The 66,023-nt window shown below is 41.4% G+C and overlaps 2 protein-coding genes across 2 annotated transcripts; both read left to right on the plus strand.

Annotated features, from left to right (window-relative positions):
- The first annotated feature begins 17,754 nt into the window (after positions 1-17,754).
- LOC145402115 (ketosamine-3-kinase-like) lies at positions 17,755-28,131 on the plus strand. Its single transcript, XM_080274236.1, has 8 exons — positions 17,755-17,819; positions 20,056-20,212; positions 21,274-21,458; positions 22,063-22,228; positions 23,926-23,976; positions 26,099-26,240; positions 26,971-27,145; positions 27,895-28,131. Exons 2-8 carry the CDS (start codon positions 20,072-20,074, stop codon positions 27,956-27,958), a joined length of 924 nt encoding a protein of 307 aa, XP_080130362.1. The 5' UTR covers positions 17,755-17,819; positions 20,056-20,071; the 3' UTR covers positions 27,959-28,131.
- Positions 28,132-31,718: 3,587 nt separating this feature from the next.
- Positions 31,719-44,266, plus strand: Mettl2 (methyltransferase-like protein). Its single transcript, XM_080274247.1, has 6 exons — positions 31,719-31,860; positions 35,709-35,861; positions 36,788-37,264; positions 41,891-42,004; positions 42,409-42,581; positions 43,409-44,266. Exons 1-6 carry the CDS (start codon positions 31,760-31,762, stop codon positions 43,561-43,563), a joined length of 1,173 nt encoding a protein of 390 aa, XP_080130373.1. The 5' UTR covers positions 31,719-31,759; the 3' UTR covers positions 43,564-44,266.
- Positions 44,267-66,023: the final 21,757 nt, after the last annotated feature.

Raw genomic sequence — 66,023 nt, forward strand, 5'->3', positions numbered from 1 at the left:
CACACACACACACACACACACACACACAAATCATCATATTTGCAGGGTTATTCACCTCGTTCAAAGGCCTTTTATATTTTTCACGGTTCATCTTTGACGGCGTGATGGGGGTGAGGATTTATGGCTTTGATTGTGCTCAATTTATCTAGGATTTCAAAGTCACGGTGCTCTTCTTCTTCTTCCACTCTTTTATTATATTATTTTCCGTCCTCCCCCTCTTCCGTCTTTTCCTTCACTCCGATTATGTCTTTTTTTATGAGAGGGGCGCCTTCATGTGTCGTTACCTGTATGATCTGGCGGTAGAGCTGGCCGGTGTTACAAACTTTCCTCAGTCCCCTCACTGTCACATTCCATCAGTTGTTTTTCACCTGCTTCATCCGCCTTTCTCAGTGTCCTGCAAATCCATAACTGGAAATAAGAACCTGGAACGCAATTCGACGGTTGCATGAGACAACCCAGTTACGAACTTCCTTGTTATGCGTCCACACATCCGTCTCCCTCCGTCTCCCCGCCTCACCCCACCAGCCCTGAGTCAAGGCAGTAGTTTCCGCATTCGGGTTGACGGATGGACCCTCATCAGGTGCCATTCCCGTCCCCTACCCCTCACTCCTCCCCCACCAACCCTTCCACATACAGGACCCTGTTGATGTGTGTCTTCATAATCACCACTCAGTCTACATAATTTTTGCTACTTCGATGTTACCTAAATTTGTTTTATTAACGGTGCTGTATTTCGTGGGCTGTGGAGGTGGTATGGCATGTCCTTGTTAATTATTTTGCATTAAAAAAAAAAAAAACGAAGAGGAGATGTTTAAGAAATCGGCCCACTGGGTTTGTGAATAAATAAATACAAATAAAAGATAAAAAGATAAAGGGGGGAGGCTTATAGGAAGGTCATGGAGCTTTGGACCGATGGGGAGAGTGAGGTATTCTTGTGCTAGTTATTCCCATGAAGTTTATAGGAAGCAAATAGTGTATAAACCGACTTAGAATGTGAGTTATTGTTTTGTGTGAAGGGAATTGGATCGGTTTGGCGTCATTAATCAAAGGCTTATGGACAGAGGATGGTGTTTGGACCGACTTGGAGTGCTGAGTTATTTTTATTGGAGGAGTATGGTGTTTGAACCAACTTGAAGTGAGTAATTCTTTTGTATGAAGGGAATGGGAATGATTTGGAGTGTGAGTAATTCTTTTATATGAAGGGAATTGGACCGATTTGAAATGTGAGTTATTAGTATGAGGCTTAGGAGGAGAGAATGGTGCTTGAGCCGATTTGAAGTGTGAGTTATTTTTTTGTATCGAGAGTATTGGACCGATTTGAAGTGTGTGTTATTATTATTGATTTTTTTGTATGAAGAGAATTGGACCGATTTGGAGTGTGAGTTATTAGTATGAGGCTTAGGGGCAAAGAATGGTGTTTGGACCGATTTGGAGTGTGAGTTATTCTTCTGCCGATGATTGCCGCGACATGATTGCACATTTTTATTGCCACGCGCGGGTTATTGCACACCCAGAGCGTACACGATTGATGCACAGAGGAGTAGCAGGGGAGAAAAGTGTACAGTGCTACAGTATTATTACCCCTGCCGAGGAATTGGAGAGGGTTTTTTGTTTATCCCTGTTTGTCTGTTATCTCAAAAGTTATAGATAGAATATAGAAATTTCGGATTTTGGATGATAAAACTGTGTGTGTGTGTGTGTGTGTGTGTGTGTGTGTGTGTGTGTGTGTGTGTGTGTGTGTGTGTGTGTGTGTGTGTGTGTGTGTGTGTGTATTCCAGCACAGTCCACTCATAAGTCATCAACCAAATCATTATCACCTTGTTCTCTTTCTCTAATCTCAATTGTTTTTTATCTTTATATGACCAGAGGGACGGAGTGTGTGGGTATAGGATGGGGAGGAGATGGTGAGAGGTGGTGCGGTGGGGTGAGGGATGGTGATGGTGAGTGGGCTATGTTGGAGGGGGGTGAGGGGACGGAGAGGGAAGGTTGAATGGGGTGGAGTGGCATGGGGTGTTTTAGGTTGACTGGGAGGATGGGAGGTGAGGGGAGGTGGGGTGAGGTGAGGTGGAGGTGAGGCAGTAACAAGAAAATGTGAGGTGAAGGAGCGGTGAGGTGGAGGTGAAATGATGTAAAAATAGGAGAATCTGAGGGTAAGGTACGATGAAGTTCGAGAGAGATCATGATCATAACATGGAGGTGGAGTGAGGTGAAGCAGACGGGAGGAGTTTGTGGAGTTAGGTGGGGTGAAGGTGAAGAAGAAATGAGGTGAGGCAGAGGTAGGAGGGTGTGGGGTGAGGTGAGATGGGGATGAAATAAGGTGAGCCAAGGAGAGGGAAGGCGGGATGAAGGTGGAGGGGGAGGAGGGAGAGTCGGGGGAAAGAAGGGAGAGGGGAGGGGAAAACACCGACCTTCCATGACCTTCTGTGTTATTCAGGTGTGTAGGAAAATAAGGTTCCAATACTATTTTACACGGAGAACACAAGATTGGGGATTGGGGAGGCGGGGAGCTGGCCAATGACGGTCGTTGTGCAGGGGAGGAAAGGCGGGGAAGGTAGTTTGCTGATGAGACACGAGACGAGGGCGGAAATATGACCAAAACGAAGGATTATTATGGTCATAGGTAGGTTACTGATGAGACACGATGATAAGGTGGAAATATATGAAGTGCGGGTGAGATTTATGATCCGTGCTTAGATAAAATTTGAGAAAAATGAAAAGAGGCCAAGAAAATGGAACAGAATAGTAAGTTTTAATGTAAGAAAAAAATGTTAGTGAGGTCTCAAGTTCCTCCTTCCATTACCAGTTAACCTCTTTATATAGCAGGTTATTATTTTTATAGTACGGTATATTATTCTTGCAGCCCGTCGAATCAAATGGACATAAATAATAAAAATAATAAGCAACATTAATGATCAAAGCAGAGGTGGTATACAGCCAGCTATGATGATGAGAGGTGTCCACATCTGGCGAGACTATGAGGTTAAGGTGTGGTGCAGGGCGGGGTGATGAGCTCCCTTAGGCTGGTGGTGGTGCATAGTGGCCAGGAATCCAAGGCTTGTGTGTGGCCATAATTGTGCCAGTAATTGTCACTAGGTTGCCTTAGACACGTCACTCATAGGAAGGTTGCTTATATTGGCGGTCCGTGTCTGTCTTTCTGTCCGTCTCCCCCTCTTTCTGTCCGCCTGTCTCTATAACATACTTTAAAAATGTAAGATTTATGATACACTGTTAGCATGATTGGTACTTGTGTTGTTTTCATAATATACCTTATGACCAGTAGCTTCATTTTTCATTCTGCTGTATTGTCTACCGTTCCCATTAAGCTTTCTTTTGGCTTTTTCGTCTTTGAAGGCGTTACATTCGCCCTTAGTCTGATTTGTCATTGTGTCTGAAGTGTGTGTGTGTGTGTGTGTGTGTGTGTGTGTGTGTGTGTGTGTGTGTGTGTGTGTGTGTGTGTGTGTGTGTGTGAGGGGGTTGGAGAAAGATTTATTTTGTATCCTGTTCTTTAGCTGAAATTAAAGAGTAAATCATCTGTTAAAACTATACTCCGTTTTTTTTTTAATTGAGGCGAAGATGCACTCGACAGGTTGTTGATGATTGGCTGAATGCAACATGTCCAAAAAATATTTACTAATTCAAATTTCCCTCTCAGATAATTGTTGTCAGTTAATAATGCTAGATTATGAAGTAATGTTGCATTCAGCCAGTAATCACTAATCTGTCAAGTGCATCTTCGCCTCGATAAAGAAAACTGAGTATATAGTTGGATCGGACCAGCTAGTAAGAACTGCAAGATCTGTGCCGTCTGTGAGAATGATCCTTCTGGTAAGATACCTACTTTTTAGAGTTCTGTAATTAACTAGTAAATTCGCTAAAACCAAGCCCAAACCACCTAGTGAGGACCGTCAGATGTATGGTTTGGTTAACTATACAGCCAAACTCATTCCACAACCCCTTCATTCATCTTGATTCTTTCGTGTCGCCTTAACCTCTCATAAACAACACCCTCTTCACCCTCTGATAAGGAGCTGGTGAGAAAAATGGAAGAAGATGGCTGGTTGTGTCTGTTCCCTCTCATTTTCCTTTTTCCTGTATGTCTGAGAGAAGTGCATTTTCCCTCTTCCCTTTTCCGTATATCTGGTTGAACTGCATTTTTCTTTTTTTCTCGTTTGTGTGGCTGAGTGCTTTTCCGGGTGTGTCATGGCGAATTTGAGGATAGATGTGTGCGTGTGTGTGTGTGTGTGTGTGTGTGTGTGTGTGTGTGTGTGTGTGTGTGTGTGTGTGTGTGTGTGTGTGTGTGTGTGTGTGTGTGCGTGTGTGTGTGTGTGTGTGTGTGTGTGTTCATTTGTAGTTACGATGCTAAGGGCGTGTTTTGGGGGCTTCCCTTGTGTTACTCTGATTTGGTCTTTGATTTATTCCTGGTGTTTTTTTCCTGGTTGTGTGTGTGTGTGTGTGTGTGTGTGTGTGTGTGTGTGTGTGTGTGTGTGTGTGTGTTTGTGTGTTTGTGTGTTGGCATGTGTTGGTGTTTGCTTTTCTTCTGTTTTTATACGTTTGATTCTGCTTTGGTTTTTGATACGATATATTTTTTTTCTGTTGATGTTCTCTCTTTCTGTTTCTGTTTTACTTCGTCATATTCTGTTCTTTTTCTTCGCTTTGTTTATATTCTCGTGGGATTTGTGTTCGTTTTTTCTTTGTTTTCTTTTTCTTTTTATCTATTTTCTCCTTGATATTTTCCTCATCTCGTTTTACGCTGCTTTTGTCTCTGAAATTCTGGCTTCTTCATCCCGTTTATTCCCACTGTTTTACTCTGTGTTTTTATGTATTTCCTAGTCTTTTTTTTTTTCTTGTTTTTTTCTCTTATGGTCAGTGGTAATCTCTTAAGTTTTTTTGTTTTGTTTTTTTCTCTTGCAGTCTTTAATAATCTCGTGGGTTTCTGCATCCCTTCCATTCTTTTTTTGGTGTTTGATGTTTTTTTTTAACTTCTGTGTTATTTTGATGTAATTGCTTGGGTACTTGGTTCTCTCTCTCTCTCTCTCTCTCTCTCTCTCTCTCTCTCTCTAACTTATGGTATTTTAATTTGGTCTACTGGTCTAAAATTTGTCTCATATATGTGTGTTTTGCTGTTTATTCTTTTCTCTTTTTTCTGTCTCTCTTTTAGTCTGGTGTTCACGTATTTCCTGCCAGCTTATTCTTACCAAAATTATCTGTGCATCTCTCTGCTGTTTCTTTTTTTACTGCATTCTATTCTGATGTAATATTTGGTATATTCTGAAACATTTACTTGCCATCCTATTCTTACCCAGGGTCAGTCGTATTACCAGAAGATTTACGGCCTTGGCATCGGCTTATATTTTTTCCCGACGATGATGTGCCGTTTTCAAAATGTTACCACTATCATGCTTCACGTCGCTTCCTCTCCCCTACTCTCACTTCCCTAATGCCATCCTTCGTAGTATCATTCCTGTTATCACCAGCTGCTGTGCGAATAGCCTTAATGCTGCCGTGCGAATTGATGCTACTGTGCGAATAGACTTTATGGCACCGTGCGAATAGGCTCCACGCGCATCACTGTCATATGTACCATCGTTGTTTGTGTCACCGTTTTTATATGTAATGGTTTGGGTTCCGGGAATGCATGGAATTTCCCTCTCTGACTTCCTGAACCCTACCTCCCCCCTCCCCCTTCTCCCTTCCCTTCCTTTCCCACCTTGGCCTTCAACGTAAGTGCTGTTGTGTGGTACCCCCTCGCCCAGATAGATTTTGAGCACGTACAGTTATAGATACGTTCACGCACACACAGAGGATACTGGTATTCACACACACACACACACACACACACACACACACACACACACACACACACACACGTAAAAGCAGACTTTCCTGATCTACCAGAAGACCCGCCGACATGTCATAAAAATACCCCCGCTAATATCAATACACCAGTCCTGTATGAGACAGCCCTAGCATGTATTCAATATGGACGGTGGGTGTTAGCGCCGAAGTGGTGACATGTAGAGGTGTATGGTATGTAGGAGGACTACTGGGCCTTGAAAGCAGGCTGTGAAGCCTATGACCAGAGTCGGACACGAAAAACACACACACACACACACACACACACACACACACACACACACACACACACACACACACACACACACACACACCATAGCATATCACAAAACACATAAACACACACTCCCCCCTCCCATGAACCAATTTCACTCTCATACACCCGTTTCCATCGATACATTTTGAAGATTTTATGCCGAAAAAAGAATCGTGTCCCTTCCGTGAGACAGCCAGTCGTGCAGGTCGAGGTGTTCTGTATCGCTAACCAAGTGTCTAGGAATTGGGACCTCCACTGACATCCATTCTTTTAAATATCTCTGGACATTTTTGTTTGATCTGCGTCATCATAGAGAAAGGGGTTAGTTGAGTTTCTCTTTTCAAATTAGTCAAGTGTTCCAGAATTCAGATCTCGAGCAATATCCTTTCTTTTAAATATATGTGGATTTTTTTTTTATTTGCATAATCATAAGGACAGGATTTAGATGGATTTTCACATCTTATATCTCAGTTCTGTCCATCTATCTGTCTGTCTGAATGGTGTTAGCTGGGTTTCAACTTTCAAATCTAGGCTGATGTTGCCGAATTCAGATTTCGAGTGACACCCATGTTTTTAAATATCTGTGTTTTTTTTTCTTAATCTACTTAATCATAGAGAAAGGATTGAGGTGGATTTTCACGCCTCACAGCACAGTTCTATCCGTTTGTCTATTTATAATCACACTCCTTAATATTAGGGGGAGGGGGTGACTTCGAACAAGTCGCGCCTTCATGTCTCCCTGTCTGTCGCAGTCTCACACTAAAATAATCACTAGTGTAATTCTTCTATGCGAGAAATGAAGGGGTCGAAGGCTCATATCCAGCAATATATACTTAAAGGAAACCAAACTAGTCAACATGAAAATAAAATTGATTTCGAGAGTCATATAAACGATTGAAAGTCATTGGCAAAAGGAAAGCTAGGGCGAGGGAGATTGGTCCAGAGTTTACCAGTCACCTAAGTGATAAACTGATTACCTTGATTAACGCTTGCATACCTGGATGTATTTCAGGTACCATTGGAGGCTTCGTAGCACCTCTTCCTTAGCTATTTGTTTTGCATACTAACCTTACTTTTCTCCTGTGCTTTATTTATATCCCTGTAATATCAACACAGCATCAGTAACATGGAAAATAATTTGAGGAGTCATGTGCAGAATGATTCGCTATGGAAGAGGTGTTGCGAGTTTTACAGAGTCGCCTGGAAGACGACCCAGAGAGCTGTACAGAATGAGTGTGATGACAAACGGATGCTGCGTGCCCGCCTCGAAGGAAGAGTTATACAAGAAGAGTTGACCAAAGCATTGTACACTTCACTAACAACAGTAATGGGAGTGATGCAACATTACGGCGACGAGAGAGAGACTGGTGTGTGTGTGTGTGTGTGTGTGTGTGTGTGTGTGTGTGTGTGTGTGTGTGTGTGTGTGTGTGTGTGTGTGCAGCGAAGAGGGAGATTAGAAGGAGTCAGTTTAGGAGAATGGGTGAGATAAAAGCATTTTGGACGTGTGTTTTTTGAGGCTTGTAAAAAAAGTGAGACAACTTCAAAAAGAGTTTCTGTCTGGGTTTTGGCTGCGAATGATGGATGGATTTCATTATGAGAGAGAGAGAGAGTGAGAGAGAGAGGGGGGATCGTGCTATACCTCCCCCTCTCTCATTGGTCGCCTCAGCAGCCAATGGAGGGGCCCCGCTAGAGTTGCCGCGAACATCCATAAAACCATTAGCCGTAAAGAGGTACCGTGCTTACCGTCATCGTGGTTAATACGCGATGGTCACTGCCTCTCTCTCTCTCTCTCTCTCTCTCTCTCGTGATAGGCTGTACTGCTCATTTCTTGTTTCGTGATTTTTTTTTCTCACTCTGTCTCTTGTATAAATTTCTTCTTCTTCTTCTTCTTCTCTCTCTCTCTCTCTCTCTCTCTCTCTCTCCCCGCAGCTCACGATCCCGCGGTAATTTTCATTTATTAGTAATTTTCGTTCCTTACCGGATGATGATGACGTCGGCAAAAAATAAAGTAAAAATAAAAAATGAATTTCAAAAAAGCTAATTAGGTTTCACTGGTCGGGAATAATTTAAAAAGAATTATGAATATTAGACAATACGTTGATTACAAAAAAAAAAAAAAAAAAAAAAAAAACGACATTGTTCGATCCGCCAGTAAGGGACAAGGACACTTTTTTTTTTTTTTTTAATCCATCAATCAGTCTCAGAATAATAGAAAACGAGAATAATCGTATCAGTGGCTGTGTGCATAAATTTTTCTTTCAGTGCGTTTTTTTTTTTATTGTTCGGAAGTATGTAATGTACTGAAGGGGAGTACAGTACACATGTAAACACTTGGAGAATGAGAGTGTAGCCCCTGCTTCTTCCCCCCCCCCAAAAAAAAAGCAAGAATGAGGGAAGAATGTGGAAACGATGACGACGATAAGAATGAGTGGAAATGGGAGGAGGAAAGCTTGGAGGCATCTTTTTGTGACCACACTGGATATTTTATGTTGCACCAAAATGGCATTAGTTTGCTTGTAACGGGAGGGAAGTGATGGTGGGGTGGGGGAAGGTGGGAGTGGCTGAGGGGAGAAGTGGGAGATTTGGGGAGGGGGAGGGGAGGAGTAATTTTGGTTGCTGCCGCCTTGGGTCTGGCACTCTGGGTCCATCAGTAAGGTGTCCAGGTGTCACACTATGCTCTTTTCATCTTAACTTGGCCCAGATTTTCGTCCTTTTGCAGCCTGTTTCATGTGGCTAAGTGGCGGACAAGGATAATACCACAGCTCTAAAATCTTTCCATAGCACTCCTTCGTGACTAGCATCATTTTCTACTGTCAGAGTATTCGACAATTTTAGGCCAAAGTAGAGTAAAATGTGTAGCCATATACAGTAAAATTTCACTCTGAACTCACAATCCCTCACGATTATTTTGATGCATTGTGTGTCTACCTCTCACCAATTCAGACATCTCTTCCTAATAAAATATCCTTCGCCGATCAGTAATACCGGAGATACAGGGTTGTCTGAAACAGCAGTAGGATGAAACTGAAAAAGAATGGAATAATGGCATAGTAGTTACAAATAGACCTCATTGTAGTGAAGAGGTAAATTTGTAATCCTCCTCTCCTGTACTCTTCTCCTTCCCTGTTGCATCTTGTAATCCCCCCCCCCTCTCTCTCTCTCTCTCTCTCTCTCTCTCTCATCCTCTTCCCCTGCACGCTTCACTGCCTTATTGTAATATTTCCTGTCTCAGTTATTACCTCCCTATTGCTATTTCCTTTTTTGCACGTATTTCCTTCTTATTCCTGCGTCTGTCGTCACACTGCTACCTTCCTGTTCTTATTTTTCTCCCTGTTCTTATTTTTCTTCCTGTTCTTATTTTTCTTCCTGTTCTTGTGTTCTTCCGTTTTTTATTTTTTTTATTTTTTTCTGTTAGCCAGTGGTGTAGTCCCAGTAAAAAAAAAAATAGATGTATGGTTCATCAGACCTTAGATTTATTATTTTTTTTTTTTTTCCATTTCTTAGCAGCAAGCAAAACAACTTCCCCCCCATCCAAAATCTCCCTCTTCTCCCCTTCCCCACTCCCACCTTCCCCTCCACACCTCACTCCCACCTTCCCCCCACCCCATCACCAAACTCCCCCACTTCTACCCCGACCTTCCTTCCACAATTACTATTTTCTTCGATATAAGGAAATTCGAAAGATTTCAGGGCTGTTACTACGGAAAAGATTTACAGACGAGGGAGTCCGTCTCGAGCCGTAAGACTTTCAACAAAAATCGGAGTAAGATCAATGTTAACATTATAATTAATTATATAAAAGTGTAATGCTTATTTCTGCCCTTAATCATCACATAATAACATTATTCTAGCAAAAATACACGAATAATATTGAGAGCATTTGGGTAGTATACAGTGGACGTTGGTTAGATCAGTTTTTGTTTACATCTAAACCTGCAGATTTCCTCACCTCAGTATCCTGCTTGTCAGTAACATGAAAAACAACACTCAAAGATGAAGATGCGGGGCTGCTACCCTCCACACCTGTCATACTACCCTCCACACCTGTCATACTGCCCTCCACACCTGTCATACTGCCCTCCCCACTTGTCATCCAGCCCTCCACACCTGTCATACTACCCTCCACACCTGTCATACTGCCCTCCACACCTGTCATACCGCCCTCCCCATTTGTCATCCAGCCCTCCACACCTGTCATATTGCCCTCCACACCTGTCATACTGCCCTCCACACCTGTCATACTGCCCTCCACACCCGTTCAACGATCAAGAGTTCACCGGACGCAGTTAATTTCCTCCCCCTAGTATTTTTTACCTTGACAGGAGAAGGAGGGAGAGAGAGAGAGAGAGAGAGAGAGAGAGAGAGAGAGAGAGAGAGAGAGAGAGAGAGAGAGAGAGAGAGAGAGAGAGAGAGAGAAGAAAGGATCGAGGGAAGGAAAAGGAGAGGGAGTGACAGTGTAGACAGAAAGGAGAAAAGACACAAAAAAAAGGAAAAAAAAGGGACGGATGAGAAATGTAAGAAAGTAAGAAAAAGGAAACTTAGGCATAAAGAATGGAGAGAGTGAGCAAGGAGAAGGGAGCCAGGGGTGGGAAGGGAAAGAAAAGAGGCCGAGTGAGAGTGAGAATGAGGGAAGAATGACTGCAAAAAATGAAGAAGGAAAATAGAGAATAAAGAAACATGAATGCGAGAATGAAGGAGAGAGAAGGAGGAAGGAAGAAATACAATAGTCTGAGGGAGAGAATGAAGCAGGGTGAGGAAGGGAGAGAGTGAGAATAAAAGAGGGAGAGGGTGAGAAGGAAGGAGGGTGAAGGAGGAAGGCAGGAAGAAGGTGAGAATGAAGGAGGGAGGGGGGGACAGGGGAGGGGGGGGTCAAACTTCCACCTCCCGTTTCCGTCTAGTGATTTGATTACCGACTCGCTCGTGCTGTCCGGTGCTGCCCCCCCCCCCCTCTCTCTCTCTCTCTCTCTACGCTACGTTGTTTTTGGTCATTATTTACATGGTATGTCGTTCTCGTTATTGTTTTGAAGTGTTTTGGTACTTTTGAATATTATCTCTACCCATTTGAGGCAAGCTTTTATTTTCCCTACTAGGTTGTTCATTTGTTCTTTATCTGACTCTTAATATAGTTCTTCAAACGTTCTCGGCGATTATTTCACTCTTAGGTTACTTTGGATTCTTATGGCTGTATTTCACTTGTTTTTCATACTGCCCTCCACACCTGTCTCATTGGCAAACCGATCCTTTATTATTATTATTATTATTGTTGTTGTTGTTGTTGTTATTATTATTATTATTATTGTTGTGAAGGAGATGAGGTGTAGAAGGGATGGAGATAGGATGGACAGAGGTTGGAGATGAAATGTAGATAGGATGGAGAGAGGAAGGTGATGAGATGTAGGTAGGATGGAGATGATTTTTGGATAGGATGGAAAGAGGATAGAGATGAGATGTAGATGGTATGGAGAGCATGGAAATATGATGGAAGTGGGATGGAAGCAGGATGAAGAGTTAAAATAGAGAGGGTAGATTCGGGAGGAGGATATAAAGGTAGGAAGGAGTGATCAAATGCTGGAGATAGGATGGGGAAGGGAGGAGAGGATGAGAAAGATGGAGAAAGACTGTATGTGGAGACAGAATGGAGAGGCTAAAGAGAGGATGGAGAAGATGGAGAGAAGCTGTAGATATGATGGAGATAAGATAGATAGGATGGAGATGGGGTCCGAGTCAGGTGAGTGTTGGTGGCGTGGTCTTGAGGGCAATTTTCCGGCATGGTGGTTGCGGTGGCGGACACGAGGGTAGTTTAACTCAATTACCTCCTTCCCTCCCTCTTCCTCCTTCCTTCCCTCCCTCTCCCTCCTTCCTTCCCTCTCTCCCTCCCTCCCTCATGATTTTGTAACGCTCCTTTCCTCTGTCACTTTTCCTGATCTTGTACCTTTCCTTCCCTCCTCTCCCTTCATCCTTCCTTCATGATCTTGCACTGTTCCTTCCCTCCATGCTTCCCCCTTCCCTCCTCTCTCTCTCTCTCTCTCTCTCTCTCTCTCTCTCTCTCTCTCTCTCTCTCTCTCTCTCTCTCTCTCACTGCTTTTCTGTCCTTGGCTTTAATTGATAGAATAGTTTTGTTAGTTAAAACCTTCCCTATACCAAACAGCCACGAAAGAACCAGCAGGTTTGTTGCTGTTTGCTTCCTCCTCCTCCTCCTGCTCTTCCTGCTCCTGCTCCTCCTGCTCTTCCTGCTCCTGCTCCTCCTGCTCCTCCTCCTCCTCCTCCTCCTCCTTCTCCTCCTCCTCCTCCTCCCATCTCAAGGTCACCTGGACACACCTGCACCCATCACACCTGTTCCCCCTACCACATAGCATCCTTTTTTACCGTGAGAGAGAGAGAGAGAGAGAGAGAGAGAGAGAGAAATTTCCTCCACATTTGTCTCACCTTTCTGTGTATGTATGTATATATGTGAACGTTTGTGTGTCCATGTGTATGTGTGTGTGTATATGAGTAGAAAGCTAATGAGTGTGCTGCCTGTTCAGAAATAGCTAAGATTTGTTGTGTGTGTGTGTGTGTGTGTGTGTGTGTGTGTGTGTGTGTGTGTGTGTGTGTGTGTGTGTGTGTGCACGCTTGTGTGTGTTACCATCCTCCCGTCATTCGTGTGTGCGTTTTTTATCCGTCACAGAGAAGACGTGTGCGTGTGTGTGTGTGTGTGTGCGTGTGTGGGTGTGGTGGTTGTGGGCGTTCAAGTAAAAGTGTTGGTGTAGGACAGAGGGAGGCGGTGTTGTGTTGGCTGTTGCAAGGCCTTCAGTTATGATCTCTGACCTTGGCTTCTTGGGTCATATTACTGTCTTCCCCCTCCCCCCCCTGTCTTTCTTTTGCTTGTGTTCATGTTATCTCTCTCTCTCTCTCTCTCTCTCTCTCTCTCTCTCTCTCTCTCTCTCTCTCTCTCCTACCATTTCACCTCCCGGAGTAGATAAGAGAGCAGAATAAAAGAGGAGGCAGAGAGAAGAGTAATACGGAAGAGAAAAGGAGAGCAGAGTACAGGACGAGAAGAGAAGGAATAGAAATAACAGGGAAGGCAGAGGAAGGGAAAAAGAGAGAGAGATGAGAAAAGTAGAAGCGAGGAAGGACAGGAGGTAAGTGATCGGACAGAAGAGGGGGAAGAGAAATGAAAGGGAAGGGGGCGGAGAGGAGAGAAATGAGAGAGAGGAGAGGAGAGGTGGGAAAGGCAAAGGAAAGAAAACAGGATAGGAGAATTAAGTGAAGGAAGTGTTAAGACCGGAACTGTGGTCGCGATGCTGTTTCTGTAATTGTCACGTTATTAACCCCAGTATCCGGCCAGTGTCTCCTTCAGCAGTCACGAGGAAGTGGAGGGGGGTGGGGGGACAGGGGGTGAAGGGAGGGAGTGAGATGAGGGGGTGAGTGGGAAGGAGAGTGAGAGTGGAAATGGAGAGGAAGGTAGTGAGAGGGGAGGGAAGGCTGTGTGTGTGTGTGTGTGTGTGTGTGTGTGTGTGTGTGTGTGTGTGTATGTGAGTGAGAGAGAGAGAGAGAGAGAGAGAGAGAGAGAGAGAGAGAGAGAGATTTACTACACATTGTTTGCCTGGTCGAACACCTGCGACAACAGGTGTTTACCAATATACGAATTTGTTTATCAAAGTTGTACACACTTCCGGTCGACATGAGTACAAAAAAGTGTTCATGTGTTCAGTTCCCACTGGCATGGATTTCTTAACACTTCTTCCTTAGCGATTTCTTTCGGACGTTACATAAATATCTTCTGATTAGTTTCTCATGCCATTTTTTTTTAACGTACTCTTTGGACCAATACCTCACAACATACTTAGACGGAAAGAGAAGTTAAGATGGTGGTGGTGGTGGTGGTGGTGGTGGTGATGATGATGATGATGATGATGATGATGATGATGATGATGATGATGATGATGCAAAATATATCACTGTTAACTCTATAAATCAAGTAATGTGTTCTGCATTAGTTTATTCTTGGTGCTTCACACGATTATATTCACACAAGGGAGGCCAGTCCATACTGAAAGAGTCACTGAAAGTTGTATCTAAAACCCCTGATTCCATAAGCCTCCCCTAAAATGAACATAATAGTGTGGAAGTAGCGAGAATGATTTTTTTTTTTTTTTTTTTTTTTTTTTTTTTTTTTTAGGGGGTTGGGGTTTGGAATGGAGGGGTAAAGCAGCGTGTGTGTAGCGTGTGCTTGCAGCGTGTACAGACTGTGTACGTGCAGCGTGTGTGTATCGTGTACGTGCAGCGTGTGCGTAGAGTGTGTACCGCACGCGAACGCCCGAGGGCTTCCGTTGCCCCGGGCGGCAACGTCAGGTGTTTTGTGGCCACTGGGGTAATTACGTTACTGCTCCACCCCCCCTTCTCGTCCAACCCCTCACCCTACCCTCCATCCTACCCTCCTTCCTACCCTCCTTCCTCCAGGACTTTACTGCCATCTCACCCCTCACCCTCATCGTTTCCCTCCCCTTCACCCTCACAGGACATTGTTGCCTTCCCCAACTCATTCCTTACCCTTCACCCTCACCCTTTACTCGCTAGGACACTACTACCCCTCCTTACCCTCATGAGGACACAACTAACCCTCCCCTCTTCACTCTCACTGGGATATTATTTGCCCCTCACCCATTCCCTCACCGAACCAGGACACTTTCCCCCTTCCCCTCACTCTTATGCCCTAACTATTATAGGACTCCTATTTCCTCCCTCCCCCTCCCCCTCACTGCCCTTTCCCCATAACACCGCACTCCTTCATTTTATACCCCATGTCACTGTTGGCCATTCTGTTTCACCGTTCATACAGTAGAAATGCAATCTAACTGATGCCTTCCATGATAATAGTTATAACTCCTGTCGATTCTAAATTTATCATCATCATCAACCCTACCTTATTTCACACTAATGCATGGGTTGGATGGGGTAGAAACTGTGACAGGGAAGCACACTAGCAGGACTGTTACCAGAGTGCCCAGTGAAATGGTCCTAATGTACACTCATTGTTTCAGTCCTAACACATGCATCTCCGACTTACGGGCCTAATAGTTTTTAAAACACACACACACACACACACACACACACACACACACACACACACACACACACACACACACACACACACACACACACACACACACACACACGCATGTGTGTGTGTGTGTGTGGTGCAGTGGTAACGTTCTCGCTTGCCAACTGGTGGACGGGAGTTCGCGCCTGGCTCAGGTTGCGAAAAGTTTCACTGACGAAGTAGGTGGTTACTGTCCCCCTTGAGCAAGGGGACGGGTGTGTGCGTGTGTGAAGGTCACAGCCTTGCCCCTAGATCGGACAATATGAGCTCTCAGCTCCCTTCCGGGAGGGTAAAAGGTGACGATCATGACCATCAAGTGATCCTGACCGACCCGGTGAATTACGCACGCACGCGCGCGCAGTGTTTCATAAAACCTGCGGGACAAAAACTTCTGCCAACAACCGACTTAAAAATGGTGTGCATTGCCTGTCATGTGCATTGCCAGACATTCTTCATCCATCAGTTTTCATCACTCGTAATGGCTTGCTTCTTCACGGTTCTTACTGCTCTGATTCATGTATTGGCTTATGATATCCATTCTGTATCCACTCCTGCCCAGGGGCGGACATTTAAGAGGATGCAGCAGTATCTCTCTGTCACAGCCAGGAGCAGACATTTATTTAGAGGGTGCATTATGTCCTTCCATGTATTCTCACTTTTTCTCACCCGTTCAGCGTTTCCGCGATGGCATGCTGACTCCCAAACACAGCCACACCAACAACACAAATATCCATTTACGCTCCTCACCCTACTCTCCAAAAACCATTTATGCTTATACCCGTAAGTGAACCATTGGAAAGGACTGGGTCACTTCTTCCGAGAAAGTGGTGTTCCTTGGCCCTAAGGATCATTTGCCCTTCAGGACCCACAAAACATGGTTTGAATATGCATGATGAGCGCTGTGTACAGTGTAGACACCCGTCAGTCCATGGGAACTATGGTATTGCATCGCTGATGGACGGATTTAGAACAGAAATTTGCTGTGGCTGTTTTACCCAGTGCCTGAAAAGCTGTTTCTGCACTGCTGTGGGCAGCAGAACGATGTTGTAGCTTGAGGACCAGATTTCCTTTAGGTTCACTTTTCCTCTGCGTGCTGCATCAGGGTGACCTCGTACTCAGCAAGTCCTACACCTTCAGTCACCATTCGCTCGTCAGATGCAAGCACCTTCCAGATGTTGAAGGTGATAGTTAGTGCCTTGAGGTCACGCAAGCAATTGTCCTTGTAACGCAACTGAGGCCTTTCTGTTGGCCTCCCACCAGCTATCAGTTCTCCATAAAGATGATCCTTTGGGATGCTGTCGTCTTCCGTGCAAGTTATGACAGCCAGCGCAAGTACCTCTAAGAAACGTGTGCATGGAGGAGATCCGTATCCTCTCGAGCACTGTTGGTAGGTAGCCTATCTTGTCTTTCTAGCAGACACCCAAGATATGTCTGAGGCAGTACATATAGAAGAGCTTGAGTCTTCCTCTGTGCTCTGAATGCAAGATCCATGATTCTCTGCCTTTGGTGTACGTACGCAGACCTTGTATACTGGAACTTTGGAGTGCTTTGTGAGTTTGTTGTTGGAATAAACTTTGTCAGTTTAGAGAGCAAAAATCTGCACAGTCCACATCTAGTGGTAACTTTCTGTATGCCCCTGTTGATATCAGATCAAGGGTTAGATTGTCAGAGATTTTTTTAGCATAAGTACACGAACTCAGAGACACCTTCCAGCTTAGTCTGCGACACTGCTTGATGGTGATCGTTTGACATCCAGCAACATACTTAGCGTCCAGAATCCTTATAGGATCCACAATTTGGTCCATGTTGCAACCTCAGGCTCATTTGGACGCAAACCTAGTGGACTGCAGGAACCTGGCCACATCAGCTGGTTGCTCTCAGAGATCATTTGTTATGTTTAAGAATTATCTGTTCTGTGATAGTGTGATGCATGAGGTGAGTGTGTCGGGTGTAGGAGGGGGAGGGGCTGCATTGCAGTATGAACAGTGTGCTGTGGTGCAGGGGTCTACACTGCAATGTAGACAGTGTGTTGTGGGGTGGGGAGGTTGAACTGCAGTGTGAGCTTATTGACATAGAACTTGTTTTGAACCAAGAAGACTGGTGTCACCCCACCAAACTTTCTTTCGTCTATATGGGTTAATTAACTTAATGAAGTGCGTTCTCTATCTACATTGGAATAACAGTACTGTCTAATACAGTGTGAAAGCCAGGGGCCTTGCTATATATAAATATTTTTAATGGGGTGGCTACCAAGCTCAGTTACAGGGTGGCCAGGAAAACTTCCACAGGGACCTGGAGGTATATCCTCGTAAATCGGGTGGCCAGGGCTCCCTCTCTTGATCGTGAGGGCACCTGTCCGACTACGTCATTGGTGAAGGTCATGTGTTTACATCAGTCCTAAAAATACTGGAAAATGCATTGCCAGTGACGTTAATTAATAGCTTGCTTTTGTATATTCTTGTTTGATTCAAGTATTTGGCCCTCTGGTGCGATAGGAAATGAGCACTCATTGATGTATTTACCTTACTTCACCTCTGAGGGTAAAGAAGAAGGAGAAGAAGGACGCGAGTCCAAGGTCTAATCCATACTCCAAAGGGGTTGCGTGTTTACTGTGCTGTTACTAGGCAGGTATTCATCTGGTTGGTTTAGCCATAATTTGCATTTGCCATCCATAGTTCATAGAAGTTTTCATTCAATGAAGATAAAGTAATTCAATTAACCAATTGGTTGTTTAAAGTTAACCATCTTCTAGGTTAGGCTAGTTGAGGAGTGCTTCCCTTTCACGTTTTTGCGTATTGAGTTTTGGACTCACAACGAATTGACATATCATTCGAAGTATTAATTTGAGTTCCTCATTTACAGTAACAGTAAGTCTGAACTATTTTATCTTTATAAAAGGTTGGAGAGGGTGGAAATTTTCACGATGAAATCTCGCAGTTTTTCGTTTTACACAGAGGGTTTTTGCATAGTCGAGTAGTACCATAATTTTGATTTTTTTTTTTTTTTTGATAGATACAGAGTTTTATGATCAGTTTTAGTATACTGTGGGATTTACTTTAAAACTGGAGCATTACAGCTGTTTAATTTGATGGGTTTGGGTAAGGTAAGGAAATTTTCTATCTATTCTATCTATAGCCCGACGCCCTAATCCCGCAAAGGGTGGCCGCAGACAAAACGCCTCCAAGTCACTCTGTCACCCACCATTTGACTCCCCTCCCCCCAACTCACCCCCCCCTCCCTCATATACCTCTCAACTCCATCCCTCCACCTCATTTTGAGGTTAATATTTAGTATGCCATAGCACTAAATTTTTAAGAATGTCAGGAACAAATTAATTTCACAGTTTTGAGTCAATTATCGTCTGTGATGTTTCTTCCACAAATAAGAAGTGAGTGAGATATTTAGGGGTTTTATTGAGTGTCTGTGTTTGCGGTGTTTTACGTTCTGTCCATTAAAAGCAATGCTTTTTCTTTTTTTTCTTCCTTTTTTTTTTTTGTGCATTATGGTCTTAGGTGGTGTATGTCATTACTGTCAGTGGTGGACTGTGTCCCTAATTTCAGCCAATCAGAGGGTCGTAAGTGGTCCTCTCATGTTTTCCTATATTAAATCAGTCAAGATTAACCCCCTGTTTGGTAGATGCATTGCACCTGTAGCTGACAGCTGGATTTTGGCCTTGATTAGACTCAAATTACACGGGCCTAGGTTAGATCAAGTGGTGTTTAGGTAGGTTAATGCATAAAATTATTCATAATTCACCTTTTTTTTTTGTTTTTTTTTTCCCCACAAGAAAAAAACCTAGGCTGGAAAACACTCGTTTCAGAGGTAGGGTCAGCAGGTGTAAAACTCGGAAACTAGTGATTTACAATAGATTTTGGGGTCAGATTCTTTCAGAACATAAAAGCACCACGGGAAAGCCAAATTTCATCTTCAGAATCTGGTGTTATGGCTTTGTAAACATTTACCCAATTGATGCTTTTTTTTTTCTTTGTTCTTTTTTTTTTTGGGGGGGGGAAGGGCAGGGTGGCTCAGTGGTAGAGTGCTTGACTCAAGATTGCATGGCTGAGAGTTCGCGCCCCACCCAGAGGCATCACTGCTGGGAGAGGTAGCGCTGTCCCGTCACCAAACAGGGCTAGGCTGTATTATCCGTCAAGGTCTAGCTGGGGGGGAATAATTCTCTAATCCTTTTTTTGGGGGGGTGGGGGACATGTTGTGTGTTGGAGGTGGGGTTGGAGCTAGCTTTGTGGCTATGGTAAGGAGTGGTTGAAGGAAGTTCAGGGAGATGTTGCCTCTTCTGACATCGAGAGGATTCTCCTTGTCATGTGTAAGGAGCGTAATGTTGTAATGGTAGTGAGACCTGTGCAGTAAAGTCTATCTGTCTATCTATTGCCAGACGCCATAATCCTGTAAGGGGTGGTCATTTGACTTTGAGTTAGTAAAAGGATATTTGTAGGCTCAGACATACAGAAATGACAATGATTAGATGGATGTCTAGTGCATCCTTGAATGCGACGCCTGAGGGGCTATGATTCCATTTGGAGGAGTTGAGAGAAAGGATGGGACTGCAATGTTTTGGTGTTGTGGTGAAGAGGGGTAGATGGAGTTGGTTTGGACGTGTTGAGAGGATGAAGGATGACGGTTGGGTGTGGAAGGTGAGAAGTGTGAATGTTGGGTGGGGTTGCAAGAGGCAGTCCAAAAAAGACATGAGATGAGGTCATAGAGTGTGAGCTCGAATAAAGGACTGAATAGGGAAGCTGCCAGAGACTGAGCTGCATGAAGAGCCACCATTAGGTGACCAAGGTCGATACTTGTAAGCATGTTGGAGCCTTTATAAAGATATATGACAAAGTTAAAATTCCATTTTCAGGATCAAAGATTCCTTCATGTTGGCCGCTATAAAAGAAGCTCTTGGAACTAGCCGGCTGGAAGGCACTGGGAGAGGAGGTGGTGGATGCATAAGTGAAGGGGAGGTGTACAAGACTGATACTGGAAAAGTGTTTTTGAAAAGAAATGGAAAAGGTGGGGTAAGTTAAGCCTGTAGATGCTATTGTACTGTGGTTTAAGCTAAGAGATTTACTCATCAGTATCATCATCTGCCTGAGATAGTCATCTGTAGGATGAAACTTCCTCCCATCGTGTTTGGTAGGAGATGATAGGTGACCTTCATTTCTGGGAAGCAGCTACCACCATGTAAACTGTGTGGGGCTAAAAGCCTGGTAGCTGATATTATTCAATACTGTACTCTCATGCAAGGAGCTTAAAATAGTTCGGGCAAAGGCTGCTACAGTGCACGTGTATCTTTTATAATGGTACTCAGTTACAGTATGTGCTTTCAGGTAAGCTGATCTCATTAATATTGCATGTCAGCCAGTGTAAGGGAAGGAAAACTCAAAATTCATACCAGTAAAACTTGGCAACAGTAAGGGCATATGGCTATTTAAAAAAAAAAAAAAAAAATGCTACTTGGTGGTGGTTTACTGGCAGTGCTGGTGCCACGTGGCACTTAGTATCACTGCTTTTGCCATCAGTGGGTGGAAAAAAAGAAAAGAAAAAAAAGAAGAAGAAGAAGACTTACTTTACCCCCTCTTTTAACAGGTATTGATGTAAAATATAAGAATCAACAATCTCTACAGTATTGCCGTAAACTTATTTACTGCTGTCATTAAACCATGAGAAGGTGATTATTATCCTAGTATTAACATCAACGTTGGGTCTAGTCAGTACTTGGATGGGTGACTGCCTGGGAACACCAGATGCTGTTGGCATCCCTACGTGTCAAGTGGTGTTGGTGGAGGATTAGTGCCCCTCCCTGTAAAACAATTAACTCTAAGCCGTTGGCCACCCCGTTTGGGATACATGGCGTCTGGCAATGAATGAATGAGTGAATTAACATCAGCCTTTCCTCAGCTGCCTAACATTCTTTTGCTGATTCTCTCTCTCTCTCTCTCTCTCTCTCTCTCTCTCTCTCTCTCTCATTCTTCATAGAAGGACATATCGTAAGTGTGAACTAGACTTGGTAGAAAGTACAGTACTGTACTTAGTAGGCGAAATTTGACTCTGACCGATACGTTACCATTATTCATAGGCACGGGAGATGTTTGATGGAGAGTATGCAAGCCTTCAGGCAATTGAGGAAACCGGAACCGTCAAAGTGCCACACCCATTAGTAGTGGTGGACAACCCAGCTGGTGGTGCAGTTTTGGTCATGGAGTATATAGACATGCATGGACTCAATCGCCATGCAGGTGCCCTCGGATCCCTTCTTGCTCGGTAAATTATTGTACCTACCTCCTTGCATGAAGCTGATTTCACTGGCATTTTAATTCATCAGTACAATGACAGTCATCATCATCATCATCATCATCATCATCATCATCATCATTTCGTTGGGCACTTAGTAGGAAGTTATTGTACTTGAATTTCTCTCATTTTCTTGTTTCTGAACTCATATATATTTTTTTTTTATATAGGATTATGATGATGATGATGATGATGATGAGGAGGAGGAGGAGAGGATAATGGACATTCTGCTTAGAGGACATCAAGTCTCATGCTTGTAGGGAAAATACTGAACTGGATTGATTCCTTTAGGAGGTGTAAAAATTGTTGAATTGGTTTTGGAAATCCAGTGTTAATTGTTTAATATCATAGTACAGTTACTGGAAAACTTTAGTGTGCTTTAGCCAGTTTGTGCTTAATGTAAGGTACTGTGTTTGTAAAGTTTACTGAAGAATGAGTAAAATATTCACAGGTTCAGGTACCTTACTGTTCTCCCTCATGTTTTCGTGGAAGAGGTATTCATCATTTATACATGTTAGTGAAGGTAATATTTACTTGGGCATGTAACTGTACAGTACTTTCTTTTGTTTTCCAGGATGCACCTTCATAATTTAGAGGCAGAACAAAAAGAAGCAGGTGAACAGAGTCGTGTGGGTCAGGCAGAGAAGGGCAGCTGTAAATATGTATCTCAGTTTGGCTTTCCTGCCACTACCTGTTGTGGGTATATACCTCAAGACAATACTTGGTGTGATGACTGGGTGGTAAGTCTAATGCCTGTATTCTCGTTTATTAACCTCATAGAACCAACTGACAGTTATTAAATTTCTTGATGTTAGCCCCCCAAATTGATTAAACTTAGGAATGGTCACTCATACTGAAGGAGTTTATTAATGGTGTATCTAACCCTTTCATTTAGAAAAGTCTGTCTCCTGCTGAATAAAGTCATAAGGAGATAGCAAGAATAAAATGAAAAAGACATCCCAAGCCTTAGTAGGCTAAGGAGGCTTTGTAGCACCTCTTCCATAGTGTGTGTGTATGTTTATATACAACCAGTTGATATTATTTTGTACATTATTTATGTAGGTTGTGGTTGTATTAGAATGATTTGAATAACACAGAAGAGAATAGCAAGTCGTAGTAAGAAAACTAAATTGTGCAGGAAGAGGTGTTATGGGGCTTCTTTAACTGATGGGAACACTGTACAGGTCAATGTGTTTGGAAGTCCTGTGACTGCTTGACTCTTATGTTTTGTATTCTGTTATTGCTACCATCAGACAGTTTTATTGAGCTTTGGCAAGACTTTTCAAACTAGAAGTTGGATATAGCTAACATTAACCTCCTCACTTGTAGAGGTCTAGTCTAAGTTGATTTAAATCTTACGTTACTAGCAGGAGTAAAATACAGAAAGTCCATTGCGAATTGAAGGGGTTAATGGCCTTAGTGCAACAGTTTTGTCTAACCCTCTGAGGATGGGTTGTTTTCCTGACTAGCCATTAGTTTTAACCAGGCTGACCCATGTAAGTTTGAAACAATAACTTTCAAAATCTATTTATGCATATATGTAAGGATCCCAGTCAGTCTTTGTGGGTTATTTGATACCTGTGTGTGATGAAGGGGAAACTGCTGGATGATATGGTTGCCATATCCATGCCATGCCACTACTGCACAGTACAAATGAGTGAGTAGGGTTTCCAATCTCCTGTCATAAAGACTTTGTAGTTACTTGTAGAGAAGTATATTTTAGACTTGTGGTCGAGCGGCTTTTATATCTTGTAGTAGTTTCCCCAAGAGATATGTTTTTCAAATCGATATAAATGAGTTATTGGTTGATATTGTTAATGTTTTGTCTTGGAAATATTAAACAGGTATAATAGTATAAGTCCTGGGTAGCTACCTCCCTGTCTCGCTATCTCTCTCTCTCTCTCTGTTCTAAGGCTAATCTCCGTCTCGACCTCTCTCTAGGGTCGCTTGTCTCCTTCTAAACTCTCTTTCCTAAAATCTGGTGTAGTAGGGTGTGTGTGTCACGTATGTTCCTCATGGCAACAGAACTTTCTCACGAGAGGACTGCTGACAGCTAACTGCATCATCTCCTTACTGGCCGCTGTCGTCAGCTTTCCTCCGTGTAAGCGTTTAGCGCTGCTCGCTTCTCGCAAACACAACACCTTCTCATCATTTGACTTCCTGCTTCTATCTGTCTCTCTATCTATCTATTTATCTATCTATCTAGTATGATTTGCAATTATAATATGGAGACCTACCACACTCCTTTCCCAGTGCCACTCTGTTTTCCTATCATGACGTACATGGATTACTTGGGCAGTATTTTTTTTTCTTCTTTACCCCAAGAGATATGTCTTTCAAATCGATATAAATGAGTTATTGGTTGATATTGTTAATGTTTTGCTTGCTGTATGTTAGTAAATAGTATACTGTATGTGACTTGTATGTTTTTTTGCAGGTCTTTTATACAAGGAAACTTCAGCAGCAGCTAACATTGATTGAGAAAGAGGTAAGTGATTCACATTTTGCAGTGCTGGTTCATTAATTATTATTGTTAAATGCATACTTTTGAAATCTGAGCACTGTGTCTAGTAGGCACCAATGAAAGAAATAATTTCTTTCCAGAAAATCTAAAGTATATTTTCTTGTTTTCTGGTTCCAGCATCACCCAGTCCATAGGTGAGAAAGTTTGTCAGGATGATAGTGATTATAAAAGATACTGAAAAATTACAATATTGAATCCATCCATCCATCCATCAATCCTACATTGTCCCATGAGGAGCGTAGGAGCCTGGGACTAGGCAGTTGGTCCCAACATTCGAGATGAGATTGAACAATATTGAATATGCAGCAGTAATGAGTGAACTCATGAGAAGGGGGAGATCAAAAGTGTGAAATTACTACAAGCAGCTTTAAGTAAAATTTATGTAATACTGTACAGCACAACTTTTCAGACACTTATGACTCAAGTCTATCTATTCTATTTATTGCCAGACACCATAATCCCGTAAGGGGTGGCCATTTGACTGAGTTATTGGTTTTACTGGGAGGGGCACTAACCCTCCACCAACCCACTTGCTGACACGTACTCAAGTGCTGTTGCTAAAAATTATCATAAAGGTATTTAATAGATGATTAATCATTCAAATGAAAAACAACCTTGCTGGGTGTTACTGGTAAGTAAGATACTGTTATATAAAGTACGGTAAACTCTCAGTTACCTGTTGTTGCAATATCCTACCCAACGCAATATCTGACGCTGCTGGCTTGGCTCTGTTAAAGCAATATCTGGCAAAATTATGCAACATCCATTGCTGAAACAGGATGTAATCGACGGTTCTGTGCAATATTTGGTGTCGAGGTGTACAAACTGGCTTGTAGGCGGTAGCCAACCAATGCCCAGGAAAACCCTGAAACGTGCCTTTACGGGAGTGGCTCACCTGGCACGGTGAGCATACCCCCACGCACTCATTCTCATCCATGGATCTTGTACAGTAAAGACGTGTCTGTGTGCTGAGCCTTTCTGACCACACGGTCGCGAAACCCTTGTGCTGTGACTAACTCTGTGGCGTCCTATGCTCGTTGTTGCTGATCTTATGGCCTGTCAGTGCTCATGTCCTAGAGTTCTACTGTGATTTCGAAATTATGACTGCACGTGGTGCAGTATAGCACAGTACTGCACAATGTACTGCTCGGCCCTCCATCAATGCCAACACTTGTTGAGCACATTCAGCAGTAGACAATGTATTGTATTACTGTACTGTATCATTAATGTATTTAATGCGTAGTTTTCATCTTTTACTCATGGAAAAGTTTGTAGGATAGAGGGTCGAGACAGGTAGTAAGACAGTATCTGGCTCATTGTTGAATGTTCAGCCAGTGGGGTGGTACTAAGCAATATCTGGTGTTTTACTTTATTCAGCATAGGGCTTGGCTGGCTTACAACAGGTAATTGAGAGTTTATTGTATCACGAGTCTGAAATATTTTCTGACAGACATATACAGTCTTGCTATTTTCTTTTATTTGGAGTCAGAAATTATGTATGAACATGTTAGTCCCGTGTTTTTGTCCGTAGATTTTTTTTTTTTTTTCCTTAAGTATTCTTTACGCTGTTTTTTACTGGAAAGGATGAATATCAGTATTTTAGAGTTCATTTGTCATCATTGAGTTTGGAATTACTTAGACATAAATGTACTTTGTTAAAATCAGCAGAAAAATTTAAGTTATTATTTATTGTGTATTGACTCTGTGTATATGAAATAAAGTTCTCCCTGGATCATTACTGTAAATATTCCTGAGTCACAAGACCCTACTGTGTTAACCAGATGCCAGTGGTGTCACCACATGTGTAGCAGTTTTTTTGTACTTGGCCAAAATAGATACAGTCAACAACTGAGAAAAAAAGTGTTGAAGTGTTCAGGAGCTGCATGATGGGTGTGGGTTTAGGGATAACTGTGATAGTAATACTATATTAGTGTAGTTTGACAATTGACAGGCTGCTGTGTAGATTTCTTCTGTAAACATGAGAGTAAACTGTCTTCCAAGGATACAGTGGCTTTGTGTATCAGGGAGATGTTGCATTTGTGTTGAGGGTGCCATCAAGATTTGTCAAGTTTTTTATTAATTGCAGTACCAAGACAGAGAGGCCCGAGAACTATGGTCTCATCTACAACTGAAGATTCCTCAGTTCTTCAGTGGTATTGAGGTCAGACCATCACTCCTTCATGGCGACTTATGGAGTGGTAATGCAGCAGAAACAAGAGAAGGCCCAGGTATAGTAACTGGTGTATGTGGTACTGAGAGTCATATTAACCACTTGAATGCTAGTGATGTGCTCATCAGTTTACACTTGCTGATACCCAGTGATTTGTGTAGATTAGAAAAAGCCACATTTATTGAAGGGGGACGTATATACTAAGGCTATATCTAACCTATCTAGTTTGAATGCCTATCCAGAGATGAATAAAATAATTAAGAGATGGCAAGAATGTAATGAAAAGATATCTCAGACAGAATGGATTTATGTGGACATAACATTATAAGATACAGTAAGATGCCTTTCAACCAGACAAACTCAGCCATAGCCGTATCATTACAGTAATCCTTCTCCACCTACGGGAAAAACCCTGTGGTTGGAGAAACCATTGTTGGTTGGTACTAAGCAACTTCTAAAGGAAAAAAACAGAGTTATTTGAAGTGAATCAATGGTAACATGTGGTGACAACCATCAGACAGTAAGTGTCAAGGTCTGGAAAGGTCTGGTGAAAGTTGGTTTGTCTAATATAGATTCAACCAGTGCATGGTATATTCCTGTTCGCCAGCATCATATAAGAATTGAGTGTATAATGCTGTACATATATCAGTTGAACTAAGTGTTTACTTGTAAAATGCAGTAGATTTAATCTCAGTAATGGTACCGGTACTTATCTCAGTTCAGTTTCAAAAACTCCCATTTGAGTTGTAATGTTTGCCATGGAAATCTGTAGTCTGTTTAATTTTCAGTTGTGTTTGATCCTGCTTCATGTTATGGGCACCATGAATTTGATCTCTCCATTGCTGCAATGTTTGGTGGGTTTAGCCGAAGGTTCTGGGATGAATATCACAGCATCATACCCAAGGCACAAGGCTTTAACAACAGGCTTAAATTGTACAAGCTCTTCCATAATATTAACCATTGGTGAGTGTTTCATTTTTAAGTATACAGTACAGTATACTGCTTTGCCAGCATGGATTATTTAGCTTTTTCATAACAGTAACCTTCCATTGTAAATGAATGCCCAGTACACATAGTATTCACATACTGTATATGGTTGTCAAAAATAACTATATTAATCTCCTGTATGCCCTTAAAGTACTTTTACAGTTGTATAGGTAATTAGATTTACATGATGATGATGATGATGATGATGATGATGATGATAAGTTTGCTTAGATGGTATGGTCATTATCAAGAGGATAGATACAAAGAGGGTAATGATAAATAAAATAATGTGAGAGAATTTGGAAGTTGGAGGAGGCATAGCATATTAGGAAGAACAGACTAATTATGGTAAATGAATAGTGGGAGACAAATAAGGAAACTGAAGAAGCAAAAAAATATGACAAGGTGTAGAATTAGGTGGGTGGGGTATGTCTAGAGTTTTAACCCGATTAGTCAGTGGAATGGCTGTTCCACAGGTCTTTGAGAATCGCATTGAAAATATGAGTTTGTGTGAGGTGAAGCCATAATTTTGAAAGCTTGACTGGTGAATAAATGATATATGGTCCATTTCACAGGACTTACAATTGATTAATCTCCTATTTCTGTGCTTTTTCAGTCTTAGTCTGGATTTAACCACCTCTATCATATTAACTACTGTAGTGAGAATTTGAATTATGATGATGACAGTGGTGATATTTCCATTGTTTTTATTATTTTCTTTCCAGGAATCACTTTGGAACTGGATATCGCAGTGGCAGTCTTCACCTGATGAGGGAATTGTGTAGGTAGAAATATTCAGTCCAAGATTTTTTTTGTTGGTTTTATGAAGGAATGTTGTTTTTCAAATCAGGTATCAAGTTCAGTAAACCCTCATAGCTGTGATATACTCTTATTGTAGTGTACATTCTTCATCTTAACCTTTCCAGGTCAGTAATGTATTTTATTGATTTATTCTTGTTGTCTCCAGAGAATTATATTTAGCTTTGGAAAGGTCTTTATTTAACAAAAGGATGCATGAAGGCAATATCGAACCTCTTCAGTTCGGAATGTCTGTCGAAAACTGAATAAAACCGTCTAGGTATAGCAAGAAATAAATGAAAAATACGTCATTGGATTGAGGGAGGTAATGAAGTACCTATGCATAATTTGTGGATTTGATAAAAAACTATTAAAAATCACACACACACACACACACACACACACACACACACACACACACACACACACACACACACAAAAGCAAATTATAGATGTGGTAGGTGGGGATACTCACCATCCACTCACTTGATGCAGTGCTGCTCTCAGGTGTGTGCCCTTTACTATCCTTTATCCTTCTTTCATTCCATCCTTTTCTATGTATCTTTCCTTCATTCTTTCCTTGTCCTTCTGCCTACACGTGACTTTACACTACCTCCTGTGTCTTTCTTTCCTTCATTCTTTCCTCTTTGTTCTGCCTGTGGGTGACTACACTGAGTGACAAGACAAATGGTTTCCTGTACACCAGGAAACCATTAACTATGCTGGTTGGTAACCACAAAACCAAATTTTGGTGCTTGGTGGTTTAATGGGTAATTATGGTGCTCCAGTCGGATTGAGACGGTGAAGGTTTACATGCGAGGGGTGGTTGGGGTTTATTTAAAGCCCATGTAATGCCAATCAGGGATGAGTGAGGCTGGTCACTCTCATCTTAAATGTCAGGACCAACTTGCTTAGCCCCGGGCTCCTGTGCTCTTCATGGGGCAATGTAGGATTGGATGATGGATGGATGGATGGCAAATCATAGTACTGTAGTTGTTTGATAAAGCATTTCATGTAGTGCATTAACTTGGGTGAATGAAAAGACAGTCAGGGCTCACCGTTCATGTTTTATTGCCTTATTGATTTTGATAATCACAGCAGTAAAAAAATTTCCACCATCAACATAGTTTAACATATTGGCTTAGCATTCTTTGGCAAATTACTCATGAAGTGATCAAAAAATTATTCACTTGCGAGCATCCCAACACATGAATGAATGAAATAAAAACACAGTCAACAGACCTAGTATGTGAGCATGGAGCGAGAACAGAGTGACTCAGAGAGCATAGAGTTGTTGTGGATCTACAGTCATCCAGATGTAAAGCTGGTGGACTGCAGGAATCTAGCCACTTTAGCTAGGCACTCCCAGAGACCTTTTGTTGATGTAATGTTAATGGATTGTCTGTTTTGCGAAAGTGAGGTGCACTGGTAAGTAAGTGTGTTGTGGTGTAAGGAGATGCCTTACATTGAAGTCATAGTGGACACTTAATGAGTCGTATTTGTGTTTATTTGAAGCAAGGAAAGGCGGCGGCCACATTGTAGTGCAGCTAGGTGCACTTGTGTCTTTGTAAGTAGGGTAACATATACAGGATGAATATCTGCTTCAGGTTCACGAAGGGTGATACATACCCGAAGGTTTGTGGTGACTGTGGTGGGTATTTGTGTGTTTGTATATGTTTGGGGAATGACGTGTTGGGTGGAGAAAAAAAATAGGGAGCAGAGAGTGCTTCCAGAAATTGATGAGAAGTGCATCGAGTGTGTGATGGTGTGTAATCTAGATTATATATTGCTTTTTGAATGTGTCATTGATGAGAAACAATGTTTTACTGAGATGCAAAAACCAAAGTAGCCTTATTATCAGTATTTTCAGTATACACATGCATATTTATCATTCAGTCAGCTGGATGTTTCGACCTGATTGTACTTTACATTCCGTACCAGTACAGTGATTTAGAGCATAGAAATGCACCTTAAGTCTGCAAGTAAATCAATGAAATGCAGTAATATAATGACCATAATAGAGGAACATTATAAAAGTAGAACAGTGTGAAGTAGTTGGAGATGGTGACAAAGTATAGTTGCCTTGATATAAAATAGCTTAGTTTTTCGTAATTCTCTGCTGTTGAAGCTTTTGTATAAACTCTTGAACATTCTGTTAAAGTGAAAAGCATAACCACACATGCCTATTTTGGTAAATGTTTGCCAGCATTTTTCAGGCTAACATTAATAAACAGTATCTGAATACTGAACTGTATCTTTGCATATCACATAGTGTAATAATATATATTGGTAGTAGCACACCTTTATTCTGGCTTTCCCATATTGTGGCATTCTCTTAGTTCTTTCATGACTGGATCTTGGTATTTGAATATGTGATATAATTTGAGATGCCTGGTGGTCTACAGGTTGAAGACTAAGGCACCATATAAGCTGATGTCCATATACAGGGTCGAATCCCTTCAAGGACTTGTCCAGTCACTGTCCGTAATATGTTTCTGTCTGTGATAGCCTAGTCTCAGACCCCAGCATCTTATTTGAAGTAATGTAGGACTGGATGTTACTGTTACCATTATATGCTGATGTGTAAGTCGATATACTGTAATAAATTTCATATTCATGTGTTGTATTAATATTTTCATTTCTTTTATTTCAATATTCAGATACTGATAAAATCCAAGCTGCCAGAGAACTCATCCAGTGCAAAAACCACTGTCCTTTCACTCACCAGCAGGAACAAGAAGTTATTTCACACAAATCAGAAGAGGAGTATAGACACAGTTTCATAAAATGAGTGGCATTTGAAGTGGAGTTAGGGTTATTCCATGATCTGTGAATGAATTAGCATGAACTACAAATCAAAATGGAGCTGTGGAGCAATAGCATTTAGAGGCAGCTCCGCGATGAGATAAACAAGGTGCTCGTACACCTTGTATCTTGGAAACACAATGTCTGGGAACTAGAAGGAACAGACAAGCAGCAACAGTACCGCAGATGGTATTGAGGAACTTAGGTGGCTTGAAGTGAGAGAAGAGCTGCAGAAGACAAGGACAAATAAGGTAAATAAAGTACTGTATTCATTAGAAGAGAATTTCACAGTTAGGAAACTATGTTTGTTTTACTCTAACTCAGCCAAAAATTGCCATCTCTCTTGTCTTCCATGCTGAATTGTAAGAAAAGGTTAACACGTTACCCGTGTTATTGAGGCACACTTGACAGAGCATCTTGAAACACTACAAGAACTGAATTGAGATGTAATAGGAATTAGTAAGATTAGAAGGGCAGGCGATTTATTCACAGAATTGTGTGATGGTCACATTCTGTACTTCATAAAGAAATAAATAAAGGAATCAAGTGGAAGTTGTTAAAATAAACATTGTTGCAGATGATAATAAGGTATATATGAAAGTGACTGGCCCAATCACTATTCTTTTTCATGCTGAACAGGAAACTCTAGGCCAAGTGTCAAGAAAACTTGGCAGTTCTTAAGGTGAAAAAAAAAAAAAAAAAAAAAAAAAAATTGTCTGAACACTTTGGATTTAAAAGACTGGAAGGCAAGGGTTTGGGAAAGTAAGATTGTCAGTGAAAGTTGATGAAAGTTGAGCAAGTATACAAGAACTATGAAGACACGATGGTAAAGAAAAGAAAAAAAGATAAAGAGTTTGTCCTGCTTCTAAGGATGTACCTGGGAGCAAGACAACCTCATAAAGAAGAAGAAGAAGAAGGGCAGGTTGATGGTAGGCTGGTGACGGAGTGTGCTGGATGCTGACATTTATTGTGTGTGGAGTGTGACAGATGAGTGAAGAAAAACCTGTGGAGTGTCCTGGGCATAGGAGGCCTCAGTTTGGAACAAGATTTCTAAAAGATCAAAAGAATGTATTTGAACACAATGCGTGGTAAGTTGTATTGGTAGTTGGTAAATTTTTAGAAGTAACCAACGTTTTCTTTTATTATTATTTTTATGGTTTCCAATGCAAAATACCATGTTTTGGTAAATTTTTAGAAGTAACCAACGTTTTCTTTTATTATTTTTTTTATGGTTTCCAATGCAAAATACTGTGCTTTAATTAGTTTTGACCCTCATTTTTGGGGGAAAATCCCCCTTTTGGAATTTTGAGTAAGATTTCCAAAAGTGGGTTTATCCCCCAAAATCAAGATCAAGATTAATTAAAAATACGCTATTTTGCATTAAACTAACCCAAACTAACCTAACCTAACCTAACCTAGGCCTGATCTAGAGCCTGACATAGACCAAATGCACACGCCTGCACCAGCCAATATGGCGCAACATTCATCCGTTACTGAGCGACAGCCTAACCTAAGTCACTATATGACTATCCCTACAAAATTTGCTCCCCCAACTGAAACTAGGCGTAAAGGGTAAGTCTTAGTTAGAATAGTTCAGGGACGTAATATAATGAAAATTGGTAACGTTGGTTACTTCTAAAGTTATACCCATGTTTTAATTAGTTTTGACTTTCATTTTGGGGGGAAAATCCCCCTTTTTTAATTTTGAGTAAGATTTCCAAAAGTGGGTTTATCCCCCCAAATCAAGATCAAAATTAATTGAAAACACACTATTCTGCACTAACCCAAACTAACCTAACCTAACCTAGGGCCTGACAGACCTAGTGCACATTCCTGCACCAGCCAATATGGCGCGACATTCATCCGCTACTGAGAGATAGCCTAACCTAAGCCACTATATGACGACCCCTACAAAATTAGCTCCCCCAACTCAAACTAGCCTTAAAAGGAAAGTCTTGGTTAGAATAGTTCAGGGACGTAATATAATGAAAATCGGTAACGTTGGTTACTTCTAAAGCTATACCTTGGTAGTTAATAATTTAACTGGTCAGCAAATGATCTGAACATTAGGTGCTTGCTTTGAGTTTTTCAAATTGCATTTGGTTATATGAACCCACCTCTTATATAATGGAGGAAAAAAAAAAAAAACATGTAGGTTAAACTGATGTGCCAGCAGTCTCAGTGAATTTTTGCCAATGGTTGCAGATAAGCTTAGTGTCTGCTCATGTCAAAAGTTTTTCACCCTTTCTAGTTTTAACGTGATGATGCCAGTAATTTACCGTTTGCTATTTTAGTTTCTTGAAACTAAGTTTTAGCTTTACTGTAAGGGAGGAATTTTTTTATATTGAGTTAATGTTTTTTAATTTTTTTGGTATAATGTCTTTGTGGCAATATGGTAAAACTTTGTAGAGTTGGAGTATGTGGGGCTCTGATCTTTCAAACTTATCAAGATGCATTTACCTTGGTTGCCTCCAACCATAGTTGTTGTTGTTGCAGTTCAGACCACATCAACTATAATAGCTTTTATTATATCTGAAGCTGTGGTATAGTAATTGCAAGATGTATTATGGTACTCCCATTGCTGATCAGCTTTATTTCAGTCTAGCAGAGGTTGCCACTGTCTCTCATCCCTCCCAGCCCTGAAATAAGTGTTAGGTTGGTTAGCTTCAGTTAGGTTAGGTTTAGCATGATTGGTACAGTAGTTTGTCATCAATTCTCATTAAGAATTGCTAATGTTCATAGGTGATGGGTCATATCTTAAAAAAAGAAAAAAAAAATGCAGTGGAAGTGCATATGAAATTCAACAAATCACGTGACAAAATGTTTGCAGAGAAAGAAAGAAAAAATGCTGAAATTGATCTCTGGTCAAAATTGCAAATTTGCCTTGTAATAAGAAATTATACCATTGGCCCATACATGCACAGTATACAGATTACTAGTGTTGACAGAGTGACACAAAGACACTTCAAGTAAGGATTTACTGTATTTATATATTGATTCGTAGTAAGTGACAGACATGGTAGGTGATGTGACTCAGCAGTTGTTTCATAGATGAGTATTCCCAATTGCACAGTACAGTATCTTATATAGTCTGTGCACATATCCATGCCAGCACATCTAAAGTAGATACAGTACTTGCTGAATGCCAGCTTATCAAGGCTATATTATTTCTGTTTTGTCATTTAAAACATGAGAAAAGTAGCTAATTGATTTTTTCATTAAAGTAGAATTTCTTCATGCATCCATCTTGGCTTAAGCTTTCTTATTTAGTAATGTTTTATAAACAGAGCAACTGAAGTATATATAATTTATAATACAGCCAGAGATGGATTCTCTGAAGATTATAATGCATATTGTTCTGATACCGGTACTTATGGTTTTGCAAAAGCTTATGTATGAGTACATATTTATTTTTATTAGGATATTTTGTTGAGAAGCTTGTCTGCACAGTGCAAACTCTCAAGTCTAAAATGCTTGGGTTCAAAGACTCGGGAATGGAATACAGTACTGTACAGTATTTTGAAAGGCAGAATATGATAATTATGTATGAGAGAATCGTGTAAAAAAATAGCCTACAGTACGGTACCATGTACATTAAATGTGATGAAGTACCTTGAACTGTATACAGCATATTAGTATTATACTGTATCATCTGTTGCTATATTTGTCCCACAAATTTTGCCTTCTAATGTGCTTTGCGTATGTCAGGACATATAATATCATCGCCTGCCTCTTGTATAAAAAATGGAAAGATAGAATTTGTTTGAAATTGGATGTTTGGATTAGAAAAGTTGTACCATACTTTTATATCCTTTGCCATAGGTGACATACTGTACTTCTTGCAGAGATTCACCACATCAGTACTTTCTCGAAGAGGTTGTTGCATGTGTGTTATTGTACATCAGTACCCTGGACTCGTGGGTTCATTGATGAAACCAAGTATCGAAAACGTCCTCAGGGAGGGGGTAGGGAACTGAAAGATTGGAAGATGGTTTATATGCATAATAATTGGTAAGATCATGGGAACAAACTCTCTGTATAATTTATAATTTAGCTACACTGTTGTGTTAATTATTTTTCTAAGTTTATCTGGCTTTGAGATTTTTGTTCAGCTGCTTGATACTGGATGATGCCCATTTTAGTTTACTGCTACTGCCACCAGACAGTCTTATTCAACATTAGAATGTCATTACGTACTGTAGGAGGTTCATTCATTCATTCATTGCCAGACACCATGTATCCCAAACGGGGTGGCCAAGGGCTTAGAGTTAATTGTTTTACAGGGAGGGGCACTACGTGTCTGTAGGAGGTAATTAAGGATAACTCTGACCCCTCCAGCCCAGGAAGCATATCTTAACTAAGCTCAGTAAAATTTCAGGGGATGGCTTGAGTAAAATGAAAAAGACATTCTAGATCTCAGTGAGTAAACTGTATGTGATAGTGACTCTTTACCAAAACTATCTAAATAATTTGCCTGTACTGTAGTGGATTTTATTTTCATTTTTCTAAGATTAACTTATAGGCAAACATGCTGCTTCTGATCATGAAGCATTTTCTCTTCAGGGAATTCTAATGCTTTCTATAGTATAATTTCTAATACAGTACAGTACTATGATTATACCATATATGAATGTAGATATAGCCCAAGGATGTATATAAGGGTTGACGACAGTTAAAGCCTACAGCCATTAAAATCGCTCACCCCAAGCTACTTGCTTGCTATTGGTGGTGCTGGAGTTACATGGCACCAAGTATCGTTGTTGTTGCCATCAGTGGGTGCAAAACGGTTTTCATATATATGTTCATTTTAGTATTGCACTGTCTCATGGAAACATAGTTATGCAGTACTGGTACAGTACCTTGATCTCAAAATAGAAGTAACCTTTGCACTTTGGCATTGTTTTTTTCTCTTCTTATCATAGGTTCCATATTTTAGGGATAATGTGGTTTGGGATGAGAGCCAGGAGGCAGCAGCTGAAGCAAAAGTGCGTGCAAACTCGCAGATAATACTGACAGCAAAGGAGATAGACACACTTGAAGAAGAAGCAGCCAGCCAGTGGGAAAACTTTTATGGTGTTCATCAAAACAGGTATTGTTTATTGCTGTACAGATTCCCAAATCTGTAATTGTTGGATCCAAATGCTTTAATGAAATTAAAATATTTTGAAAATTAGGATAATAATGAAAACTTTGTAAAATCGTTTAGAAAAAAACAGCCTCCTGTACCATGAACAGTAAATACATTGAAGTACCTTGTAATATCATCTGTCATTAAAGGGTTCTAAAAATAAACTGTTTGTTCGAATATGCGTTGATTATGTGAAAGCAGATGAAACACCTCCATGTTGTATGAAAATTTTTGGAAAGTGAAAGCATTTGGAAGTCAGTTTTTTGGATTTGGGAGGTTGTACTTTCTCACAAAGATGTAGCTGTTAAATTAGTTTTGACTACAGTATTAACACTTAGACATTATTTTATTCTTTTTTCCAGTCACTTTTTTAAGGCAAAGAGAGATCTTAAATATTCCATGGGTAAAAAAAAAAGAAAAAATAAACTATTTGTCTGTGTTGCATTTTAAAGTTTCTGTAAAATTTTGGTATGGTAGCTGTTTTATTTTGGCTAATTCATTGATTTCACCACAGAAAATCCATACACGTTAAGAAGATTAAAAGTTTTTAAGGGCTACGGTAGTGCTGTTACTGAACTGATTATCTGGGAAAGCTACAATATTTATGCTGTATTTGGTTACAATATCTAGAGTTTGTTTATCCAGTGGTCTCATTACACCACTGTCTATATATATCTCTTGTGTATTCATTTTTTTTTTTTTTTTTACTCCTTGTTTATTTGGTGTCTGTTTCATGCAGATTATGTAGCATTTGTTTATTTTTCATGTTGTTCTATGTTTTTCAGTTATGTATTGACAACAGGTAGTTTTCTTTAGCTAATATCAGGTTAACTCTAATTATATGACCCATGATAAAGAATTGTTAAAACGTACCATTTTTCTTGCAGGTTTTTTAAGGACAGAAACTGGCTGTTCACAGAATTTCCTGAGCTGGCCCCACACTTGGCTCACACCTTTCCTTTGAAGCAGAACCCTGGAGATGCACAGCTTGACCAGAGTGGTGAAGAATCTGAAACTAAAGAACAAAGAACTAGTGGTATAGAAACAGAAATGTTGTCCATTAATGAAAATGTTAGTGAATTGCAGGCTTTACGAATAAGTAGAGCATTTCAGCATTTAGAAGAAGGAGTAAATGACATGCAAGAAACAAAAGATAACCCTCAGAGGACAAGTACAAGACCACGTGAATCTTACCCTGGAGAGAGTTCAACATTTCGTGTCTTAGAAGTGGGATGTGGTGTTGGCAATACTGTTTTCCCAATATTGAGTGTCAACAATGATGAAGGACTGTTTGTATACTGTTGTGACTTTTCAAAGGCAGCTGTTAGTCTGGTGAAAGCATCTCCGGATTATAATGAGAACAGGTGAGCTATATTTCCATAGTTTCAGTTGTTTTTTCAGATGTGATGTATAGCAGGCAGTTGAATTACTGCAATTTGATTTTATTTACATGCACAACAAATGATTACAGAGATATGTGACAATGCTTTACAGTTTCACTCACCACTAGGAGACCTTTAGAGGGCAAGGAGTTAACTGTGGCAGGTGATGGAGAAATGTCAAAGAGTGAAAGTTTTTAAGACATGATTCTGAGGTTGCACAAGAATTGCAGAGTGTTTTGCAGCCAGAATCAGTGTATGGGTATGAGACCTCTAGAATATGAGAATGAAAATTCAGGATTGGATGAATCAGAGAAAGATAGATTTTGGGATGATTTAATACGTGTAGTGAGTGGTATGCGGGATGATGAGATAGTGATTTTGGGAGGGGACTTAAATGGTCATGTAGGTGAAGCAGCACAAGGTTATGAAGGAGTGCATGGGGGATGTGCATATGGTCTAAGGAATGCAGAAGGGGAAAGGATACTCGAGTTTGGGGAGGCAACGGACATGATTGTGTGCAACACATATTTTAGGAAAAGAGACAGTAGGTTAATTACGTATGAGTCTGGGGGAAATAGCAGTCAGATAGATTATTTTCTGGTTAGGAGGGCCGATCGGAGGTTAGTGAGGGATGTTAAAGTTATAGGAAGTGAGGAGTGTGTGCAGCAGCACAAACTATTGATTTGTGATATGGTGCTTAAAGAACAAGTGATGAAAAAGAGGACTTATGTACCTAGGAGGAAAATATGGAAGCTGAAAAACCAAGTAGTAAGGGATGCCTTCTATTGCGAGTTGAGGAGAGTGGTGGCTGAACAGGGAGCTGTAGACAGAGGCGTTAATGAACAGTACAGAGCCCTCAAGAACAATTTCTTGAGAGTTACTGATGTAACATGCGGCTGGACAAGAGGACCACCAAGACATAAAGTAACTTGGTGGTGGGATGAGGGTGTAGAAGCTGCAATTAAGGAGAAAAGAAGGCTTTTCCGGGAATGGAAGAAGGGTGGTAGCAAAGAGGAATATTTGGCTGCCAAGCGTAGGGCTAGGAGAGAGGTATACAGGGCAAAGTCTGAGTCACAGAGACAATTACTTGATAACCTAAATCATGGGGAAAGGAAAAATATATTTAGGGTGGCAGGTCAGGTGAAGAGGGATAATCGGGATATCATAGGTGAGCAGTGTGTGAAGAATGATGAAGGAAGGGTAGTGGTGAACAGTGAGGATATTAAAGATGCATGGAGAGAGCATCATAACCGGTTGTTGAATGAGGAGTTTGACTGGGACAGGGAAGGTTTGGAGCCAGCAGATCCAGTGTCTGGCCCTTGGCCTTTGATTGATACTGCTACTGTGAGCGAGGCAATAGGCAAGATGAGGGTGGGGAAGGCAGCAGGTGTGTCTGGGTTGACTGCCGAAATGTTGAAGGCCTCAGGAGATGTAGGGGTGAGTTTAGTCACTGACCTGATAAACAGGATTATTTATGAGTGTGTTGTCCCAGATGATTGGCTGAAGAGTGTAATTGTAAATGTGTATAAAGGGAAGGGTGATGCCCTGGAAAGAGGAAATTATAGAGGTATAAAGCTTTTAGATCAGATAATGAAGGTAATGGAGAGAGTTTTAGAAGGTATGATTAGAGAAAGAGTGAATATTGATGAGATGCAGTTTGGGTTTATGCCAGGTAGGGGGACCACTGATGCCATATTCATTGTTCGACAGCTTCAGGAAAAATATATTGGTAGGAGAAGGGATCTTTATTTTGTTTTTGTTGATTTGGAAATGGCCTTTGACAGAGTCCCTAGAGAGGTGGTGAAGTGGGCAATGAGAAAGCTTGGCTTGGAGGAGTGGCTGGTTAGGGTGGTTATGGCCATGTATGTGGGTGCTCACACCCAGGTGAGAGTGAATGGAGATTTGAGTGATGAGTTTTCCGTGAATGTTGGTGTGCATCAGGGGTCAGTCTTGAGTCCCATGTTGTTTATCATGGTACTTGAAGCCCTTTCACGTGACTTTAGAAACGGACTCCGGGGGAGTTGTTGTATGCTGATGATTTGGTGTTGATTGCAGAAAATGAAAGGGAGGCGGAGGAAAGGTTTAGGAAGTGGAGAGATGGTATGGGGCAAAAGGGTTTAAGGGTAAATGCAGATAAAACAAAAGTGATGATATCTAGGGTTGGTGGCGGTACTGTCAAAGACGAGGGAGAGTGGCCATGTGCAGTTTGCCACAAGGGCGTGGGAAGTAATTCCATCTTGTGCAGTGTGTGTGATAAATGGGTGCATAAGAGATGTAGTGGTATCAGAGGTAGACTGCGAGATAATGCTGATTTTATGTGTACGGCGTGCCGGGGTGAGCAGGTGGAGATCGTCAGACGTGAAAGGATTGAACTTGCTGGTGAATCTCTTGAGTGTGTGGAAGAGTTTTGTTATTTGGGAGACATGTTGTGTGCTGGAGGTGGGGCTGGAGCTAGCTCTGTGGCTAGGGTGAGAAGTGGTTGGAAGAAGTTCAGGGAGCTCTTGCCTCTCCTGACATTGAGAGGGCTCTCCCTACGTGCTAAGGGGTCTTTGTATGCAGCATGTGTTAGGAGTGTAATGCTGTATGGCAGTGAGACCTGGGCAGTGAAGGAGGAAGACATTCGCCGGCTCAGACGTACAGAAATGACAATGATTAGGTGGATGTGCAGTGCGTCCCAGCGTCCAAGGCCTGGAGGGGCTGGGTTTACAATGGAAGAGTTGAGAGGTAGGATGGGACTGGAGGGTATTGGTGTTGTGATGAGGAGAGGTAGATTGAGGTGGTTTGGACATGTGGAGAGGATGGGGGATGATAATTGGGTGAGGAAGGTGAGAAGTGTTAATATTGGGGGTGGGGTTGTGAGGGGTAGACCGAGAAAGACATGGGACGAGGTCATTAAGTGTGACCTTAGGGTTAAGGGACTGAACAGGGAGGCTGCAATGGATCGTGCAGCGTGGAGAGCCGCCATTAGGTGACCAAGGCCGACACATGCAAGCATGTTGGAGCCTTTAAAAACGAAACGAAACGAAACGAAAAGCAGTAGAAATGGGACTGTTGAGAGTTTTTAGTGGTGTTTGTAAAGTGGGTCAGATAAGAAATACCTGGTACTGTAATGTGATTCATGAAAGTTGGTCATATGGAGAATATGGGTGGTGAAAAGGGTAGGCTGTACAATATGAGTTTGAAGGTGGGGAGATTCATGATCGGCCAAATAGAAAGTGGATGGATATTATAAACGATTGCTTCAGGAAAGTGTGGAAGTTGATTAGGTTAGGAACTTGTTGGGGGAGGTCAAAGTGATTGAATTAATTACCAGGTATGTACTGTACTGGGAAGCACTTGAGAAAGGTTAGGCACCTCTTTTTTAAACTGTACAGTCAGTGGATTCTAAACCAGTGTTGCCTCATGAGGTGCGTAGGAACCTGGGGCTAGGCAAGTTGGTCCTGACATTGAAGAAGAGTGACCAGCCTCACTCATCACTGTGTGGCATTACGTGAGCAGTAAACCCCAACCACCCCTTGGATATAAGTCTGCACCAGCTCAATCCAATGGGAGTGCCTTAATTTCCCACTAAATCACCAGGCGCCATAATTTGGTTATATGGTTACCACCAAGCATAGTAAATGGTTTCCTGGTGTACAGGAAACCATTTGGCATATCTCTCTGTGTAGAGTCACCCATAGACAGAAAGAAGGGGAAAGAATGAAGGAAAGAAAGTACAGTACATATAAAAAAAATAACCCCTAAATATGCAGCAAACTCTCATCCCTTTTCTGTCCAGCTCTCTAATGCAAGAGTTAACCGTTACTCCCAGTCTTTCATTTATGCAACAGGTCATCTCTGGAACTGTCTCCCTCTGTCTGTATTTCCTGCTGCCTATGATCTCCAGTCTTTCAAACGCAGTGTGTCCAGGCATCTCAAAATGATCGGATCTTGAATTTGGCTCTCTATTGTATTTTGTTTTTCTCTTGGAGGGAATTGTTACTGTGGGCTCATGGCCTTTGGTTCCTTCTTCCTCGCATTAAAAAAAAAAAAAAAAAAAAAAAAGAGAGAGAGAGAGAGAGAGAGCAGGGCTCTTGCTAATTGCTGATGGTTGCGAGTCATTTGGCACCTAAGGTTTCAGATTTATGAGCCAAATAAATTTTTAGTAGCCAAACTGACTACGAGCCAAAATGTTTTACGAGCAATAAATATATTTATTTACACATTGTGATGATTAGAATCATATAATGAGGTTTTAAGCATTCACAATGGCGACAAGGAAAAAATTATCGATCACAGCATGTTTTTTTTTGTTCATTTAAGTGAGATTTACTTATTTTGTAGTTTACTGGGTTTTGAAGTGGATGTATTTTCTCCTCACCAAAAGGCAACTTCCATGTAAAATTTGTTCGCCGAAGGGAAAAAATACCCACATTTGCGAGCTGTGGCTCGCCAAACAAGAGCCCTGAGATGGTTAGGCTTGAGAGGTGGAACCTGGAGTCTGGGAGTTTTGAATTCTAGCCTATTTAATTGTGGGAATCATGTGTAATGTGGTTGCCTAATAACTATACTTTTGTGAATTCAGTAAATGCTTACAATTTTGTTTTTTACAGTTATTTCCACTTTCAGATGTTTTGCTTTTGTCTGTGACATAACCAGTGAAGATTGGGGGGCGCCATTCCCAAAATCCAGCCTTGATGTCATTGTGTGCATATTTGTATTATCTGCTCTCCACCCAGATAAGTATGCATCATTGTAATTTTTTTCCATGCTCCTTCATTACAATGACATTTTTTATTTATTCTTCCCACATACAGATGAACAGCTTGGACAATCTCCTGTAATTAGAGCTTTTAAATTTTGGTTTAATGTGAGGTAGGAATTGTACTGTAAAGTGTGCAGTTTTTGTATTACCTTTCTCATATGGTTTAGATATCTTAGATTCGTATATTCTAGAAGAGTGGTGGAAAGTTGCTAGAATTCTCAAGAAGCAGTTGCACAATTGTGTCTGTCTCATAATGACCAGATCTTAGTACAGTACAGTACAGCATCTGATTGGGTGTGATGGTAATATTTGCCACAAGGATGTGGAACAAAAATATGAATCACATTTTTATTTTTATACAGTGCAATATTTCCATTTTCAGAGTTCAGGATGCAGTGAACAAGATGACTGAATACCTTCGTCCAGGAGGTCGGATACTGTTCCGTGACTATGGGCGCTATGACCTTGCCCAGCTTCGGTTCAAAAAGGGCAGATGTTTGGGTGAAAACTTTTATGCTCGTGGTGATGGTACCCGCTGCTACTTCTTCACGAGAGGTATGTTCTGAGAAAGTTACAGAATGTGGGGAAATTTTTGCGGCATGTCTGATGGAGCCAGGATTTCGAGGGCTTGAATGATGAGTGAATGGAAATGTGGCCCATTGAATTGGGCAAACTTTGGCTGTCTGGACATTGCTACTGCTCACCCTTCCCAAGGGTGGGAAAGAAGGTTGGAATAATGATGATGATGAATAAAATGGCACTTTATTAGCTTCATGAATATAAGTTGGAACGGAAGGAAAGGAAAAATTTTTTGAGGGAAAACAGGAAAGAGCTGAAGCTCTTATCTCGCTAACACTTGGGTTTGCAGAGCACATAATATTTGTGTCTATCCATTATTATCTGTAGTGTTTTCAGCAAATGCATTGAAGTCCATCCACATCTGGTGTGAGACAGAAATCTCTGATGTTGCTGTGAATATGGCAAACTCAGATTTTGTTTTTGCTGGTGTGAATATTGAGAGTTCACTGCATTAATACTTTTAATTCTGTAAGTGAAAGTTTGCTACAAGGGATTATTTGTTTTAAAGTACAGTAATTGTAAAGTCAAATATGGGTTTACTATAATGGACATTATTAGAACAGAAACTGTACTGTATAGCAGCTCGAAATTTGTATGGTACCGTACCTTGAGATATGATTTCTCTTAACAGTTAGGATATGGCTACTGATTACATCTTTGGCAACTGTGGTCCTTTTTCCCCCATAATTTTTAAATCCATGAAAGTGGATTTTACTCATACATGAATTGCTGTCCATTTTAGGCAATAAAAGAAAATTTTACCAGGTTCTGTCAGTATGTACAGTATATCATTTTGCCCTCAGAGGAAGTTCAGAAGCTGATGACAAATGCTGGACTGGTAGAGGAACAAAACCTAGTAGATCGTCGTCTACAAGTCAACAGAGGAAAGCTCCTTAAAATGTACAGGGTTTGGATCCAGGCAAAGTACCTCAAGCCCCTTCATGAAGATGGTAGCTAATCTTGTGGACTGTGATACCAGAAGAAATAACTTAAGCTTTACTTGTACACCAGAAGAGACTTTGGTGGAGAGTCTAGCATTGTAAGTTTTTTTTTTTTTTTTTTTCTCCACTCAATGTAGTGCTGCTCTCAGGTGTCTGCCCTTTCCTCTCCTCCATCCTTCTTTCCTTCCATCCTCTTCTGTCTTTCTTTCCTTCATTCTTTCCTCGTCCTTCTTCCTACGAGTGACTTTATACTCCCTCTTCTTTCTTTCCGTTGTTTTTTTCACTTCCTTCTGGCTGTGGGTGACTACACTGAGTGACAAGCCAGATTGTTTCCTGTAAACCAGGAAGCCATTTACTACACTGGGTGGTAACTATATAACCAAATTTTGGCACCTGGTGGTTTAGTGGGTAATTATGGTGCTCCAATAGGATTGAGTCAGTGAAGGTTTATGTCCAAGGGATGGTTGAGGTTTATTGCTTACATAATGCCACTCAGGGATGAGTGAGGCTGGTCACTCTCATCTTAAATGTCAGGACCAACTTGCCTAGCTCCAGGTTCGTACGCACCTCATGGGGCAATGTAGGATTGGATGATGGATGGATGAAGGTAGACTCCTCAGATTAGGGGAGTTAAAAGTAAGATAGTCTGTGCTGGTATTTGGTTCATCTTGTATAGTAATTTACTTAGTATATAAATAATGAAAGCAGCAATTTTGTCAATAAATGGAGTAATTAAAAAGCATTTTCAATCCCTCAGCAGCTAGTACAGTGCTAGTTTGAAGACAGTAGTAAAAGTAAAAATGAAATTACGAGTCTATAATATCCATTTTTTATCAGAATTTCAAGGTAACAATAGTGCAGTATAATTGTTGTTTCAATACTGTACAGTGTTTTAGTTATAATATTACCACATAATGTCTAACTGATATTTTAAACTGAAGCAGCATAGGTAACTTACCAGCAGTACGGTAAATGTGAATGTGTTACATACTTTTGCATCATTGTGTATTGTGTTTCTAATCATATCATATTAACCACTGCTTTGCTCCTACCAGCAGTGTCTGTGTAAGCATCTGCTCCTGCCAACAGTGTCTGTCTGAGTTGCTGTTTGTATATAAGTTTGGCTTTTGAGTCTGCTGAACTTTGCTGGTTGTTCACGCTTACTTTAACAGGTATCAAATCATTTTTCCTGTTCGTAGCACTCATTTTAATTGTAGTGTTATAGTATGAGTTGTACTGATAATATATATGAGCACTGTATGTACACTTGCACTGTAATGTTTTGCTGTAATGCCTTTGAGGTAGAGTATGGTACTGGGTATTCTAGATAGTGTGTATAGGCCTAATAGTTTGTAGCATATTTGTGGTATTTTATATTTTTTAGCCCCGTATTTTTTTTCCCATAGATGTTACTTTTACAATAAGAGTGTGGTGAAATTGTGTATGAAAGACTGTAAGATATGACACTCTTGGATCTGGGAAAAGCATGTGATGAGTGAAAAGAGAAGGATTAAGGAAGATTTTATATTTCTTCATAGCCTATATGTGGTGTGGACAAAAAACTTACATATTGCTTGCAATTACAATATTAAAGTATGTAGTGGTTTAGGTGAGTAACTTAATATCGTTGTGATAGTGGGACTAATATATGTGATTTGCTTATTATCATTTAGTATATGCAGGGTTGGAGTTTTGAGAGGTCATAACGTGTAATGGAAATAGAGAGTGGGGTTGGTGATGAGTGGCGAAGGATGGACTGTTTCTAATTGGGTGGATGCAGATGCTGTTGTGCCACATGCTTTTAGTGACTAAGATATTTTGCAGTCTGGTATGATCTCCGGAACAATTGTTTTCCCGTAGTTTTCGTGTCTTTGCCCATAGCACCCAACTTCTCCCATTTTGTGCCCTTCATTTCTGTTGTCCTAGCCATTTCTTCCATAATGTACTTAGTTATCTGGTATTAGAACCCCTTGAGATTTGAGATAATATCCTTGTCTTGTTACTGCCTCATTAACATTGATCATCAGTGTCATGTTTGGGGATGGGAACACTGGCTCTGCTGCAGGATGGCAGCCTGCAAGATAAATTGGATGGCCTGGACAGTTTTGAAGGGTTAGAAAACTTAAAAATAACATTAAAAGCAATATAGTAGTAGTAGAGTAACTTCGATCTGTCAGGCCAAGCAGACCCATCAACTGCAGGCAAGCTGTCACCTTTGCAGGGCTATCCTGTGCAGTGAACTGATGTTTCTTTGTGGCAGACAGTGCCTTGCCACAGTGAACCACAGAGAAGAGTGTGAAGGTTTGGTTCCTGGGTGGAAATCATATTTGTGTCTCCATCCAGTTGACAGGGGCACCATTGTAGGCTCCACATCAGCCTGTTATTTGGTTATATGGGTACTACCCAGTATTGTAAATGGTTTCCAATGATATAGGAAACCTTTAGGCATGACAGTGCAGAGTCACCTAAAGATAGTACTACATTGAGTGAATGGACATTCTGCTGTTGGTGCTAAAGTAAATCGGATCAATATATCACAGCTGTAGCAGTGGCCCAGTCTGTACTGTATTGTGTTTATTCCAGTGCACATTAAGCATCTCCATGTAAACCCTCATCAATGCTGCCAGCTTGACAAATTTGTCAGCACCTGCCGTCATTTGTAGCATTCATTGCGAAGAAGAGATATTCTTCAAGTGCAGGCTTTGTTTCTGCCAAGATGACCAAGTGGTTAGCCTTGTTAGCTATGAAGCTGCCAGTTTAATAGTACCAGGCTTGGTGAGCAGCTGGAACCCCTCAGTGTGAATATCTATCCACCCTCTTGTGTGTTTGTTGGTAAAATGAGGACCTAGGTTAACACCTATAGTAGGTAACTATGATAACTTAGATGAGCCATAACTTAGATGAGCCAGTAACTTCATATCCCAGAACAGAGGGTGAATAACCCACCACAAGCTTAAGGAATAAGTTATAGATTATGAACACCATGGCTAATTGTCTCAGGTGTCTCCCTCCATCTTTTATCTTTTCCTCTGCTTGTACCACAGCCTGCCTTCTCATCTTGGGTCAGGTAGATGGATGAGGGGATCCACTTCCAGAAGACTTCAGTCTTATCCATATTAACCCTTCCAGTTTGAGTGTGTCATTTGTAGTTTATTACTTTTGCCACCATACAAAATAACTTCAGCTTAGGGGAGGCTTTTCAGACAGAACTGGCTAGATATAAGGTAGCTTTAGTTAATCCCCGTCACTACAACAGCTGAAAAACTCACCAGATACTAGCTTGATGCAGTATAAGCGAAAAATACGTCATCTGAATGAAGAGGTTAAGTACTTAGCCCAGCTGGCAATCTCCATTCTTAAGCACCATGTAGAACTTGGTGGAGTATAAGCAAAGGAGGCTTTTCCATGAAACTTTCATGATGAAACATAAGCTTTTCCAAATTAGGAAACTGTCCTTTGTTGATATGAAATTCTGTTGGATTATCAGCCGTCATGATCTTGTCAGTCTTAGGTTATGTTTTGGGAGCCCTGTATTCAGTGAGCTGTGTATCCTTTGGCACATTATCATCCAGCTGAGCATTTAAAGTTTTCATCACAGTTGTTTTTTAATCTTTATCTTCAAGGAATTCACCACATTCCTGGAGACTGCTGCACTTGCCAGAGTATAAGCTTAAAGTCCATGTGATACTGTCAGGGTTCTGTATCACAGAATGCACACTTGGCTTACTGATGCCAGTGCTACAAATAATTTTTCATCACACGTTTGGCACTGTCCAAGTGGCACAATGTTCCCTCCCCCCGATCAGACATAAGCGACAGTCATTTACCTGCGAAATGACAGCAGCGAAAAGGAGGAGGAGCATTACTAAATTCGTGGAACGTGGATAGCACGGGATGAGCAAGATAAACAGGGACTGTGAGAAAGATGTGACAGGAAATTAGGGTCAGCTGTCACATGTATGGAGCCACAGGTAATCACTTGGCAGGTGGTTTGATCTGTCAGTTTGACTTTGGGAGCCAGCCAAGTTCAAACTCTTTTCTTTTCCTTTTTCAATAACTGATGAAAGGGTATGGATTGATGACAACATATAGGATGTGACCAGGCAACCCTTAGATTTGGAGAATGAGGGGTTACTGTGTTGAACCACTTGCCTAACACAGGAGCAGCCTGCCTACATCTGTAATTGCATACTTACTAGTATTCTGTCCAGATGGCAATGTGGTTCAGTACTGGACTTTTGCAGCAATATCTGATGGGCTGTAAATAGCATGGATTGACTATTCACAGCCACTAAATGTACAGTTTTGAGATTAGGTACTGAATTGTGGAAGGTAATGAAATGCAAATCTGCCTGGGGTATGTCTCTGGAGGAGCATATCTCTTCTTGGACATAGGCCTTATCTTATATAGCATAATAATGTAGTAACATAACACAAGATTAAAAGGTGCTGGGATTGCTATGCTGTACTGAAGTGTTACTGCAAAAACTGGAAGTCAGTAGATCAAAGACAGATACTGTAAGTTAAGGTTGCACAGCACAAATATGCTACCAATGGCAGGACTAATGGTGTGGCACCTCCATAATGCACAATCCTTAGGAAATATAGCTCCATTTATGGTTAAGAGTAAATGAAAATGGAGTGTAAATGAACATGCAAATGTGTAGGCAGTCTGCATGGTGTTAGGTGATTGAGATACAGAACTGGTAAGTACATTACCCTGTGGCTTGCAAAAATTGACCGTATTGGCATTCACCCTAGACCCAAGGAAAGACATTTTGGCAGCAGTGAAAGAAACATTATATCTTTGAGAATCAAGACTATGTCTATCCAAATGAGCCTCAAATGTGTCAAAGTACATCATAAGCATCACAGGGAACAGGGTGTTGCAGCTCAAAGCAAGGCAAGGATAACCCACTATTGCAGATATTGCAGTGTGCTATAATAGCTGATTTTCAAGTTAACCAATGGTTCACTTGGGCATAATGCAGCTTATGGAAAGTTAGTTCTAAAGAAATGGCGAATGCAGTGGTCATATCTGTAATACAAGGATTTGCAAGATGGCTGGTAGAATATATAGGATATTCATCCCAATGGCAGAGGTTCTGGCCACGTCAAGTAGAGGATTTGCCACATACTCCTGTACTTGTGCAATGATCCTGGCTCCAGTGATGGCAACATCCATTTTGAAATTGTCCTTATTCCCATGGTGTTAGTACCGTAACATATGTAGTAAGGATCTTGTATGGAATATTGTAAATAAGAGTTTTTTCATATTGCCATTTTTGTGCAGCAGAATAATTGATTCATTTTGTAATAATACATGTATTGTGGTTTGCAGATGTTTTGTAATTGGCATCCACCTGTGTGTGTGTGTGTGTGTGAGAGACCTTGTGACCATTATGCATAATGTATAATCGTGATACTGTATATTACAAACAGAACTGTGTAATAGCTCCCATGTATCCTTCAGCCAGTATCAGCCTATGTAACATCACCCCTCCATCCTTTCCCTTGCCCTCTTATACCTAGCATTTCTTTCAGATTTTCCTCATTTTCCAGGGCTTCTCATTCCCTCCTTCATCTTCCTCACCTGCACATTCATACCCTTAACCTTCTTCACTTGCCTCTTCTCTTCTGTGATCTACCTTCCCATCCTTTTACTCACCTTCCCATCCCTACTCATATTCTCCCAAAAGAATACCATTCCTCTGCTACCCTCCCCTTTCCACCCCTCCTTTACTTTCCCCTCCCTTTTTCTTCCCTCGTTTACTTTCCCCTCCACTTCCCTTCCCTCGTTAACTTTCCCCTCCCCTTCTCTTCCCTCCTTTCCTCTCCCCATCCCTTCCCTCCTTTTCCCTCCCCATCCCTTCCTCCCTTTCCCCTCCTCCCTTTCCCCTGCCCTTCCCTTCCCTTCTTTCCCCTCCCCTCCCCTTCCCATCTCCCCTTTCCCGCCATCTTCATTCTTTCCCATCCTCATTGCACGTCCATCTCCTCCCCATCCCATCCTCAGCCAAGTCCCCCTATCTTCCTCTTCCCTCTTTCTTCCCTCTTGCCAACTTCCATCCTCCTCCCGATCTTTTCTCCCTCCTCTCCACCTTCCCGATCCTCCCCTTTCCATCACATCGCCTCCTGTCCTTCCTTTCCAATTTCATCCCATCTATTGCCCCGTTATCATCTCCCACTCCCATCCCCAACTAGATCCTCCTACCTGGATTCCCCTTCCTTCTCCCCATCTTCCCCCCTACATACAGTCCTCGTTTATCATCCCATACCCATTCTTTTATTATTGTTCCCTCACTTTTGCACTTTCCCATCCGCATCCTGCCCCCTCCCATCCCCAGACCAATCCTCCCGTACTGCATCCCCTTCCTTTTCCCTCCCCTTCCCACTTTCTTTTTCCGTATCCTGGCTACCCCCCATCCTCGTACTGCTTTCCCTTCCTTCTCCCCCTCCTCTCCACGTTCCTCATCCATATCCTCCCCACCCCACATCCTCAACCACATCCTTTCATTGTGCCTTCCTTCTACCTTATCTCACATTTTCACCTCCCATCCCGTACCAGATCCTCTACCCTACCCCAAGGATAGTGTTTTCATTGGTGCTTCTCCCTCCCTCTTCAGCTCCCCATTCTCATTTCCCCCTCAGGCAGTTCCTCCTTTCTCCGTCTCCCCTCATTCCTCCCCTCCCTCCCATCCCATCCTCATCCTCCCCTTCTTCCAAAGCTCCTCCCCATCTTTTTATCCTCAATGGCCTCCTATCGTACTTCCCCTACTTTCTCCCCACCATCCCACCCTCCTCACTCTCCTTCAAGGATAAAGTGTTGTTTTCAGCGATGTAGGACGTGAGAGCATCCAGGTCCTTCGGGATGTTGGTGAGCGGCTAGACGTGACCTAGAGGCTAGCATGGGGCCTTCTGGAGGAGGGGGGGGGAGAGTGAGGAGGGTGGCTTTAGTTGGAGAATGGTGGTGGAAGCTGAGAGAATGATGAAAAGAGAATGGAAGAGCCAAACCATGAGTAGGAGGAAAGAGGAGGATAGTATTAGAATGGAGAAGCAAAACCATGAGTAGGAGGAAAGAGGAGGATGGTATTAGCTGGAGGGGGATGAATGATGGAGGAAGCTGGGAATATAAGGAAAAGGGCAAGAAGGAGAAGGGTGATAGTGATAAGTGTGGGGACAGAAGAGGAGGGTGATAATATTGGGGGCTGAATGATCGAGGAAGCTGAGGGAATAATAGAAAAAGAGCAAGCAGCAGGAGGTTGAGGAGGATTATGTGGTATTAGTTGGAGGCATGGGGGACAGGGGTACAGGACAGTGGAGGAGGCTGGGAAATAAGAAAAATAGGGTGAATGATTATGGTGATGGTGAATATGATGAGGAGGAAGATGGATAGGGAGGGAGCAGTATGTTATTAGCTGCAGGGAGAACGTAAAAAGAAAAAACAGCAGCAGAACGATGTGAAGAGGGAAGAAGAGGATGGTGGTATTATAATAGGAACCTGGGGAAGAAAAAGTCAGTTGGAAGGGTCGGAAGGAGAGGCGATATTAGATGGAGAGAAATGAAGTACCTGTACTGTAGTTCGGAGAAGAGGGAGAGGAGATGAGTTTGGTGTCTGTTGGAGGGAAGAAAATATTGAAGAAAGCTGGAGAAGAAGAAGCGGATGAAAGAAGAGGATGTTGTTTTAGACAGCGGCAGAAAAGAAGAAAAACAGGAAAAGAGGGAAGAAGCAGATCGTTTCCCGAACTGGTAATGTGAAGAAAATGCAGCCTTTGAATTTGCAGTAAATTCTTCATGGGAAAATGTTCATTGTGTTGTCTTAGTAAGCTGTTTTGAGGATAGCCTAAGTGCTGATATTCTGACTCACTACATGTTTGTAAACCTTCTCCTGCACTAGCTGGAGATGTGGAAGGAAGTCATCTAAAGGCCCCTCTGTCTTGTTTTTTATGCAAAGGTCGTGTGTATGTTGAGAATCTTCCTGCTACTTGATCTTTATCGTCGGTTATTTTGTAAGTAGTATGTAGAAGGTAGGTGAGGGAGTTGTAAGTAGTAGCAGTAGTAGTAGCTGCACCGTTTCCCATCAGAAGGTGTAAGTTAGTCAAAGATCTTCATTTTCAGCAGTCATTGATGGGAATTACGCACTTTAAACTGTTCATTTTAAGCAGTTATATGGTATCTTTGCATACCTGGTAGTTCTGACATAACTAGTAGGCCTGTTAGAATTATATTAGTAGGCCTATGAGAATTATATTGCTTTTACTACACGCTACCCATAATAAACTTTTGGCTGCACATTATGGTTGGTATGGACGATCAAGGGTTCAACTGATAATGCTTGGTGGTGGATATTAATGACTCCGAGAGCCCCCTGCTGAGAGAGGGATCATCTTCTCTAATTAAGTGATGTATGTTGACACTCCCTGTACCATCTTTATCATCGTCATCATCCTCTCGTTCTTCATTTTTCATTTTTCCCCTTAGGTTTCTCTTTTTTTCCCTCGTGTTATTGCGTTTTATGTATAGTATATTTTCTTCCATTCCCCCTTTTTTCATTTACTCATTTTCTTGTATCTCCCCCTTTTTATGTTTTTATTTTCTCATTTTTCACCTCAAACCTTTTCCCTAGTGTTATTCTTGTTTTTGTCTGTATTTTCACTTTTTCCCACTTTTCCTTTTCTTCATGTTTCTCTCACTCCTGTTCTTCTGTTCTATCGTTCTTTGTTTAACTAGGATCTGTAGTTCTCCTTTGGCTGCTCTTTTTATTAGGAATTATTTGTTCTTGTGTTCAGTCAGTGTTGTTTTTGGTCCTCGTTTTCCTCTCTTTTTCATCTTTAAGTTTCTCATTTTTACTTATTTGTTATATTATGCATTACACTTTTTTTTAGATTATTTGTCGTTCTTCAGTCCATTGTATTTTCCATAGTTTTAGCCACACTTCCTCGTGATCTGCATTTTTTTTTTTTTACCATCTCCGTTTCCCGGTTTCGTTGTTTTTAGTATTTTCTTGTATTCTATTTCCTCATCTTTTCCTTTTTCCCCATATTTCTTTTTTCTTGCGTTCTTTTTTTATTGTGTAGTATTCCTTTCCAGCCAACGCTCGCGATTCTATCAAGCCTACATGGAACTGTCTTCACGGTCCTTCGTATCGGCACGCCGCAGTTCGTCGCTTCTGTAAAGGTAGGTGCAGTGATATTGATTTCATTTATTAATATATTTATCGCTATAGGTAATTGCAGTTATTTATGTATTTTTATTTATTGTTATTTATCGTTAGAGGTAAATACGGTGATTTACATATTTGTAAAGGTAAGTATACTGATATTTTTCCTTCTTTCATTCATTCTTTTCTAATTTTTTGCAATTATTATTTTTTGGTGTACAGCTGAGTTCAGAAGTCCCTGGCTCGGAGACTTGAACTGTCTTTGTACATACAGTTACTAATAACGTGTTCATATCCCTCACAATGTCCCACTCACTGTACCACCAATTTGACTTCAACTGTACATTCTCCGTTGTATGTCTCCATCTCTTATATTAGTGGTGTGATTCATATATATATATATATATATATATATATATATATATATATATATATATATATATATATATATATCGAATTTCACAATACTAGTTTTATTAATGGGAAATAAAATATGAGGAGATTAAGGCTGTAAAGAAAGGAAATTATTATTATTATTATTAGTTTATTTTGTATGGGAATGGGAGGGGGAAAGGAAGGAGAGTGTAAGAGGGATGAGGAAATGAGGACGGAGAAGAGATATGAATGGAAAGGAGGAAAGAGGGAGGAAGAAAAGGGTAGGACCGGCGGTGGAAAGGAAGGAAGAAGTGGAATACAGAGGAATGATGGAGAAAAGGAAAGGAAGAGGATAGGAAGGAGAGAATAAAGAAGGAAGGGAGAAAGGATGGTAAAGAGGAGAGCGAAAGGGGTGAGTGGATGATGAAAAGAGGGAGGGAGGGGGAGTGGAAACGGGGATAGAAAGAAGAAATGGAGGAAAGAATTAAAAAAGAGAGGGATGGAGGGAACTAAGAAAAAAGAGGAGGCGAAAAGAAGAGGAAGAAGGAAAAAGAGAAAAGGAGGGAGGAGGAAAAAGAGGTGGGGGGGAGGGAGAGAAGGAAGGAGGCCAGTGTTTAATGTGTGAGAGGAAAGTTTTAATAGTCTAGCTGTTAACTGTACGCTTAGGGCTGTGTGTGTGTGTGTAGCGTTTTGTGTGAAGTTTTGCGTGCGTGACTTTTTCTGGCCATGTGTAAGTATGAATGTATGTTGAACCTCTTCATGCACACATTCCCAGTCAATAATTGGTTTACACTCCTGCGATGGGATTTACGGGCATATTTACAGTCTATTTTCTATTGTAACTCTGATGTTGATTTACAGGAAGAATAAGAGGCATGGAAAATCTCTCTCTCTCTCTCTCTCTCTCTCTCTCTCTCTCTCTCTCTCTCTCTCCCCCCTGAAATAATGAAGCGAGAAACTGATGCCTTGGCGATTTATTTAGCATTTTTCACCTTAACAGTGTTTTGTGTGTTGTTAATGTCTTTTCTTAATATTCTGTTTTTTTTTTTTCATTAATGGATATAGAGTGTAAAAAATAAAATGCAAGAGAATATTAATGCGCCATGTCAAGAAAAAAATATTCTGGTTAGGAGGAGGTGCGGGCGAGATGACTGACGATGGAGAATATGGCTGTTTGTTTTCACGAGATCAGCAGATATTTATACACAGAGAATATTAACGCTAAAAAAAGAAGAAAAATAGCTTGATAAGAAAGAGAGGTGGTAGCGAGTCCGAAAAAGGCAAGCAAGAACGCCGCCGTCGTTATCAATTCACGCGATCTGTTTAAACGCAGATTTTGAATAATGTCGAGGCCTACGGCTAATAAATAAATAAATAAATAAGTAAACAAAAGGAAATTGGGAAAGACGAGGTAGTAGGGAGCTCTCTTGCCATCAGAATCACGAGATCAATTTAAACATTTTTCCTGAGGGGGGTCACTGGCGAATCAGATGACCAGTTCGGGAGCCCGCCAACTCGGCCATGAATCACGCTCGTCCCACATCTCCTAAATCTGTCTAATCAGGTGGAATGGCCAGCCTCGTTTGGGGGACAGGGGAGAAAAGAGGCGGGGGAGGGGAGGGGAGAAGAGGCGAGGGAGGGGGAGGGGAGAAGAGGCGAGGGAAGGGGGGAGGACTGAAAGGAGAGAGGTGACAGGAGGCAGGGAGAGGAAGGAGGACGGGAAGGAGAAAAGAAAGAAGGGGAAGGGTAGGACGGGAGGGAGATAAGGGACAGAGGGAAGAGAGGAGGGGGGGAAAGGCAGGGGGAGGGGTGGGGGTGGGTAAAAAACTCTAAATTAGGGGTCGAACTCACTCTTGGAAATGGACTTCACCCTGGGGAATTATTGTTACCAGTCGCCCCGCTGACCCGTCGTGGTTAATTGTGAGGATGGGGAGGGAAAAGGAGGAGAGGGGAGAAGAGGGGAGGGATAGGTATGATATGAGAGGGGGTAGTGGGGAGGTGTATTATACTGTAGGGATGCTGGGAGAAGAGTGTGGTCAGGGAAGGGATGTGTGGAGAAGGAGTGAGGGTAGAGATTATAAAAGTAGTGAAAGGATTGTGTTTAACTTTATCTGTCATATCGTAAAGCTTCATCGTCGTCTTCCTCAATGGTGCAACGACGTAGATATCACAACCCATTTACAGTATAGTGAAAGCATCCCTCTCTTTCAGTACATTAACAGTAAGCAAATATTCATCACTGTTAACTCTGCACAGATAGTGTCGCACGGGGTTCATTATTGCCCTATATTTTTCCACGTCGACGCTCACCAACATTTAATTGTGCTCCAAGTCAGTAGCAGATGAGTTATTGAAGCTGCGACGTGTTATCATTTTCAGATAGGGCAATATGCAGCACGATGCAGTCTGGAACTACTATACTCTGTGTACTTTAACTTGGTCTAATATTGTCATCCCTCCTTCTTGAATGCTGAGTTACTGTATTATATTATTTATTTATTTATTTATTTTTTTTTTTTCTCTGCAATGTCAGATAATTCACACTTGGCCTAGATTTGAAGCAGGGTGGGGACAGGAGAAGGTGGAGTGGAGGTGAAGGCAAGAGGGATGTAGAATGTTAATGGGCCAACACTGCGGGTCGTAGTGGTTTGCCTGGGGCCCTGTGCCTCTTTCTTTAGTTCCCCCTTTGATGGTGGGGAGGAGGGTGAAGTGGGTGAATTGGAGGGGTGCTGGGAAAGGAGGGATGTGGTTGGGGGTTGTGGTGTCAGTGGTGGTCAATTGGTGAGGTGGGTGGTGTGAGTAGGTGGTGGGAAAGAGAGGAGGGGGGGGGGGATAGTTGATGGTTGATGGTGGTGGTGGTGGTAGATGGGGGTTGTTGTGGTATATTGGTATGGTGGGTGGTGTGGGATGATAGTGGGAAATAGGGGGGAGGAGGTGATACATAGGAGTGGTGGTAGGAGGAGACAGTGGTGGTAAATTGTGGTGGCAGTGGTGGTGGTAGGGGGGAAGGTAGTAGTGGTTAATACTATTGTGGTAGCTGGTGGAGAATGAAGTTGTGGTGGTAGATGCGGGTAATGGTGACAGATAATGGTGGTAGCGGTGGTGGACGATGGTGGTAGACATAAGTTCGTCATAAAGGGTCACACAAATATAATACCATACAAAAGAAGTAAATATAAACTACTGCAAACCACATCACTACAAGGCGTCTCTCCTAACCTGTATATAGTCATCTAGAGATAAGAAAAGAGTACAAAGGACTCGATCGTGCTGAAAGGGTTGAGGAAAGTGAGTAGATATTAGCGATGTTGTTGATAGTGACAAATAAGGATGAATAGTGAAAGTTTGTGTGTGTGTGTGTGTGTGTGTGTGTGTGTGTGTGTGTGTGTGTGTATGTGTGTGTGTGTTTTTATGTGTGTGTGTGTGTGTGTGTTTATTTCTTTGTCTATGATGGTGTTCTTTGTTTGTGTGTTTGTTTTTATGTTTCTGCCTATGATGGTTTTGTGTGTGTGTGTGTGTGTGTGTGTGTGTGTGTGTGTGTGTGTGTGTGTGTGTGTATGTATGTGTGTGTGTGTGTGTGTGTGTGTGTGTGTGTGTGTGTGTGTGTGTGTGTGTGTGTGTGTGTGTGTGTGTGTGTGTGTGTGTGTGTGTGTGTGTGTGTTTATTTCTTTGTCTATGATGGTGTTCTTTGTTTGTGTGTTTGTTTTTATGTTTCTGCCTATGATGGTTTTGTGTGTGTGTGTGTGTGTGTGTGTGTGTGTGTGTGTGTGTTTGTATGTATGTGTGTGTGTGTGTGTGTGTGTGTGTGTGTGTGTGTGTGTGTGTGTGTGTTTATTTCTTTGTCTATGATGGTGTTCTTTGTTTGTGTGTTTGTTTTTATGTTTCTGCCTATGATGGTTTTGTGTGTGTGTGTGTGTGTGTGTGTGTGTGTGTGTGTGTGTGTGTGTGTGTGTGTGTGGAGGTCAGTTTCATGTACACGTCTTATCTCTGAGGCACCCCCTTATCATTAACGAGCCTGTTATCAGTGTCATACCTGAATACCCTCATCATTATCTAACAGTACCTCTGTCTCCTGACTCATCTTTCACACACACACACACACACACACACACACACACACACACACACACACACACACACACACACACTCACACCCACCCACCCACACACACACACACACACACTCACACACACACACACACACACACAATGACATCAACCTCAACTTCATCAACTGCCAAAGGGAACTCAATACACTCTCCACCAAGTATGTCTCCCCTATTGTATATCTGCACCTCACTCTCTTGGCCTACTCTCACTCCTTTGTACCCACTTATTGTGCTTTGATTTCGGTGATCTGAGACTGACAAGGAAACAACCTGTACTTTCCTCTAGACTTCAGTGCAGGAATGGGACGCTTTCATGTGGTGGCACTGATACAACCGAACGGCTTCCCTGCCTGGTTATACAAACATTCCTCACCTCCCTTCCTATCCCCGAAAGCAGGATGGTGGACTGTTGGAAAAGGGCAGTTTCAGCCTGCAGTCTCCTGGGTTCACGTTTTAGATAATCCTGGGACTAACTTACTGCATACTTTGTGACTGACAAGGAAAGCACCACATTATTCCCCTAAACTATTACACCCAATTGTCAGATTTACAAGCTAGGTTAGTTTTTCATAGAATCGCGTAACTAGCTCATTCGAGTGTGTGTGTGTGTGTGTGTGTGTGTGTGTGTGTGTGTGTGTGTGTGTGTGTGTGTGTGTGTGTGTGTGTGTGTGCGTGCGCGGGGATGCAATATCTCAAAGAACATGAGGTGAGGATGCATCTTTGTCCACGGCCAGGCTTGGTAAACACACTCATAGGTACCCCGCAAATGATCGCGCGCACACACACACACACACACACACACACACACACACACACACACACACACAATCACCTCACCAGAGAGAGAGAGAGAGAGGGTAATGAACTGGGAAAGAGATGATGAGAGGGGGTGGGTAGGAAAGAAGAGGGAGATGGATAATGAGAGGGGAGAAAGGAGATGAGGGTGAGGGGAAATGAAAGTGAGAATGAGGGGAGGGGAGAGGGGGAACGAGCGTAAGGGGAGATAAAAACACGAGGTGAGGGAGAGGGAATGAGAGTGGGGAGGGGGAGGCTGGAGAGAATCTGTGGTATGGAATAAAAAAAAAAAAAAAAGACGATTGAGTGAAAAGATCATGAGATTGGAAGGAGCTTTGTAGATAGAGTAGAAGGAACGTTAGGATGGAGAGGAGAACGTAAGGATGAAGTAGAGAGAATAAGGATGGTGTAGAAAGAACGTAAGGATGGAGAAGATAGAAGGATGGAGAGAAAGAGCTTAAAGATGGGACTGAGAGAAAGTGATAGGACTAAAGGATGGAATCGATAAACTGAACACAAGATTTAGGTAGATATACGTAACCATAATGGCCGCTAAACACGTCAGGGAAAACGCAGTAAGGTTAAAAAAAGACAGAATAAGAAGATGTAGCCACAATGAAAAAGTTATTATCTGAGAACTAGGAAATAAAAACAAAAGGAGATGCAGTGTAAATCATGTAAAGGAAAAACATCCATTATGGGGGCAAAACACATCACTCTGGCCTCACTTGATCCCGTCCTGTCATAGGGACCACTCATGATACGAAAAAAAAAAATAATAATAATGATAAGGATTAATGTGATTGATGGGTACGGTACGATTTTTTGTCATATTTAACGGCGTACTGGGAGGAAATTGCATAATACACGGGAGATTGGATGAGTCTGTGAAGTTTGTGGTGGATTTGATCACTGCATTCCACGCGAGAATGCACGGCTGCCGATTCGCTTGCATAATTTATTCGACAGATTTATTTTATCGCTTATCTGTGTTAGCGTAAGTGTGCAGGAGCTGACAGATAAAGGTTGTTAGTTATTGGGTAGTCTCGTCTACGTTGTGTTTCGTCATACAGCGATAAAACATCACGATAAAACTCGCCGAGAAGGAGATAGCGGAACCCTTATCAGTTCGGCTTTGGAGACATCTATTTTCTCACTCATTTCCTCTGCGTTTTGTTTCTCCTTTGCATAGTGTTATCTACCTTCTGATTAGCTGAGGGTTAAGTTAGAAGGCTCAAGAAGTGGGACGCAAGGAACGGTGGAGCACGAAATATAAAATCCTAAAGTAGCAGTGCCTATGGTTTGGCGCGGGACCGGTGACGTCACAGGGCCAGAAGCTTCGGGAGGTTGCCGCCAGATGGCACCGTAATAGCGAGCGTATCTAGGGCGGGAACAAAGCACAGTCTTTTGATAGACGTGACGGAGTGCGTTAGTGAGAGCCCCCTGTTTTAGTGACAAAATGTTGAAGCTTTTATTCTTTTCGACTGCTCTCCTGATAGGTGAGTTTTGGTATTTCAATAATCGTCCATGAGTGTTTAAAAGGTTTCCCCTCCCGAGTCGAGTGTAAATAGGAGCGGGAGAGTATTTACATCGAGAACTGTCGCTCGCACAGGAAAGTTGAGCGCCGCACGAGTGGCCTGTGAGGGTTGGTGCGGTGGGGGAAAGAAGCTCCTTAACTTCCTTCAACTGTAACTACCCAGCTGACAAGTTGATGATGATGATGATGATGCCGGGGAAGCAGTCATGACATCGGGTGACGTAGACAAATAAAAACATCATATTATCTCCTCATCACCTTCACATCATCTTTCTCTTCATCATCCTCACATCACTTTACTCTCATCTCAGCCCTCCCGTATTCAAGATCGCCATGGAAAGTTTGTAACATCTCTTCCATAACGATTTTTTTTTTAGACTTTACCCCTCAACATCCCCTGTATTGACGTAAATTATATCGGTGTTTTAACGATGTAAATAAACCAATAGACTGTTGAGGTGGAAAATGCAAAATAAATCACTTAGGAAAAGGTGCAGCGAGGTCTCCCACACCACCTAGCATACAGCCCAGCCTCCCTCATCCCTCTGTCATCGCTTGTGTGTGAATTTGTGAGTGGAATGAATAGTATAAGCAGTCCTTTCCCTTAAAACACACTGTCAAATAGTAATGTATGATTATGAGTGTTTTTTTTTATGTTAGATATTAAAGTTCATGTTTCGCGGTGTGTTTAAATGTTTGAAGTGAAGTGAATACCTGTAATAAACGTAGTGAATATTAAGAAATAAAAATAAACGTTGTGGAAATTAAAAAATGAAAATAGTACATTATATTTGAGTGATATTCGTTTGTATTAAAAATGTAATCAGGTTGAGTAAACATTAATATAAACAGTGGCACCTACAAATTACCTGCAGAATATATATAAGAAACAGAAACTCCGCTGTGTTGATCATTTACCAAAAAATATTACAAATATATATATTTTTTCACACCACCCCAATCTCCAAAGTGCAAAAAAATTCCTGAAAAAACTTTACTGCTCGATCATAATTTTTTTTTTTTAATACATATCACGTATTATTTTTTTTTTTTCCCATCAGAGAAAGTGCTGAAGAATTTTCCGAAAAATTAAATGTATACTGTGATCATGATGTTTTTGCATATCACGTACGGTAGTTTTTTCCCATCAAGAAATGCCGATATTTTTCTTATATATATATATATATATATATATAATATTTTGAAAAACCATAAAGCTGGGCGTGGGTGAGGTAAATGGATTAATAGTGTATATATGCCTTCATTTCTGTGGCCGTTCCCTTGGTTTTTTTGACACGCGGTTTTTCTTCTGCCAGGGGACATTTTATATATATATATATATACAGTATTTTACGTGTTTCGAAAAAATTGTGGTGTGAAGGTGTGAAAAGCGAGTTGTGTTGAAGCAAATAAAAAAAAAAGGTGAGAACATGCTATCAGATTATAAGTTTTTCGTGTGAAGTGAGTTTTTTTTTTTTATTATTGCGTGTATTTCTAACCCCTTTCACTCCTTTATTTATTTATTTATTTTTTGAATTTTATTCTTGCTTTCTTTAGACGATTTTATTCAGCTTAGAGGAGACCGGACAGAGTAGAAGGATTGGTTATTATATTCTCTATCAGATTCTTAATTATACTCTTTTTAATCTATCTCGGCCTAAAATTGCCACATCTACATCGTAAATACCGAGTTGTAAAAATAGAATGATACTAAAAGTGGTGCTAGTCAAGAAGAAGTGTTACGGAAATTATATAGAGTCGTAGCATTGTCTTTGGGTAATACTAAATGTGATGCTAGTCACGAAGAATTGCTGTGGAAAGGAGATAAAGCCGTAGCGCTATCTTTCTCTAATAGATTAAAATACTAAGTGTGATGCTTATCATGAAGAAGTGCCGTAGAAGGAATATAGAGCTGTAATACTGCATCATTCTATCATCATGCAACGTGAAAAATAAACTGCAAACTGAAGAAAATCGCGCCAGGTTACAAAAAATAAATATGAACGAAATGATACCACCTGACGATTTTATTTAGCACCAGACGATTTTATTTAGCTTAGGAGATACCTCCAGCAGTGAAGGGGTTAATGAAGGCTGCATCTGACCCCTCTAGTTCGAAAAACTAATCCCTTAGGCTGAAAAAAAAATCGTCCGAATGTTGCAAGACTGAAATATAAATCGACATCGGAGTGAAAAGGTTATATTCGATTTTGTTTTCACCTGACGGAACTGGGATATTCTTTGCGATTTATTTTTGGATATGTCTGGTTAATATTCGTTTGACCATTATTTATGCAGAGTATGGCGATATTAGATGGATTCATATAACACAGGGGACAGTTAGGTGTAATAAGCAAAATAAATCACCTAGGAAGAGGTGCTACGGAGCTTCCTTACGTGGTGGCGTGAAATTCAGTGAGATGTAGTTACGAGGTCGGAATCAGTCTCCTTGGTTACTATATCAGTTTCGTTCTAACGACCTAAAATTGCCACCTCTCGAAAGTGAATGCTGAGTTGTAACAATATTTTAATACTAGAAAATGACGCTAGTCATGAAGAAGTGCCGTCGAAATGCCGTAGAATCGTAGCATTGTTTTTCTCATAGATTACTACTAGACGATGCTAGTCATGAAGACGGGCCGTGAAAAGGGATGTGGAGCCCGTAGTGTTGCTCTCTCTCTCTCTCTCTCTCTCTCTCTCTCTCTCTCTCTCTCGACCACTGAGCTACGTGAAAGAAGCTGCAAAACGACAAAAATCTGGGCCAGGTTAAAGTGAAAAGAGTGGAGTCAGATTTACCCCCAATCTACCTTCTCCTTAGGTCGTTAACTGAGCTGGAAAGGGGTTACGGGTGAAAATAAATAAATAAATAAATAAAACTTGTGGATTCTGTCTCTAATCGCTTCATTAAGGATCTCTCTCTTTTGAAGCTGAGTAAAATTCTCTGGACGTAGCAAGAACAGAAAAAAAAAAAAAAACGCTATATAGTGAGCTGTTTTAATTTTTTTTCGTGCGGTATCAGCGTATTATCTTCGTAAGTTTGCTAGGTTGTATTTTGCGATGCTGTGAAAATCGTTGTGAGGCTGTGACGTGAGAAAGTTGAATTTTATTTGTGATGATGATGATGATGATTTAATTGTGGTGTGGATATGATGTACAGTAGTTGGATTTGCGGTTGACTTTATTTACTAGTGTATTTTGGCGTGATGATGATGATGATGATGATGATGATGATGATGATTAAGAAACTGTGAAAGTTGTGTGGATATGACATGAATTAAACAGGAATTATATTTGATTTTTAAGTGTATTTTGACCTATAATGATGATGACTGACCATTTTACATCATATTTTCATCTCGGAAATTTTGTCAGTTGAAAAAAGTGTAAAAATCGTAGTATGGATTTAACGTGGGCAGAATTAGAGTTTTATTCCATTTATAACTGTGTATTAACCAATTTATCATTTTTTTTTGCCAGTGAAGATATGTAGTGTATATTTTGAAAAGCTGTGAAAATCGTGGTGCAAAAGTGACGTGGATCGATTCGTTGTATTTCATTTATATCTGTGCATCCCATACTTAGGTTGGAAAAAATCGCCAGAGTGATGATGATGATGATGTGATGATGTGATGATGACTATGATGACCATTATTTTTTTCCCCAGAAGATGAACAGAGGAAGGAAAACATCAAATTTAAAATTCCATACACCAGATTACAGCTGTCCTCCATTCATAAACTACCTGTAACAATTGCACTTCAACTGCTGTATGATGATGATGATAATGTGCATAATTGTCCGGTTTATACAGTAGTACAAAATATTACTATATATGTTTTGAAATCATGTGAAAATCATGTTGAGAAAGTGACGTGTGATATTTCTGCGTTTGATGTCATTTTTAAGGCTGGATTTATCGTTTTATGACATTTCAGCTGCGAAGTTTTGTATGTTCTAAAAAAAAAGTAAAATAAAATAAAAGCGTAGTGTAGAAGTGACTTTGGATAGAGACTTATTTCGTAAGAGTATATAAATTAACAGGCTTAGGGCACTTTTCTTACCGGAGTATTTTTAATTTTTAGATGAAAATAGGGGAATGGACTGATAGGCGAGCAAGATTATTACTACATTGTGTGTGTGTGTGTGTGTGTGTGTGTGTGTGTGTGTGTGTGTGTGTGTGTGTGTGTGTGTGTAAATATTCTGTTATTAATTTTTTTGATGCGGTCGCTATACGGTATATTATTAGTATAGCCTACAGTATAATCTTGTATGTGCTTTGCATAGGGATACAGTTTATTTCTAGGTGTGTTGTTATCCTAAAGTTATATTTCCTTTTGAAAAGCTGTATAGAATTTCGAAGACAGATAGATTGCACCCTTCGCTCCCTCCCCCTCCTCTCTCCCCTTTCCCCCTCCCCTCCCCTTCCCCCTGTCCCTCCCCCCTCCTCTCTCCCCTTTCCCCCTCCCCTCCCCTTCCCCCTGTCCCTCCCCCCTCCTCCCCGGCCTTCGATACCCCTAAAAGAATGGCACTCACACCGATAAGGGCGAGACGGGTCCATATCACACACACACACACACACACACACACACACACACACACACACACACACACACACACACACACACACACACACACACACACACACACACACACACACACACACACACACACACACACACACACACACACACACACACACACCAGTAGGAACAAACACCTTGTCATCTTATTTAACCCCTTCATTCCGAGATTCCCAAACACCCACCCTAAACTTCATCCCATCCCTCAAACAAACATACGAACCAACGGCCTGTCGTTTTTATCAGTCCGAGGTCCGTTTTCTCGTCGTTTTACATTAAGATTTAAACATGGGAAGATTTTAAGCTCCTTTGCCCTTCCTGCAGAAAAAAGTTAATAGGCTCCTGTAATTTTCGTCTCTAAATTTGTATTAATTTATGAGGCTAGAACAGGAGACCGAGGGAGATTCGACAGCCTCCTTGTCCCTCCTGCAGTTGAAAATCACAGTTACGAGAGGGAATTTGTCGTAAGTGCGTTTTTTTATTCACACACACACACACACACACACACACACACACACACACACACACACACACACACACACACACACACACACACACACACACACACACACACACACACACACACACACACACATGCACACACACACACACATACACACAACAATAATAATAATAATAATAATAATAATAATAATGGTAGCCACCCCGATAAGGGCGAGAGGGACGATGTTAGAACTCACACTAGATCTCCACTCGGCACAAACACAGACAAACACCCTACTCTCACAAGCAAACACAGAAAACAACCTCCTCGTCCGCACAGGCACACAGACACTCCCTCTACACAAGTACACATATACCACGCCCACACCAACAGACACCACTCCCACACAAATAAAGATACACCCCCCCCTCCACATAAGGAAACAAGCACCCCGGCCTTACAAACGAATACCCACCCACACAGGCACCCTCGCCCTTACAGAGACGTTAGTACTAGAGAAGTCTGGAGAGAGACACTTTCTTTAACCCCATCGTTACCAGAGTATACCCTGAGTTGAATAAAATCATATAGTGGGTGCAGTAAATAAATGAATAACTAAGTGAATGCGTACGTATATAAATAAATAAATAGGGTAAAAAATAAGATATGTCACCGGATTTTAAAACTTGATGGCGTAGGCAGTATATAAATCTTCATCCGAGACCCTCTTTCCTCCCCCTTCTTCCCCCCCCCCTTCCAAAAAAAAGTCTTTCCCCATTTCCAAAAAGTCTCTCCCAAACTTCATGAAATTATCAGGCAGCAAGGAAAATAGGATAAAAATGGCGTCCTCAGGGTGAAGTGGTTAATGGTGTTGGTGTTGAATAGTCTTTACGTCTTGACCTTAGACCCCTTTGAGAGAGAGAGAGAGAGAGAATGCTTCCTCCGTTTACTCAAGATGTCTGGAGATAAAGGAGATAAGTATATTTTTAGATAACATATTTCCATGAAGTAATTGATGGTTTGGGGAGTAATTATATCGTCACCTTAGTCCCCCCCTCCCCGTCAAAGAAAATAAAAAATAAAAACGCGGTGCCTCCTTTAGCCCAGCGTGGAGGTAATCAGGCGAGGTAATTTTTGAGCCCCCTCTCCATTCCTCTCTCTCTCTCTCTCTCTCTCTCTCTCTCTCTCTAGAAAATTAATTAATCAGAGAGTTTTTGACCTCCGCCTCTCGCCAATCTACCCTCAGAGATTGCCTTCCCTAACCCCTTTAACCCTTAACCTCCTAACCTTCCTTAAACCCCTTAATCCCCCTTAACCCCACTAACCCCCCAGAGAGCGTCTTCCCCTCCCCTTCACCCCATAACCCTTCATTCTGCCTCCCTCTGACGATTTTACTCAGCTTAACCCCTGCAGATCGGTGACGTATTTCTTGTTCTTGCTATAGCCTGGCGACTTTATCCACCTTGAGAGAGAGAGAGA

Source organism: Coenobita brevimanus, chromosome 6 (assembly GCF_032717465.1).
Source record: "Coenobita brevimanus isolate Jiangsu-jjx chromosome 6, ASM3271746v2, whole genome shotgun sequence".
In the NCBI taxonomy this organism is placed as follows: Eukaryota; Metazoa; Arthropoda; class Malacostraca; order Decapoda; family Coenobitidae; genus Coenobita; species Coenobita brevimanus.

Bases quoted from the DNA above. Each gene is read 5' to 3' on its own strand.
- LOC145402115 (XM_080274236.1), top strand. From the start codon at position 20,072: ATGTTGGCCGCTATAAAAGAAGCTCTTGGAACTAGCCGGCTGGAAGGC. The intron at 21,459-22,062 runs GTAAATTATTGT...TTTGTTTTCCAG, and splicing joins CTCGGATCCCTTCTTGCTCG to GATGCACCTTCATAATTTAG. The intron at 23,977-26,098 runs GTAAGTGATTCA...TATTAATTGCAG, and splicing joins TAACATTGATTGAGAAAGAG to TACCAAGACAGAGAGGCCCG.
- Mettl2 (XM_080274247.1), top strand. From the start codon at position 31,760: ATGAGTGAAGAAAAACCTGTGGAGTGTCCTGGGCATAGGAGGCCTCAG. The intron at 35,862-36,787 runs GTATTGTTTATT...TTTTTCTTGCAG, and splicing joins TATGGTGTTCATCAAAACAG to GTTTTTTAAGGACAGAAACT. The intron at 37,265-41,890 runs GTGAGCTATATT...TTCCACTTTCAG, and splicing joins CCGGATTATAATGAGAACAG to ATGTTTTGCTTTTGTCTGTG.